This window comes from Nicotiana tabacum, chromosome 8 (assembly GCF_000715075.1).
Source record: "Nicotiana tabacum cultivar K326 chromosome 8, ASM71507v2, whole genome shotgun sequence".
Lineage (NCBI taxonomy): Eukaryota > Viridiplantae > Streptophyta > Magnoliopsida > Solanales > Solanaceae > Nicotiana > Nicotiana tabacum.
The window spans coordinates 66,892,855-66,964,943 of NC_134087.1; the positions used below are offsets into that span (position 1 = coordinate 66,892,855).

Consider the following 72,089-nt stretch of genomic DNA (forward strand, 5'->3'; position numbering starts at 1 on the left):
AATTATAAACCAATTTATATCTTGTTGAGTTTGAAAAAAAAACTTTCACATAATCTAATGATTCAAAACTAATATTCTTCAACGAAAAAAATATTATACCCTTGCATTATTGGCTTGACTACAGCTAAATGAAGGGGTTTCAGCTTATACCCTTCAATTCCTTGAATGTGCTAAATTGAAATTAATGATAGCAATTGTATAGCCAAAGTTTTGTTATTTGTTTGATGTCCATTTATGCAAATTGACTCTTCAAACAAATATTTTTCAAGAAGAAAAAAGAAACAACTTTTTTTTTTTTAATATTGACGGATTTTGTGATGTTTCTTTCTCCAGCATGTATGTTTACTTTATTATATATGTAAGTAAACTTTTATTTGGTTTTGTAAACTCTTTTTTGTTATTTAGATAAACATAGACGTGTACCCTATATATTACATTTATTTTAAAAGAATTTCGTTTTATTCAAATATAGCTACAGTGTTTCAAAGAACTATACTTATAGGATTTTAAATGTGAATGAGTTTTATAGTTATATGAAGTAGTTTTTTTTTGCTAGAGGCGAAGTAGTATTTAAATAATTAGAAAAAATAACAAAAGTTCCTCACATGATTGCATATGATCATTAACCGAATTAAGTATGATAACATGATAAAAAAATTATTTTTAATTTAAATTCGAATTTTAGAACTTTATCTATAAATTCAAAATTGTCTTTTAATTCATATATATAATTTATAGATAAGTTTTAAAATTCGAATTATTTAACTAAAATAGTCAAATATAGAATAAAGTTACCATATACTATTGATATTTATTAGCTTGCCACTTGGCTTAACCATAATGTCAATTATATATGGTAACTTTCTTGCTTATATATATATAGAGAGAGATATAGATATAGATATAGATTTTAGCAAAAGACATAAATACAAGTTCAAATCTTTATTTTCCAATGATACAAAATATTTCTCTACTTCTCTAAAAATCTTCATTTCTTTGGGAGGATATTTATTTTGTCTTTAATAAAGTCAATACAGGCCCCACATTCACATAAAAGTGACGTGCCATTCATGAATAATAATCATAACCCGAAAATTAAGGAATATATACATCTTGTGAAAAAAGGATATTTGGATAATGCATGTCTGAATTTCTTTTCGAGGGCAAAAAATCTATAGGCCTTTTTTCTTTTTTTTTTTTAATTTATGAAAAAAATAGATAACACATATCCATCGGGTAAAAGATAAACATATCATTGGATGACATCCCTGTTTTCTTTCTCCTCAATAAAATTAATCAACTGTGACAAAATATTTAAAAGTAAACTAGGAAAATGGAAAGAAAATGTGCTATTATCTTTTGCTATATCTCTAAATAAGAGAACGATTAAATTACAGTAGCATTTTACTGGTTGACATAGTAGCCTTTATTTAAGAAAAAGAAAAAAGTTCAAAAGATTTTCAATTGGCTCTCAATAAAGGTAGACTTTTATATAAATGAATTCTCGTATACATATTTCCTGCAAATAGCTGTGAGTGATCGAGTTAGTTGATTAGCTTAAATTATTTAACTTAGAGAGGAGTTAAATCACTAGGAAAGTTAGTATTAGTTGTGTAATAGGAGATTATTTCGTATGATTTCAATAAAACAGAATAAGTGAATCAGTGATATTTGGTGTGATGTTTATTACATCTATCTTTCGATCCACTTTAATTGATTTTTTGACATTTTTCTTATAGTTCACAATATTATTTTTTCAAATATAAAAAAGTAATTAACTTTTTTTCTTTCTAAAGTTGCCCGTGAGTAAAAAAAACTAAGAGTATTTGTTACATTTTCAATGAATAAATTAAGCTTAATATGGTCATTTTTATTGTTAATTAATGCTAGTTCCATGAATCGTGGGCGGATCTTAACAGATTTTCCATTAGAGGACTACTACGTAAAGATAAATTCCTTAATATGTGTAAAAATAGCTAAAAAATCAATTAAATTGGACCGGGGATATAAACAAGTGACAAATCAGAAAACAAGTAATTTAAAATTTTCAAGCTTTTATATCTCTCTCGCTTATTATTCTCTCAATAATTAGTCATAATGATAGGGTGACATACAAGCGAAATTTTTAACGAACATGTAACTACAAGTCCAAAATCTTTTATTTCCAATTGGTACCAAACACTATTTCTCTACGTTTCTAAACTCTTCGTTTTTTTTTTTGTTGTGTGTGGGATAATAAAGACCCCACATCCACATAAAAGTGAAGTGCCATCCAAGATTAATCATAACCAAAAAAATTACGGAATATACATCTATTTCAACCAAAAAAAAAGGATTTTTGGATGATTGTTAATTATTTTAATTTTCTATTTCCTTTCCTTTATTAACTAGTTTTCCACAACAAGTTTTCCTCTCCTAATTAACCTCTCCAACCACCACCTTCTATATATATACCTCCTTTGATCTTCTCTTCAATCCTCTCCTCTCCTATCTTTTCTTCTTTATTGTATAGATATATACTTTACATATATACATATATTCTCTCTATTCATCGTCGCTATGGCTAACGGCGTTAGTTCTGGTTTAATCGTGAGCTTCGGCGAGATGTTGATCGATTTTGTACCGACGGTCTCCGGCGTTTCCCTTGCCGAGGCTCCGGGTTTCTTGAATGCTCCTGGCGGTGCACCGGCGAACGTCGCCATCGCAGTGACTAGGCTCGGGGGAAAGTCGGTGTTCGTCGGGAAACTCGGCGACGATGAGTTCGGCCACATGCTCGCCGGGATACTCAAACAGAACGGCGTTCAAGCCGACGGGATCAACTTCGACAAGGGTGCGAGAACGGCGTTGGCATTCGTGACCCTACGCGCCGACGGAGAGCGTGAGTTCATGTTCTACAGGAATCCCAGTGCTGATATGTTGCTCACTCCCGACGAGTTGAATCTTGAAGTTATTAGACCTGTAAGTGCCATCGTCATCATTGCAAAATGTATGCTTTAATTACTTAGAACTCGTGATCGGCCGTTTAGCAAAGTTCCACGGCTTTACCCAGAAATAATAATACGCTAATCGCTTTAGGCGCGTATTTTAATAATCTTACCTTCTTAAACTCGGGTGTGCATTTCATGCGACCCAAATTCAAATCCTAAAACATTGAATAAAAATATGTTCCGAATCGCGGGTGCATTTCATGTGACGCAATCCAAAGACATGTTTTAAACGATGTTCACATTCCTTTAAAATATAATAAAAGCGGTAAAAAGATAAAATTTGCACATAAGTTCATATTTGTATAAAATCAGATAATCAAGCCGAATATAACAGTTGAGCGACCGTGCTAGAACCACGGAACTTGGGAATGCCTAACACCTTCTCCCAGGTTAACAGAATTCCTTATCCGTATTTCTGGTACGCAGACTGTAATATGGAGTCATTTTTTTCCTCGATTCGGGATTAAAATTGGTGACTTGGAACACCCTAAATCTCCCAAGTGGTGACTCTGAAATAAATAAACCAATCTCGTTTCGATTGTCCTTTAATTGGAAAAAACTCCTTGTACCCTCGCGGGGGCAGAAAAAAGAGGTGTGACAGGCATTGCCCCTGATTTAACCCGTACACAATCCCAAAATATATTCGATTGAGTCTATTAGAGTAAGGAATCGATTTGAAGCTTATGCGTTTCATATTCTTGCTCTTTTAACTTATTAGGTTCTAATTGATAATTCGTACATATATTAAATAAATTTCTTAAGACAAATACATAATTATATCAATGTTACTCGATTCGGCTGAACCTGTATCTTTAAGGCTAACTCCACCCCTGTGAGTGGTTAAGGTATTTGTCTAGATATTGCAATCAGAAGCGCGTCCCCATATTTAAATTTGATGGTTCATTTTTGTAAAAATTGCATGGGGCACCCTATTTGGTCTCCCCTTTTTAACCTGTAGCCGCTTTGTTTTTCTGTTTGCACCCGTACCCATTTTTTTGTTAAAAACCTTTTAAAAAGACTATTTTGCCCTTCTTTATTAAAAGATTTCTTTCTCTCCAGTTATATGCTAGTCCTTTACTGTCTCTGTCTCTCTCTCCCGTTATTCGTGTTTTTTGATTTATTCTTCTTTGAAATAAAATGGTTATCGTCGTTGTTTTTGATTTTTCAACTGTTTGTTCCCCAATAACATCATGTATTTATGATAAAATAGTTTCCTTGGGTTTACTTTGATAAGTGGATTAGTTTTACTCTTACGATTGTATTTTTAGGTTTTTTGAACGCGTGTTTGTATTTTTGATGAAAATTCTATAAAATTTTCAGTGATTTTTGGAGACGTTGAAATTTTTAGAGTTAAATAGATGATACTATTAAAATGTGAAGTTTATAATACTTCAATGATACCTTAGTTTTAGGAGCTGAAGTTTTGTTTCGTGTTTTATGTTATATTTTTTATGAACTTCAACATTATTTTGGAGTTGAATTTGTGTTTTGTAAAAACTACATCATGTTTTTGCTGAAGGTTTTATTTAGTAACTGGTGAAGCTGAAGTTCTAACTAATTTTTTTGCTAATGTTCTGATGTTATTTTTTGTATCTTTTACTTTTTTTGAACAGATGGCATCTATAAAATCCAAATCACCTACAAATCCTAAAGCACCTAAAGATCCTAAAGCAGCTAAAGCACGTAAAGCAGCTAATGCACCTAAAGATCCTAAAGCAGCTAAAGCACGTAAAGCAGCTAATGCACCTAAAGATCCTAAAGCACCTAAACAACGTATAATAACCACATGTCCTTCAGTCCCTGCTGCTCCACCTATAAAACCAGGGGATAAATATTATGAGTTTGGAGATTGGTTTAACCGTCATGGTTACTGGAAGGGGAACCACGATTTGAAGAGTTTAATTACAAGTTTTTTGACTCTTGCACAACAGGATAAGCTTAATAATGGTACATTTCGATATATTATGGCTATGGAGAATTTCAAATGCAGCATGAAGTTGGTTCATTATTTGTGTCTTTCTCGAATATTCACCAATGATCGAGACTCCATTAGTTTCAAGATTTTTGGCCATGATGTATCCTTCACCCTTGAAGACTTTCACATTATGTGCGGTTTGCGGATCACAACACATAATGTTGAAAAACCAATTAATCGAGAGAGCAATATTCTGAAGCGCTATTTTGGGAAGTCTAATGGTACAACCTTGAAGGATATTTGAGATTTTATGACCCAGAATGAAATTCAAAAGAATGATGTGAATTTCAAACACGTATGCGAGAGTGATGAAGATGCTGTGAAGCTTATGGAAATTCTTGTTGTGGAGTCTATTTTGTTTGGAAAAAAGACTGAATCATCTGTCCTGGAGGAGTATGCAGCTATTATTGAAGATGATAAGGCTTGTGCTGAATATCCTTGGGGTAATGTGTGTTATGAGAAGCTCATTACCTCACTGAAACATGCATTGGACAAGCAAAACAAATTTCATTTAACTGAGTATAAAGTTGGTGGATTTTCATATCCGTTATGTGCTTGGTTCTATGAGCGCTTCTCGGATATTCGGGAAAAGTACTTAAGAGAGGATGAGTACCTTGATACCCCTCAGGTTCCCAGGATGTTACGTTATGTATGTGTGGGAGAGCCTAAATATAACGAACTTTATGAGGATTACTTCAGTAATCATGCTGTAAGTTAATTTTTTTTATTTTTGTCTTTGTGTTAATATGTTGATGTATTAGTTTTTTTTTTCATAATATACTTTTTTGTATTAAACAGAGATAATGCACGTTTAGGGTATTGGATATAATTCCTACAGAAGAGGAATTCAATTAAATGCCATTAATTGGACAATTACCATGCAACCAGATTCGTTCAAAGGTACTTAATGCGGTTCCTTCAACTGGTAAATTACCACATAGTCGGAGTCGATCAAAAGAAGCGAATCGAACTCCTGTTATTGGCGAATCACCTCGTACCCAGAGTCATTCTAATTGTTCTACAACGGCGTTTGACAATGAATTAGTCAACACAATATGTTCTATAAGTTTTGAGTTGAAATTTTTTGGTTGTGTTTTTGTAAAACTACAGCATGTTTTTTAGCTGAAGTTTTGTTCTGTTTGTGATGAACTTCAGCATTATAATAGCTGAAGTTGTGTTCTGTATTTGCTTAACTTTAGCATTCTTTTATACCTAAAGTTTTTTTCTGTGTCTCTATACTAGAGGGTAATGATGGAGGTTCAAAGGCATGCAGAAAAAGAAAGAAGCAAGATCGCAAAAGAAGTTGCCGATCAGTTTAAACGGGATGAGCAATCTACTATTGTGGATGCGGTTTTTGTAAAAGTCAAGTAAGCTAATTTATAGAGAAGTCTTTTTTTCTACTAATGTTATTCATATTAATCATTGTTAGTAACGTTTTTCTAGGAATATTTTGATGAGAAGTTTGAAAAGTTGTTTTAGATTGTCGACAAATCAAATGGAATGGACGATGGCAATTTTGATTTGATGAACTAGCGACAATATGATAGGATGAATGACTCTTTCAAACATCTATCGGATATTAATACTACTCATAATGCATCGCATAAAGTCGCAGATAAAAATGCTACACGTGAGGAAGTGGCTCTTGAATGCGATCAACATGTTTAACAACAAGTTGAAGAGGAACGTCCTAGTATTGATAGATTGAGTGGAGATGGAAATGATAAATAGTTATCAACTGAGAATGTTGGAAGCAAGCAAGGTGCAGATGATCAAGTTGTTGATACTGAAGAACATGCTGCTCATGATGCATCACATAAAGTCGCAAATGAAAATGTTACACGTGAGGAAGTGTAACGACCCGACCGGTCGTCTTGAGCTTTTGCACTTTGTTCGCCAGTTCTCGGGCATGACTAGCCCTGTGTAATGTATTATGACTTATGTAAATCATTGGTTTTGGTTCTCAGGGCAGTCGAAATGAATTTGAAAGAACAGTTCTCAGTGTGAAGCTAAAAATTTGAAAGGTTTGACCAAGTTTTGACTTGTTAGTATGTGGTCTTGGATTGGAGTTTTTATGATTTTGTTCGCTCCGTTAGGTGATTTGGGACTTAGTAGCGTGATTGGAATATATTTTGGAGGTCCGTGGAAGGTTTAGGCTTGAATTGGCGAAATTGGGATTTTGGCGTTTTCCAGTTGATAGGTGAGATTTTGATATCGGAGTCAGAATGGAATTCTGTAAGTTGGAGTAGGTCCATGGTATCATTTGTGATGTGCATGCAAAATTTCAGTTCATTCGGACGAGGTGATAGACTTTTTGATCGAATTCGGAATTCAGAAGTTTTTGGGATTCTTAGGCTTGGATCCGATGATAATTTGATGTTGTTTTGAGCGTTCCAAATGTTGGAACTAGTTTGAATGAAGATATGGGATATGTTGGCATGTTTGGTTGAGGTCTTGAGGGCCTCAGGTGAGTTTCGATTGGTAAACGGATCAATTTTGGACTTTGGACTTGGCAGTTTTTGCTGGTTTTTGGTTGTAGGCGATTTGTTCTTCGTGTTCGTGGTCAGGGACTCACGTTCGCGAAAGGTGTTCTCTGAGGTGGTCAATTCTTTCTTCGCATTTGCTCTTAGGGTGTCGCGTTCGCGATGTTGTGATACTGTGTTCTTCGCGTTCGCGCTTTGGATGTCGCGTTCGCGTAGTTATGTCCCCAGTAGGTATTGCGTTCGCGTGGCTTGTGTTGCGAACATGTAGAGTATTTTGGGAGCCGATATTTTTCTTTATCGCGAACGCGATGGTCGTCCCGCATTTGCGAAAGAGGAGGCCTGGGCAGCTTTATAAAATACTCTATTTCGAGGATTTCAGCCATTTTTGCACTTTTGGAGCTGTGGAGCTCGGGAGAAGACGATTTTGGAGGGGATTTTCAGAGAATAGATTTGGGTAAGTGTTCTTCACCCAAATTTGGTTTAATACAGTGATTTTGTCTTAATTTTTATCATTAATATGGGAAATTAGGATGAAAATTTGAAGAAAAATTGGAGAGTTGAATTGGGGATTTGAGGGGCCATTTGAGGTCCGATTTTGATGTTCTTGGTATGTATAGGCTCGTGACAGTGTAAGGATTCTATTGATATAATTTTTATTGGATTTCGAGATGTGGGCCTGGGGCCAGGTTTGGCCAATTTCGGGATTTTTTATATAAATTGGATATTTTCGAGTGGGCTTTGTTCCCTTAGCACATTTTGATGGTATAAATCTAATTTTAGTTAGATTTAGATGCAATTGGAGGCCGATTCGAGGGGCAAAGGCATTGCGGGCTAGAGTTTGGACCGTATAGAGGTAAGTAATGATTGTAAATGTTGTCCTGAGGGTTTGAAACCCTAGATTTCACATTGTTGTGTTATTTCGAGGTGACGCACATGCTAGATGACGAACGTGGGGTCGTTCACCGTTGGGGATTGTGACTTAATCCGTCCCGTATGACTGTTTAGCTGCATATTTGATTGAAAACTATTGTTATTATCATGTTTTGGGCTAAATGCTATGTTTGGGCCTCGTGCCGACTATTTTGGACCCTTATGGGACTTTCACTACCTTTCTTCACTGTTTTGACTTAATAATTGTACTTAGTCATGCTGCATTTTTGTAATTTTGTAACTCGGCCTTATTTACTAAATTTTGACACTATAAATGATATTTGAGCTGAAAGCCCTATTTTTCTGATAGTCCGAGTGACTTCTGAGGTTGATGGCTGAGAGAGGCCAAAGGCCTGATAGTGATGACTGAGATAGACCGAGGGTCTGATTGTGAGGTTAATGACTGAGAGAGGCCGAGGGCCTGGTTGTGAGGATTATACATTTATGGATCGGGCTACATGCTGTAACATATATGGATCGGGCTGCATGCCGCAACAATATGTTGGATCGGGCTGCACGCCACAGCGATATAGCACTTGGGCTGTAGGAGCCCCTTCGGAGTCTACACACCCCCAGTGAGTGTAGTCAACTATATATATGGATCGGGTTGCACGCCTCATCAATTTACTGATCGGGCTGCACGCCGCAACGGTTGTTATATGGTACCTATTGAGTGTGAGTGCTGAGTGTGAGTGTTGAGTGATAAGAGTTGAGTCATGAGTGACTGAGAGGCTTGCCCGATGGACTATATATATATGTATATGAGTGATGCTTTTCCTGAGGGGCCTGTTTATGAACTTCCTGGTTTCACTCCTCCTTAAAGTGAGTTTCTATTGAATATGTTGATTTAATTCACTCATTTTTAGATAGAGCCTCTATTGAAAATGTTGAACAAATGCTTTAAATAAATTTCATTTGAACTAAAGTTTTAAGTTATGAAATGGTTATGAATTTCTGTTTTGCCGAGGCGCTGTATACGAACTATGTTTTGCCCGAGGGGCCGATTATGATTTTCATTACTTTCACTATATATATTTCATTAAACCTCTATTGAAAAGGTTAGAAAGATATGTCCCAAAGGATTTTTACTGAAGTTAGAAGTTTAGCGAAATGATTTGATTTGTATCCTTTTTTTTGGAAACATGCGGTATCCTCTGTGGTTCCATGATGTGGTTTACGTGATTTATTATTGCTCAGACTTTATTTACTTTTATTACTTACTAAGTTGGAGTACACACATTACTCCCTACACCTTGTGTGCAGATTCAGGTATTTTTGAACCCAGTAGCGGGTGTTGATCACTCAGAGGCAGAGTCATTGGAGTTTAGCAAGGTAGCTGTCACGACCCAAAATCCAATAGTCGTGATGGCACCTAACTCATCCCGCTAGGTAAGCCAATTCCTCCAACCCGATACAAATATAACTTACTGAAGAAAAATAAATAATCCTTTATACATCTCCCAAGGACTGGTAGTACAAATCATGAGCTTCTAAGAGTAGAATTTACGAACTTGATATGAAATAATTACATCTTCTGTTTGAAAAGTACATAAACAGAGTTTAATGAATCTAAGGCTACCATGAACAAGAGGCAGCTACAATAAAGACGCTGATACATTTTCCAAGTCAGCTCCCATCGAATACAGCAATGTTGACATCCGAAATCTGCACGCAATGTGCAGGAAGTGTAATATGAGTACGACCGACCCCATGTACTCAAAAAGTAACAAACCTAAACTTAGGTTGAAAGTAGTGACGAGCTTGTACCAAGGCCAGAGTCCACACCAATATCCAGTAATACTTCACAACAATATTTATAAGCAACACAAAGAATAATTTAATAATAAAATGCTCAGCTCGTTCACAGTTCAGGAAAAATAAACCTTTTCTTTTCAAGTATAACAGAAAAAGTCAATTCTTTTCACTGAAATTATCAAAATATAAGTAAGTCTGAAAACTGTGAATTTTTCCATAAAACCTTTCAACAAGTAAACATTTGATTTTCAGATAGCATGAGGAAAGTACATCTGTCAAAATCATGAATGTCACCAAAACCAGGCAGCAAAAAAGAAATGCAACTCTATGCATATATCTCAAGTACGCATGTCAAATGCAATGCCTCTCAGTAATGAACTCATCTACTCACACTCTCAGAGTACTCAATCTCGCTGCCTCGCATTATCTTTTACCATGCTCAATACTCAGCACTCTCAATCACTCAGCACTGTATTGTAGTCATTGCAACGTACAACCCGATCCATTTATTTATAGTCTACTGCGCTCACTGGGGGTGTATAGACTCCGGAGGGGCTCCTACAGCCCAAACGCTAAAATCTGCATGGACAACTCACGTGCTGCACGGACAACTCACGTGCTAAAGTATCAATATCAATATCTGCACGGACAACTCACGTGCTGTAGTATCAATATCAGTATCATCACGGACAACTCACGTGCTATAGTATTAATATCAGTATATGCACGGACAACTCACGTGCTATAATATATATATCAGTATCGGCACGGACAACTCACGTCCCAAAATTTCACTCTCACTCAGGCCCTCGGCCTCACTCAGTCATCAATCTCTCCAATCTCACTCACGGGCTCACAATGTCATGAAACTAGCCCGACAATAATGATATGATGTGTCAATAAATAACAACTGAGACTAAGATATGATATGAATGCATGAATGTGACTGAGTACGGTATATCAATGAATTCAATGAGATGACAGCAAGAAACGACCACTATGGGTCCCAACAATATCAACATAAAGCCTAGACATGATATCTAGCATGATGTACAACTCAATTTACTTATCACATGGTGAAAACACATATATCAACAAAGTAGGACCACTAAACAGTGTCCTAGAAATAACAGAGTCACCATTCACAGGGTACACGCCTGTCACCTAGCATGTGCGTCACCTCAACATCAATCACATAACACATAATTCGGGGTTTCATACCCTCAACACTAAGTTTAAAAGAGTTACTTATCTTGAACAAGCCGACTCCAATGCCGAGTAAGCTAACAATACTTCGGAAATTCCATTATACGTGTATCAACCATTGAACACCTTCCAATCTCCTGAATTCCAAGCCAAATGATTCAAGACTAGTCAAACAACGTACGAATTAATCAAAATATACTCCAAATTCTTACAATTAACAATTTATGAAAACTCCCAACTCCGTTCAAAAATTTGATAGTGGGGCCCACGTCTCGAAATTTTGAAAAAATTTACAAAATCCGACAACCCATTCGATTACGAGTCCAACCATACTAATTTTATTCAAATCCGACTCCGGATTGATGTTCAAATCTTGAAAATTTATTTTATAGAATTTTAGAAAATTCCTCCATTTCTCTTGAAATATCAATAATCTAACCCAAAAAATGAAGATTAATTCATGAAATATAATCACAAGGGAGTTAAGAACACTCACCCCAAGTTTTATGGTGAAGTTTGCCTCTGAAAATCGCCCAAACCGAGCTCCATAGCTCCAAATGTGTAAAAATGACCGAAACCCCCGTTTTATAGAGTTTTACCATCCGGGCGCCACAGGTGGCGCCGGGCGCTGTTTGTGGCACTGATTCCAGTAGCAAAATAACATCCCGGCGCCACGGATAGTGCCCCGCGCTACCCTGGGCGTTGGCGATGGGAAAATATTTTTCCTTGATACGAAAATAGGCATATCTCTCTCATGCGATGTCCGAATTCGATAATTCTTTTTTCTATGGATCTGAAATTTCGATACGGATCTAATGCTTCAATCAAAACTGAATTTGGAGCTCATTTTCTTAATGTGATACCACTTATTCTTGAAGAAACACGTTGAAACGTTCTAAATCACATTCCCGTTAACCATCCGAAATCCACCTGAGGCCCTTGGGACCTCAATCAAATATACCAACAAGTCCTAAAACATCATACAAATTTAGTTGATGTCTCAAATCACACCAAACCATAATAAAACACAGATCATACCCCAATTCAAGCTTCACGGAAACTAGCGAATTCCAAATTCTACATTCGATGCCGAAGCCTATCAAATCAATCCGGAATGACTTCAAATTTTGCACTCAAGTCATAAATGGCATAACGAAGCTATTCCAATTTCCAAAATTGAATTTCGACCCCGATATCAAAAAGTCAACTCTCGGTCAAACTTCCGTATTCCATTTTTCCAACTTTCGTCAAAATGCTTCAATTTATCCTACGGACTTCGAAATAAATATTCGAACATACTCCTAAGTCCAAAATCGTCATACAGAGCTATTGAAACCATCAAAACTCCATTCCGGTGTCGTTTGCTCAAAAGCCAAACTCTGGTCAACTCTTTAAACTTAAACTTTGAACCTTTACTTTCATTCCTCCAAACTAACTCCGATATCATTGAAAAATCAAATCTGACAATTCACACAAGTCATAATTCATCGTATGAAGCTATTCAAGACTTCAAATAGTGGAAAGGAATATAAGTCCCCAAAACGACCGGTTGGGTCATTACATTCTCCCCCACTTAAACATAAGTTCGTCCTCGAACGTGCTAAGAATTGTTCCTATGCTTTTAAATTTCCATTCATCTTATCACACACATACCCGAGGGTGATCCCATGTCACCCTATCCAATATAGTCCTGAAGACACCATATAGCAGAAAGTCACTAATTTAACATTAGTCCATATACCTTGGAATCCAATTTCCTCATCAAAAAAATAAGAAAATCTTTTGAAGACCCAAATATCACATCTACACTTTGTATAAGTCTTAACATGTTGTATTAAGCCTTAGCCATAACTCCAGATGCAATCACATGACATACCACATAACCCACATACTCGCAGTAGTTTCTAATCACCGTAGTTGCTTAAATACAAACCTGATACCGGTATTAAACCACATATTAAACAACACCTCATTACAAAACCTTCGTACACTATCAGCAATGAAAGAAACATGCAAAATAACCTAACCACCAAAAAGATCAACATATCATAGAGCTTTCCCTCTTTCAACAACCAGAACTATAATCACTTTCTAAGCCAACTTTCGATATCATCCTCCCAAATATATCGCAATCAAATCCGATAGTACACATTCTAGGTCTGATGACCTTATATTATTAAACATAACTATTCCATATACAGTCCACACCAATATAACTCAAGATTGCACCATCCGAGTACCCAAAAAGGGAAAATATCTCAATGAAGAGAACCATTTTGCAAGTTCAATAAGCACCACCACATTCACAATGCTATGAGCTCATCAGTCGTACTAGAACCAAGACACACGAACCAATAACAATAACCAGCTCTTCTAGAGCTCACATTAATGTCAACCACAAGAGTAACTTAGTTGCCAATAACATAATCCACCTGGCATGGTCACAGACTTCCAGTCCAAGCATATTATATAGGAGGAATCCAACAAATACACACATGTATGCTAAATGAAATAAGATTTTCATGATCCTAAACTGGTCTAAATAACACGTTATACTGTAGGCGTGAGCAAATTGCGACATCACAGCTCAAAATCAGCAAGCTAACGTAGAATTAGTAACTACCAAGTTTGTTCTGGGAATTAGCCTCTTTGTTACCTCAAGTATATCCAAGATAGTTCTCAACGAAGGTACAAATACGAGAAATGTTATAATTTTAAGCTTAACAACCAACTCTAGGCATATCATAGCCTAAGCATTTTCTTGAGCATGAATAATTGCCCCGGTTCTCGCACATAGGCTCAAAACTCTCATATATGTGCACTCACAGCGCGTAGTCATCATAATCAATTAGTGAAACTAGTGCCTCCACTAAGTTTAAATAAAATACTAACCTTAAGCATGCCAAAATCCCGAAATGGTATACTTTTGAGAACTCCAGTCTCTAAATTCATAGATTATATGAATCATCGTAACCGATCACGACCACAACACTCAAATGACTAACACATCCCTCAAGAACGGCCATCCCACGAGGAGTATTTTCATAATTCTTTCGTGCTACATAGCAAAATCTGATTATTCGTAGTCGATCAACCAGGTGAATACATAATACCGATTAACATTCATTAGTCAAAACATAATGCGCCTTTTGAAATACGCACCCTTCTCAGGGATTACTGAGTAGTTATAGTATTCATCTAAATATCTACAACTGACTATTCTGTCGAAAATCCGTGACCTTCCCTTCAAGAATGAACAACCACCTTGTACAGATAAATCTTAATGTCGTACAACACACCACATACATCGTCCCATCGTGTGATAAGCATAAAAATCTCATTATCAAATTCCGAGCTACCAACAATTTACATACCAGCCAGTTAGAAACCTTCCATTTACTCCCATTCACGTGAAAATTATAATACACAACATGTTCTTCCCACCTGTAGAAAATATCCCGCTCAAACCATGGTAGAAATCATTAAGAATATCGTGGAATTCATTTGCACATAACTAATCGGTCAAAACTGAATTTCCTCTGACTAGACCAAGTCACGTGGGTCGCAAAACCCATGAGTTGTTGCCATCAAAACCTCTCTAGAGTCTCGCCACATCATAAGTACACCAAGAACCGATCATATTCATTATCGTGTTGATCCAACTCACTTCCAAGCTATTCTATTTCTTTGATTCCTTTTCGAATTACCCTCAAGTCGTCACTCTTACTTGACATACACCATGAACGTTACCCAAAGCTCACTACTAGAGATCCCAGCATAAAACCATACGGCCTTAAGGCCCATAAGCCATTGTATTATCCTTAAGCATCCTTGTAAGTACCACAACCGAAACACCCGTTCTGAATGTATCTTAGGTGAATTTAAAATCATTCTTTTACCTCCCTTATACTGGAATACAGAATCCATAGTCATACAAAATTACCGCAATTTTCGATACCAACCAATATAAGTAATTGATTCCAGCGGTATACGAATCCAAAACCTTTTTGACTACTACATACATATTTTTGAATCCATCAGAACTCTCTCAAAAGTCATCTACTATACTCAAATCTAACTTGCACCGCCCAAACAAGCCAAATGACATATGCCCCATTAATACAATAATACTCAAAGAAGTAACCCTGCCTTAATGCCACCGGTCAAGTTCCTATTCCATGCGCACTACATTCGTCACAATTAGTAACTTAATCATCCCATGATTTTTCATATACTCATAAAGCGCAATATGACCCGTATTCCATAATTTTATTATTCTAGCCTTTCTCGATCTCAATCTCCACAAGTCATAACTAATCCACAATTATATCTCGAACCAAAATATAAATTTAACATATAACCATCAAAATCGAATTATCAATAGCAAGCTCCTCCACTTGGCTCAAAACCATAGATCAAAACAATAAATAATTCACAATACACATATCCAGTTACTGCCATAACACTGTTGTGCGATTTGAATAAATTCTTTCCAAGCTCATGAAACACAACTTATATGGTTCCTCAATTCGTCTACTAAGCTCGCCTTTACTCTCGTAACAGTCAGGTCAACTTTCTTGACTAATTCAAATTCAAATCTCAATACATCTACTCTACGGGTAGAAAATAAAATTCTCCACATAACATTGTAAAGATCACACCTCTATAGTTTATTCTGCAAGTGATAACTCGCCTAATTAGCCTCAAACTAGCATTTTTCTATACTCTTTTTGCAAGCACATTTACTACGCAATCATTTAATGTCCTTGAGTCTGAACTCATTTACAATTCATGAGAATTTAATATGTTCCACAAGTACACCACGTGAAAGATCCTTCAATACACCCATAACTCAAGATGATAAGTCAATCATGACATTTCAAGCAACTCCTTTCATCACAAGCAACCATTTGAACCAATCCCGCAGTCATTTCATACTCATCATATAGCCATTTAACTGCTCATCGAGCCATAATTTCAACTAATAAGAACACTACCGGACACCTAAGTCCAATGCACAAGTTTTCATAATTGAAACTACCGAGCCTGAGCTGCGGTCTACACCTGGCCTCAAGTCTCCCAGACTGGCCCATCATCAGTACATTATAATCACCTTTCGTGTATCATTCATGGAATCACAAACTGTCGAAAGTTGATACCGAGCGCTCTTATGCACACACACGTATACGTGTAAGGAATTCAAAGAGTTATATTTCAAAGCTGAATTAATTCCGCATGATAAGGAAAGAAAGATGGGAAATTTATCCTAAATGCCATGTAGCCTCTCGAAGATAGGTATGGACGTCATCATACCGATCCGCAAGACTCTACTAGACACTTGCTCATGACTTGTAGAACCTATGAACCTAGAGCTCTGAATACCAATTTGTCACGACCCAAAATCCACTAGTCGTGATGGCACCTAACTCATCCCGCTAGGTAAGCCAATTCCTCTAACCCGATACAAACATAACTTACTAAGGAAAAATAAATAATCCTTTATACATCTCCCAAGGACTGGTAGTACAAATTATGAGCTTCTAAGAGTAGAATTTACAAAACTGATATGAAATAATTACATCTTCTGTTTGAAAAGTACATAAATAGAGTTTAATGAATCTAAGGCTACCATGAACAAGAGGCAGCTACAATAAAGACGCCGGTACATTTTCCAAGTCAGCTCCCATCGAATACAGCAACGTTGACATCCGAAATCTGCACGCAATGTGCAGGAAGTATAATATGAGTACGACCGACCCCATGTACTCAAAAAGTAACAAACCTAAACTTAGGTTGAAAGTAGTGACGAGCTTGTACCAAGGTCAGAGTCCACACCAATATCCAGTAATACTTCACAACAATATTTATAAGCAGCACAAAGAATAATTTAATAATAAAATGCTCAGCTCGTTCACAGTTCAGGAAAAATAAACCTTTTCTTTTCAAGTATAACAGTAAAAGTCAATTCTTTTCACTGAAATTATCAAAATATAAGTAAGTCTGAAAACTATGAATTTTTCCATAAAACCTTTCAATAAGAAAACATTTGATTTTCAGATAGCATGAGGAAAGTACATCTGTCAAAATCATGAATGTCACCAAAACCAGGCAGCAAAAAGAAATGCAACTCTATGCATGTATCTCAAGTACGCATGCCAAATGCAATGCCTCTCAGTAATGAACTCATGTACTCACACTCTCAGAGTACTCAATCTCGCTGCCTCGCATTATCTTTTACCATGCTCAATACTCAGCACTCTCAATCACTCAGCACTATACTATACTCGTTGCGGCGTGCAACCCGATCCATTTATTTATAGTCGACTGCACTTACTGGGGGTGTGCAGACTCCGGAGTGGCTCTTACAGCCCAAGCGCTAAAATTTGCATGGACAACTCACGTGCCAAAGTATCAATATCAATATCTGCACGGACAACTCAACAACAACCCAGTGTAATCCCACAAGTGGGGTCTGGGGAGGGTAATATGTACGCAGACCTTACCTCTACCCGAGAGGCAGAGAGGCTGTTTCCAGGAGACCCTCGGCTCAAAGAGGCAACAAGAGACACTATATTAGTACTATCAATAGACTCATAATAAAACAACATAAAATACCATGAAATCCATAACATAACATAAATGCCATAAAAAACAAAGTAACAGCAATATAAGAGATATAGGAAATACGAGAAGGATATAAGGTATTAATACACAACAAATAAAGCCCATCATTAGTAGTTGATCAATAGCATCCTAAGACTAACTCCTAACTGGCTAGTCTCACTCTAGTGCGCTGTAAAAAAGACATCACAATTTCCCCTAACCTACAACCTTAATGCTCGATCTCCACAATTCCCTGTTTAGGGCCATGTCCTCAGTAACCCTAAGTCGCGCCATATCCTGCTTAATCACCTCTCCCCAATACTTCTTAGGTCTCCCTCTACCTCTCTTCGTACCCACCACCGCCAGTCGTTCACACCTTCTCACCGGTGCATCAGTGTTCCTACTCTGAATGTGCCCGAACCATCTGAGTTTTGCTTCCCGCATCTTGTCCTCCATGGGGCCACACCCACCTTCTCTCGAATATCTTCATTTCTAATCCTATCCTTCCTTGTATGCCCGCACATCCACCTCAACATCCTCATCTCTACAACTTTCATCCTCTGGATGTGTGAGATCTTCACCGGCCAACACTCGGTCCCATACAACATAGCAGGCCTAACCACTGCCCTATAAAATTTACCTTTCAGTAACAGTGGCACTTTCTTGTCACACAGGACTCCCGACGCTAACCCCTATTTCATCCACCCCACCCCTATACGGTGTGTGACATCCTCGTCGATCTCCCCGGACCCCTGAATAAACGACCCCAGGTACTTGAAACTACCCCTCTTAGGGATGACTTGAGAATCAAGCCTCACTTCCACTCCCACTTCCGTCGGCTCTGCCCCAAATTTGCACTCAAGGTATTCCGTCTTCGTCCTGCTCAACCTGAAACCTTTGGACTCAAGGGTATGTCTCCAAACCTCTAACCTCTCACTGACGCCACATCGTGTCTCGTCGATTAGGACTATGTCATCAGCAAATAGCGTGCACCATGGCACCTCCCCTTGAATATGATGCGTTATAACATCCATCACCAGGGCAAATAGGAAAGGGCTGAACGCAGACCCTTGGTGTAACCTCGTAATAACCTTAAAATAATCGGAATCGCCTCCTGCTGTCCTAACCCGACTCTTAGCTCCATCATACATGTCCTTAATCGCCCTAATGTAGGCAACCGGGACCCCTTTAGCCTCTAAGCATCTCCATAAGACCTCCCTAGGAACCCTGTCGTACGCTTTCTCTAGATCGATAAACACCATGTGGATATCCTTCTTCTTATCCCTATATTGTTCTACCATCCTCCTAATAAGGTGGATAGCTTCTATGGTAGATCGCCCCGGCATGAACCCGAACTGGTTGTCTGAAATAAACACCGTCCTTCGCACTCTCATTTCTACCACTCTCTCCCAAACTTTCATGGTATGACTTAGTAATTTAATACCCCTATAGTTGTTACAGATCTGGGTATCACCTTTGTTCTTATACAACGGGACCATTGTAATCCACCTCCACTCTTCGGGCATCCTATTAGTCTTGGATATAACATCCTGTTAGTCTTGCACGGACAACTCACATGCTATAATATCAATATCAGTATTGGCACGAACAACTCACGTGCTATAGTATCAATATCAGTATCTGCACAGACAACTCACGTGCTATAGTATCAATATCTCACAAACCATCCCTCAGCCTCACTCAGTCATCAATCTCTCCAGTCTCATTCACGGGCTCACAATGTCATAAAACTAGCCCGACAACAATGATATGATGTGTCAATAAATAACAACTGAGTCTGATATATGATATGAATGTATGAATGTGACTGAGTACGGTATATCAATGAATTCAATGAGATGACATCAAGAAACGACCACTATAGGTCCCAACAATATCGGCATAAAGCCTAAACATGATATCTAGCATGATGTACAACTCAATTTACTTATCACATGGTAAAAATACAGATATCAACAAAGTAGGACCACTACACAGTGCCCTGGAAACAATAGAGTCACCATTCACAGGGTGCACACCCACACGCCCGTCACCTAGCATGTGCATCACCTCAACATCAATCGCATAACACATAATTCAGGGTTTCATAACCTCAACACTAAGTTTAAAAGAGTTACTTATCTTGAACAAGCCGACTCCAATGCCGAGTAAGCTAACAATACTTCGGAAATTCCATTTTACGTGTATCAACCATTGAACACCTTCCAATCTCCTGAATTCCAAGCCAAATGATTCAAGACTAGTCAAACAACGTGCGAATTAATCAAAACATACTCCAAATTTTTACAATTTAACAATTTACCAACTCCGCTCAAAAATTTGATAGTAGGGCCCATGTCTCGAAATCCGACGAAACTTACAAAATCTGACAACCTATTCGATTACGAGTCCAACCATACTAATTTTACTCAAATCCAACTCTGGATCGATGTTCAAATCTGGAAAATTCATTTTATGGAATTTTAGAAAACTCCTCCATTTCTCTTGAAATATCAATAATCTAACCCCAAAAATGAAGATTATTTCATGGAATATAATCACAAGGGATTTAAGAACACTCAACCCAAGTTTTGTGGTGAAGTTTGCCTATGCAAATCGCCCAAACCGAGCTCCATAGCTCCAAATGTGTAAAAATGACCGAAACCCTCGTTTTATAGAGTTTTACCATCCGGGCGCCATAGGTGCGCTGGGCGCTGTCTGTGACGCTAATTCCAGTAGCAAAATAACATTCCGGCGCCACGGATAGCGCCCTGCGCTATCCTGGGCGCTGGCGATGGGAAAATATTTTTCCTTGATACGAAAATAGGCATAACTCTCTCATGCGATGTCCATATTCGACGATTCTTTTTTCTATGGATCCGAAATTTTGATACGGATATAATGATTAATCAAAACTGAATTTGGATCTCATTTGGGTAATGTTATACCACTTATTCTTGAAGAAACACGTTGAAACGTTCTAAATCACATTCCGTTAACCATCCGAAATCCACCCGAGGCCCTTGGGACCTCAATCAAATATACCAACAAGTCCTAAAACATTATACAAACTTAGTTGATGTCTCAAATCACACCAAACCACAATAAAACACAGACCACACCCCAATTCAATCTTCATGGAAACTAGCAAATTCCAAATTCTACATTCGATGCCGAAGCCTATCAAATCAATCCGGAATGACTTCAAATTTTGCACTCAAGTCATAAATGGCATAACGAAGCTATTCCAATTTCCGAAATTGAATTTTGACCCCGATATCAAAAAGTCAACTCTCGATCAAACTTCCGTATTCCATTTTTCCAACTTTCGTCAAAATGCTTCAATTTATTCTACAGACTTCGAAATAAATATCCGAACATACTCCTAAGTCCAAAATCATCATACGGAGCTATTGAAACCATCAAAACTCCATTCCGGTGTCGTTTGCACAAAAGTCAAACTTTGGTCAACTCTTTAAACTTAAACTTTGAACCTTTACTTTCATTCCTCCAAACTCTAACTTTGAACCTTTACTTTCATTCCTCCAAATTAACTCCGATATCATTGAAAAATTAAATCTGACAATTCACACAAGTCATAATTCATCATATGTTCGGTAGTGTCCCTATTAGTAGAAGTGATAGCGGGATTGCTATGTGATGAGTGTGTTATGACTGCGAGATTTATTCATATGGTTTTGAAGCAACGAGAAGGGTTTGTTGGAGGATAAAAGAACTATTAGGTGATTGATTTCCATCTTGATTTGAGGTATAGCCCCGAGTTATGGGTGTGTGAAAAATCTTTTCATGTTTTCTAGTTGGGAAGTGAAGTATATTTCACGTGGTGATATGAGTTTAGAATCAGGAAGATTAAGTGACTACGTGATGTTTATGATGATGGAAGGGTATAAAGAGATGTTAGTTTGAGGCAAAACATGTGGGTTATCTCCTGCAGAGTGTTCTGAAGTTTGTGTGATCCTCATGTGGTTTGTTGGAAGACCTCTTTTACCAGTGAAATATACGTGTTGCAATTTAAATTTGCGGTTGCTTAAGAGAGTGGGCTTGACTGTTACGAGGGTGAACGCGAGATTTGTAGAAGGTTTAAAGTACTAGATGGTCTGTGTTTCACAAGCTATGAAGTATTGAGTTTAATCTCACTTTGGTATTATGGCAGTAATAGAGTATATGCGTTATGAGTTATTGTGCGTTTTGATCTATGGCTTTGAGCCAAGTGGGGGAGTCTGCTATTGATTAGGTGATTGCACGGTTATGTGCTATGTTGGTTCCAGTTTGAGGCGTACTGGTGAATCAGTTATGGCTTACAGAGGTTGAGACTGAGGATGGCTCGGGTAAAAGAAATTTCAATAAAGATTATGTTATGCTTTATGGGTGTATGAGAGTCACAGAATGACTTGAGTTGTTATTGGTAAAGGATGTGCAGTGCATAAAATATGAAGTTACTTGGTTGCATTAAGGTGAGGTTACATTCTGTGGTGTCGGAGTGCTAATGAGGTACATGTTGTTTGGTTCATTTGATCAATCTAATTGCAGTTTGAGTAGAGAGAAGGACTCTTGAGAATGGTTCTAGTGGGTCCAAGATTTTTCATGTAATGATTGGAGATTTTCAGGTTGTATATTTGGCTAGAAACTGAGGTTTGCATTGGAGGGTGTCAAGACTTATGGCATTTCCATATCAATTATGGGATTCTATATATCAGTATCAGAAAGGTAAAGGTAATGGCTTTGGATTCGCAGGAAGTCTCTTTAGGGTAGGTATTTTGAATGTGGTGTTTCTAGAAATATTTAAGAGAGTATTCAGCGGCTTATGAGCCTTAGACGGTATGGTTTTATGCTTGGGTCTCGTGTGGCGAGTCTGGGTCCAGGATTGTGGTGTTATAGCGAGAAGAAGTATCAAGTTGAAAGAAAATCAGAAGAAACTTGGGTAGATGGGTTAGCTTGGTAGTAGGCTGGAATGGAATGGTAAGGATATGATTAGTTCTTTGGATGCTTATGAGGTAATGAGTTTATACTAGTGTTTCACGGCGATGCTCTTGGGTTTTAGTGTCCTACGTAGCTTGGTTAAGTTAGAAAGATTCTATCCTGACAGGTTTGGTTTGTGCAAAGGGGACTTAGAGAGTTCTTGATGATTTCTACCACGGTTTGGAGGTTTATATTTTCTACTGGCATGAGGAGCTAGTTAAGTACGTAGTTGCTTGTGGCTCGAAATGGATATGAAGTTATCATGTTTACCCTAGGATGGTATGGTATAGGCGGTATGTTGTGTAGGGTTGAGATTTGCACGTGTGACGTCACGGTTTAGTTCTGGAAAGAAGGTCATAAATTCTTAGGTAGCATGGACAGTTTTAGTTGACTAGATAAATGATATCACTAATTTGTGCGGCTTGATGAGTGCATACGTATTAGAAAAGGGCAATGTGATTGAGTTAATAATACATCATTGGTATCGCGGCTCTCTCTTATTGGATTGACTGCTGATAATCGAGTTTGCTTGGTGGCACAGAAGAATTATAGGAGTACCTCTCGTGGGATGATTGGGTGTTAGAGGTGTGTTGTGTATTCAGACGGTGGAGTTGGGATCAGATATGGTGATTCACATGTTGTATGGATTTGGAGATTGGGAGTTCTCATAGACAGGTTAGGTCATGGTTGTGGGCCGCATGTATAGGCACTGTATAGTGACTATCGGGGTTTGGAGGCCCGAGTGGATCTTTTGCTTCTTGGTATGTTAGATTTTGATGTAATATTGGGTATAGACTGGTTGTCTCCATGTCGTGTTATTCTGAACTATTGCGCTAAGGCGGCAATGTTCGCTATGTCGGGAATGCCACGGATTGAGTGGCAAGGTTCGACGAATTATGTTCCCAGTAGGGTGGTGTCATTTTTGAAGATCTAATGGATGCCTGGGAAGGGTTGTTCTTTCTTATTTAACCTTCGTGATGGATGTCAGTGCAAAGACTCCTACCATTGATTCCGTTCTAGTGATGAGGGACTTTTCTGGATGTGTTTCTTGCTACCGGGCATGTCGCCAGATAGGGTTGTTGATTTCAGTATTGATTTGGTGTTGGGCACCATATCGTATGGAACCGGAAGAGTTAGAGGATTTGAAAGAGCAGCTTCAGGAACTCCTTGGTAAGGGGTTCATTGGTAGACCTATATGGATGTGTGTCCTGCATCGAGATGGCTTTGTTGGATTCGAGTTGCTATTGGTGAGGGATGTGTTGATTTGGTTGTTATTGAGCTATTAGTGTTCTGAGGTGATCTATGAGTTACTTTTCTATGTTGCGAGGCATTATGATTTGTTGGTTATAGGCACATATGGTGCGGTTCCATTGGGGTTTCATAGTGGAAGTCGAGCGGGAAGAGTACTGGGTATTGCTCGGTGGATGACGTATCAGTTATGTCCTTTCGGGTTAGATTCATGTGTTTTCTTTCCACGATATGTGACGGGTTCCCAGCATTGTGTTGTGGTGGTACTGGTGAGCTTGCGGTACAACTCTTTCATTTGAGTCATTTTTTCATGATTTGAGTACATCCGAATTGTTGCTTATTGGTATGCGGATTGCACGAGTTGTGGCTTTAGTTCGTATTGATGTGTCATGTCACCAGAGTAGTTGTGTTGGCTTAGATAAGATCGTTGGGATCTATAATGAATACAAACAAATTCAATTTCAGCATGTTAGAAGGATAATATCGAGGTTCGGCTCAGAAATTTGCTATGGTCCTTGCCAAAGGAGAAGTGGCTTCACGAATGGTTGATCTGAGGAATGGGTATGACTTTCTATGTGTTTCATTATCATTGGCAGTGTATGGAAGTGTTGGAATGAGGCTTTAGTTGATAAGAGGTTTATTATCGGTATTCGGTTGTTGTGTACAGCTGTTGTGATTAGGAGTTATCGCTAAAGGTGTCTGAGTTATGCAGTATATCTTGTAATTGCATCTAGGGTTGAAGATATGGTTTGTTCTAGCTTGTTCGGACTTATTCAGAGTATAGATGTGAGATTCTGATCTTGTAGATGATTTCAGAAGTGTAAATGTGGTTCTAAGGTTTATGGGTTAGGTTGGATTGTGAAATTTCAGTTATATTGTGTTATCGAACCTATATGAGATAGGGTGATGTGGGATCACCCCCGGTTATGTGCATGGTAAGGTTACACAGTGATTTGATGGCTCTTGGAACAACTCTGGGCACGTTTGAGGACGAACGTATGTTTAAGTGGGGGATGATGTAACGACCTGACCGGTCATCTTGAGCTTTTACACTTTGCTCGCCTGTTTTCGGGCATGACTAGACCCGCGTGATGTATTATGAATTATGTAAATCATTGGTTTTGGTTTTCACGGCAATCAGAATGAATTTGGAAGAACAGTTCTCAATTTGAAGCTAAAAATCTGAAAGGTTTGACCAAGTTTTGACTTGTTAGTATATGATCTTGGATTAGAATTTTTATGATTTGGTTAGCTCCATTAGGTGATTTGGGACTTAGGAGCATGATCGGAATGTATTTTAGAGGTTCGTGGAAGGTTTAGGCTTGAATTAGCGAAATTGGGATTTTGGTATTTTCGGGTTGATAGGTGAGATTTTGATATCGGGGTCGGAATGGAATTCCGGAAGTTGGAGTAGGTCCATGGTATCATTTGTGATGTGCGTGCAAAATTTTAGGTCATTCGGACAAGGTTTGATAGACTTTTTGATCGAATTTGGAATTCGGAAGTTTTTGGGATTCTTAGGCTTGGATCTGATGATGATTTGATGTTTTGATGTTGTTTTGAGCGTTCCGAAGGTTGGAACAAGTTTGAATTATGATATGGGATATGTTGGCATGTTTGGTTGAGGTCCTGAGTGCGTCGGGTGAGTTTCGAGTGGTAAACGGATCAATTTTGGACTTTGGACTTGGCAGTTTTCGCTGGATTTTGGTTGCAGACGATTTGTTCTTCGCGTTCGCGGTCAGGGACTCGCGTTCGCGAAAGGTGTTCTCTGAGGCAGTGAATTCTCTCTTCGTGTTCGCGCTTTGGGTGTAGCGTTTGCGATGTTGCGTTCTTCGCATTCGCGCTTTGGATGTTGCGTTCGCGTAGTTATGTCCCCAGTAGGTATCGCGTTCGCGTGGATTGTGTCACGAATGCATAGAGCATTTTGGGAGACAATATTTTTCTTCATCGCAAACGCGATGGTCATCAAACCTGTGGAGCTCGGGAGAAGACGATTTTGGAGGGGATTTTCAGAGAATAGATTGGGGTAAGTGTTATTCACCCAAATTTGGTTTAATACCATGATTTTGTCTTAATTTTTATCATTTAATTTGGGAAATTGTGATGAAAATTTGAAGAAAAATTGGAGAGTTAAATTGGGGATTTGAGGGGCCATTTGAGGTCCGATTTTGATGCTCTTGGTATGTATAGTCTCGTGAGAGTGTAAGAATTCTATTGATGTAACTTTTATTGGATTTCGAGACATGGGCCCGAGGGTCAGGTTTGGCCAATTCGGGATTTTTGGAATAAATTGGATATTTTCGAGTGAGCTTTGTTCCCTTAGCACATTTTGATGGTATAAATCTGATTTTGGTTAGATTTGGATGCAACTGGAGGCCGATTCGAGGGGCAAAGGCATCGCGGGCTAGAGTTTGGACCGGATAGAGGTAAGTAATTATTGTAAATGTTGTCCTGAGGGTTTGAAACCCCGGATTTCACATCGTTGTGCTATTTCGAGGTGACGCACATGCTAGATGACGAGCGTGGGGTCGTGCACTGTTGGGGATTGTGACTTAGTCTGTCCCGTATGACTGTTTCGCTACGTATTTGATTGAAAACTGTTGTTATTATCATGTTTTGGGCTAAATGCTATGTTTGGGCCTTCTACCGACTATTTTGGACCCATATGGGACTTTCACTACCTTTCATCACTGTTTTGTCTTAATAATTGTACTCAGTCATGCTACATTTTTGTAATTTCCTAACTCGGCCTTATTTACTAAATTTTGACAATATAAATGATATTTGACCGGAACGCCCTGTTTTTCTGATAGTCCGAGTGACTTGTGAGGTTGATACTGAGAGAGGCCGAAAGCCTGATAGTGAGATTGATGACTAAGATAAACTGGGGGTCTGATTGTGAGGTTAATGATTGAGAGAGGCCGAGGGCCTAGTTGAGAGGATTATATATTTATGGATCAGGCTGCACGCCGCAACAATATATATATATATATATAGCTGCACGCCACAACGATATGTGGATCCGGCTGTATGCCGCAGCGATATGTTGGATCGGGCTGCACGCTGCAACGATATAGCGCTTGGGCTGTAGGAGCCCCTCCGGAGTCTGCACACCCCCAGTGAGCGCATTCGACTATATATATGGATCGGGCTGCACGCTACAACGGTTATTATATGGTACCTATTGAGCGTGCGTGCTGAGTGTGAGCGCTGATTGATAAGAGTTGAGTCATGAGTGACTGAGAAGCTTGCCCGAGGGGCTATATATACATGTATATGAGTTATACTTTGCCTGAGGGACCTGTTTATGAACTTCCTGGTTTCACTCCTCCTTAAAGTGAGTTTCTATTGAATATGTTGATTTAATTACTGCTTTCACTCATCTTTAGATAGAGCCTCTATTGAAAATGTTGAACAAATGCTTTAAATAACTTTAATTTAAACTGAAGTTTTAAGTTATGAAATGGTTATGAATTTGTGTTTTGCCGGGGGGCTGTATACGAACTATGTTTTGCCCGAGGGGACGATTATGATTTTCATCACTTTCACTATATATATATTTCATTAAACCTCTATTGAAAAGGTTAGAAAGATATGACCAAAGGATTTTTACTGAAGTTGGAAGTTTTGCGAAATGATTTGATTTGTATCCTGTTTTTTTTTGAAACATGTGGTATCCTCTGTGGTGCCATGTTGTGGTTTACGTGATTTCTTACTGCTCAAACTTTGTTTACTTTTATTACTTACTGAGTTGGAGTACTCACATTACTTCCTGTACCTTGTGTGTAGATTCATGTATTTCCGAACCCGGTAGCGGGTGTTGATCGCTCAGAGGCAGAGTCATCGGAGTTCAGCAAGGTAGCTGTCCGGCGTTCGCAGCACAACTTTTCTCCCTCTTGTTTTCATTAGACTGTAATTAGTACATTTTCAAACTTTTTGTTGTATTCAGATTTTAGTAGATGCTCATGACTAGTGATACCCCGATGTTGGGCTTGTGTATTTATTTTGCACTATTCATTTAAACTTACATCATGAGATTTTTGATTAATAAATGGTATAAAAATAACTTTTATTGAATAATGGTTGATTTGGGAGTTGTGTCGGCTGACCTAGTTTCACGATAGGTGCCATCACGACCGGGTCTAGATTTAGGGATGTGACAGGAAGCGGCTCTTGAAGGCGATCAACATGCTCAACAACAACTTGGAGAGGAACATTACAGTGTTGATAGACTGAGTAAAGATGGAAATGATGAAGACTTATCAACTGAGAAAGGTGTAGAAGATCAAGTTGTTGATACTGAAAAACATGCACCGAGTTGTGCTTTGGGCAGTGATATTGAAAAAGACAATTTGTTTGGCGATGGAGATCATACACCTGCTGGTACTTTAGAACTGACATTGAGTGATGTGTGTAGCACTATTGGGAAAGGCAATCGGTTTGCAGATGCACTAGCTATTTGCAAGGAACTTGTAGGTCTAGATACACAGGAAATTTTCACTACTGGTATAAATTTTCTATGTTATATATATAGGTCATTGATCCATCCCCCTCTTTATGAATATGCAGCGGAAGTTGAAAATAGTTGTGCTTCAATTGATAAAACTCAAAAACTCTCTGATTTGATGCTGAATTGAATGAAGATAGAGTTGAGAAAAACCTTCTAGAGAATACTCCAATGCTCCTCAACGTTGGTGCACAATTGAATGAAGCTGGAGCTGCTGATATCGACAAAGGCATCCAGCCTGGCGAAACCACAGCGGAAGACAAACGTCAAGGTATTCTATAGATCATGAATTTATTATATTTGATCCAAGTATATTTTTTATAGTTTGAAATTTTACATACTTTATTTTCTTTTTTATGTTTTTTAATGATTATTCAGAAAGACTCAATGCAGCTCAAAAAGAATTTGGTGAGCTTATTAGGCTATATGAAAAAGGAGAAATACATTTATTTACACATGTTGGCTCACAGAAGGTGTGAAGTGTGTTTGTATTATTTTATAAAATTTAGTCAGTATTATTTAGTTTTTTTTCTTGCATGACGATATAGGCGTATTTGAAGGTAAAAGAAGTGGATCTTTTGGAATGCAAACGGTGTCTCAACACTTAGACCAGGTAGTTATTTTCTACAATTCGATTACAAAGGTGTTTTTTGCCAAATGTGTTTTTGTATCAGTTGTATTTATGTTTATATTTTCCTTGCTTTAGCAGATCTCATCTGATGCATCACAACTTCTTCCAAATCCTAAGAGAAGGAAGATGTCTAGTTCTTCTAATGTTTTGTATGACACCAGTGATATCCCTAAATTCAATTTATGTTTATTTCGCTGGGTAGTACACAAGGGACTGGTTCAAAAGGTAATTCTGCTGTTATTGTTGTTGGTGAAGAAAGACAAGAACATCGTGAACAGCAGGGAGCTGGTCAAGTATCTACCACCATGACTATGGATTTTTCCCCTACTGCTGAACAACAGCAGTTAGTTGTGATGGAACAGTAGGAAGAGCAAGCAAATAGAAAACTAGATAAAAAAGGGAAAAGGATTCGTGTGTAGAGTATTTGGTTGAGATCTCCTTACGTCATTCCTAAACAAAAGCGAAAGGGGCAAGATTGGAAAGTAGGAAAGACTACACGAAGGTATCCCTTCTATTATGTTAATCAAGACAGTGGATTGATGCAAAGATTTACAGAGTAGTTGGAGACGGATGCCAATGAATATAATTCCAATCCATTCAAATTAGCTGGAATTAATATTCCAAAATCATTCTTTACCGAGCTTGTGGATCCTACCTCTGTTCTATCGAATGAAGTAAGTTATTATGTTTGTTTTTTGAATTGGTTTTCAACTGTATTTCCCAAAACTTCAGCTTATTTTTATAGTAAAGTTTTTGTACTGTAATTTGGCAAACTTCAGCTTTATTCATAGTAAAACTACTGAAGTTGTTTAGCTTATTTGCTAAAACTTCAGCAAAACTTTACTGAAGTTTTTGACATGCATTCTTTAGTTTTTTTTCTAAACTTTTAAATCAAACATGCTGAAGTTTTTTAGATTATTTCTTAACACTTCAAACTGAATATGCTTAAGTTTTTGACATGTTGTTTGTAGTTTTCTAATGCATTTTTTCTAAATTTCATACTTATGCATGCTGAAGTTTTTATTTCATATATTTTCATTTGTTATTGTTCATTTGCAGCATATGGAAGTTGACATATATTTCTTACGCAAAAAATATTACTACCACCTTCCAAGTTATCCAAAATCAAGATGTGCAGTAACAAATTTAATTTTTGATCAGTATATGACTAAGTTGGCTAGTGTTCATCCTTCAGATGAACAGAAGGAGAAAATTAGAAAAAGGAAGGAAAAGAGAAAGGAGGATAAAAAAAGAGCAAATCAAAGAGAAAGAGGACATAAAAAAAAAGGAATGTGAGGATTATGAAGAAGAAGTGCTTATTGAGGAACTTACCGAGTTTAGTTGGTTTATTGAAGAATCAACGTATGAAAAGGTGGCCAACTACGTAAGAGGCCTCGACCTTTCCTGTGGTATCACATGGGCATCTGTCGAAGAAGTATTCTTTCCATTTCGACTTAATCCAAGGTCGGACCAGAGATCAACACACTACTTTTTTGGAATTCTGAACATTAAAGAGAAAACTATATATGTATATGATTCCATGGGCAATATAACATATGAGCGTGCGCTTGAACATGTCCAAAATTATGCCCGGTTGATCCCACACTATCTCAAATGCTTGGAGTTTGGCACACACAATAAAAGTTATGGGCAAAATCCTATGGAAAAATTGAATTAAGTGGATAAAAACATCCCTACAGGATAACAAGTACGTGTTTGGCATATGTTTTACCATGCATCTTATGTTTATTATTTTTTTCTTCTTGAGTTAACTATTCTTCAATTCTTTTTCATGTTCTTTTGGTAGTGTTGATTGTGGTATATTTTCTATTAAGTTCATGGTATGCGGTTGAAGCAAGAAGATGTCTCCAATTTCGATCAAAGTTAGGCATTGACATTCATGAGAGAATTGGCTGCTAATCTTTGGGCTCGTGGAAAGTGAAAACAAGATAGCAGCTATGAAACTCCAGAAGAGCAACTAGGACATGACTATGGAGAATATAAAGAGACTCTGTGTGAATTTTTTGAATAGAGAATAACCTGGATTTTATGAAAACAAAATTGGATTTTGTGAATATACATTATATTGTGTGAATTATGTGATGTTTGGTTTTTAAATTTTTGTTCTATTTGCATTAATTAGTATTTTAGTTGCCTTGGGTTGTATCAAATATGTTTGTCTCTTTTATCATGAATTTTAAGTATATTTTTATTGAAATTCTGCATGCTAAACTTCAGCATGAAGTAAATAACTTCTGCTTTTTAGGCTGAAGTTTTGGTTAAAACTCATAGCAAAAGTGTTGATTGTAGGACAAAAACTTCAGCTTATCAAGTGTTGAAGTTTTTAGAAATGAACTAAATAACTTCAGCATCTTCTGCTGAAGTTTATTGAAAAATCTTTACGACAAAACTATTGAATCCAGGACAAAAACTTCAACTTATAAATTGCTGAAGTTTTTACAAATGAACTAAATAACTTCAGCACCTTCTGTTGAAGTTTTTGAAAAAGCTTTACGACAAAACTATTGAATCTAGGACCAAAACTTCAGCTTATCAAGTGCTGAAATTTTTAGAAATGAACTAAATAACTTCAGCACCTTCTGTTGAAGTTTCTTTAAAAAGTTTTACGACAAAACTATTGAATCCAGGACAAAAACTTCAGCTTATCAGTACTGAAGTTTTTAGAAATTAACTAAATAACTTCAACACCTTTTGCTGAAGTTTTTTGAAAAAGCTTTACGACAAAACTATTGAATCCAGGACAAACTTCAGCATATCAAGTGCTGAAGTTTTTAGAAATGAACGAAATAACTTCAGCACTTTTACTAAAGTTTTTGAAACAGCTTTATGATAAAACTATTGAATCCATGACAAAAACTTCAGCTTATCAAGTGCTGGAGTTTTTAGAAATGAACTAAATAACAAGGTGCTGAAGTTTTTTGAAAATGTTTTACGACAAAAACTTCAGCATGTTTTGGTATTTTTTTTAACTTAATATTTATCTTTTTTGCATTTACTAGCTACTTTTTATGTTTTATCACCTACTTCATCTTTTATTTAAATTTGTCTGACCATATAGTAAATGATCCAAAGAGTTACTTTTGCATTTACATTGATTATGTGAAAACTTTTGAGGCTGAAGTTATTGTTTACTATAGAAAAACTGTGGCCTTATTAGGGCTGAAGTTACATTTCTTTTTGCATTTACCACCTACTTGTTTTACCACCTACTTATCTTGTTACATTTAATTTCTTTGAACGTAAAACAGTAAAAAGACCCGAAAAGTTACTTTTATATTTATAGATACTAAATTGATTAGGTGCACTCTTTGGCTATATTAACAATCTCTTCATTTGAAAATTTCATAGTCATCCATAGACTTCTATCATATTTCTTTAAATTTATATTCAAAGAAAAACAAGAAAATGTTGACAAAGACATGCTTATTGGGTGTAGCAGGGAGTTCGTGGGAAGCAAAGATAATGAAGGAAAAATCCAAATACTTTATATGTGAAGGAGAGTGGCCACAGTTTGTGGTGCATCACAAACTCGAGCTCTGGGACATTTTTGCTCTTGGTGTAAGACACGACATAAAAGTTAGATTTATCAACTAGTAAAAAGAGCAAAATGTCCTGGAGCTCGAGTTTTTGATGCATCACAAAATGTGGCCACTCTCCGTCATATATGAAGTATTTTGGAGTTCTTCTTCATTATCTTTGCTTCCCACGAATTCGCAGATGCACACCAGTAAGCATGTCTTTGCCAACATGGTAATAATTTCTAAAACACAATGATATCAACAAGTTTTAATCAAGTACACGACTTAATAGTCGTACGGGACGGACCAAGTTACAATCCCCAATGGTGCACGACCCCACGCTCGTCATCAGCGTGTGCATCACCTCAATGTAGCAGAACGATGTAAAATTCGGGGTTTTATACCCTCAGGAAAAACATTTACAATCATTACTTGCCTAAATCTGGTCCAAACTCTAGCCCGCGATGCCCTTGTCTCTCGACTCGGTCTCCAAATGCTCCAAATCTAACCAAATACAGATTTATACCATCGAAATATGCTAAGGCAACAAAGCCCACTCAAAAATAACCAATTTACATCAAAAATTCCGAAATTGGCCAAACCCTACCCACGGGCCCACGCCTCGGAATCCGATAAAAATCATATCAATAGAATCCTTATCCTCCTAAGAGTCCATACATACCAAAAACATCAAAATTGGACCTCAAATCCCCAATTTACATTCACCAATTTCAAGCCCTAATTCCCCAATTTTAGGCTTTAAATTCCACCAATTTCATGTTTAAACAAGTAAGAATCAACATAGGATCGAGTATTGAGTTTAAAAATCTTACCTCCAAGTGTTCCCTTCGATTCCCTCTTCAATCCTTCTCAAAAGCTCCAAATATCGCTCAACAATGGAGAGAATAGACCAAAAATCGCGAAACTCACTTTTAAACATTCTGCCCCAGGTAAAAATTTCCTTCTTCGCGAACGCGACCGCCCCTCTCGCATTCGCGTAGACCAAATTACACTGCCTCTCCACTTTTCCTTCGCGAACGCGGATGCTGCCACACGGACAAGATGCTTCGCTAGTCCAACCTTTCGCGAACGCGATACTAATCTCGCGAACGCGTATCACAAGGGCTTGGGGTGCCCAACGACCTCATTCCTCTTCACGAATGCGACCCAAATCACGCGTCCGCGATGCTCATGCTGCCTTCACCTTCGCGTTCGCGTCCTCTCCTTCGCGAACACGTAGAACAAAATCATCATCACAGAAAACACCCTTCACAAACGCGATGCACCCTTCGCTAACGTGATGAACAAAAATCTCTGCAACAAAAACCAGCAAAACTACCAAGTCCAAAGTCCAAAAATTGATCCGTTAACCACCCAAAACTCACCCGAGGCCCTCGCGATCTCAACCAAGCATGCCAACATATCCCATATCATTATTCAAACTTGTTCCAACCTTCAGAACGCTCAAAACAATATCAAAGCATCAAATCATCAACAAATTCAATCCTAAGAATTCCAAAAACTTCCAAATTCCGCTTTCGATCAAACAGTCTATCAAACCTTGTCCGAAATGACCTGAATTTTTGCACACACATCACAAATGACACAACGGACCTACTCCAACTTTCAGAATTCCATTCCGATCCCTATATCAAAATCTCACATGTCCACCGAAAAACGCCAAAATTTCAATTTCGCCAATTTAAGCCTAAATATGCTCCGGACCTCCAAAACTCATTTCGATCACGCTCCCAAGTCCCAAATCACCTAACGGAGCTAACCAAATCATAAAAATCCAAATCTGAGATCCAATACTAAAAAGTCAAAACTTGGTCAACCCTTTCAAATTTTTAAGCTCTGTTCTTCCAAATTCATTCCGATTACCCTGAAAATCAAAACCGACGATTTACATAAGTCTTAATACATCACACGATCCTAGACATGCCCGAGGACTGGCGAGTGAAGTGCAAAAACTCAAAACGACCGACCGGGTCGTTATAGAGCTGATAGACAAGTATAACAGGGAGCTGGAAGAAATCGACAACAAGCTTGATAGGCTTGAGATGCTGGCCAAATTTGATAGTCTTGGTAATGAAGACGCTCGTCCATCTGACAGTGACGACGACGATATGGACGATTACTTTTTTTTTTGTGGATAATCCTTTTAGTTAAATGGTTATTATGTTATTTCCCTTTTATGTAATTTCAATTTATCTTTTATATTATTAAATGAAAAATCATGTTTCTGTTTTAATGTTTTTGTGCATTTTTTTAATATTAATTTTCTTTAAACTCGAAAAATAATAGAGGAAATGAACTAAATAACTTCACTAAGAATTAAAAAAAACTCATCCGAAAATTACATATTGCAGGACAAAATATTAAGCATGTTTTAGCAAATGAACTAAAACACTTCAGCATACTAAAAATGTTTTACATATTCCGAAAAACTTAAGCATTTTTTGGTATGAAGTTTTACCAAAAAATCATAATAAAATTACATAGTGCAGGAGGAAAACCGCAGCTTGTTTTCCTGAAATTTTTAAAGATGAACTAGTTTTTGTGCAATATGTAATTTTAATTTATGTTTTATTTTTAGCCAATGCAGGAGGAAAACTTCAGCTCGTTTTCTTGAAGTTTTTAAAGATGAACTAAACAACTTCAACATCTTATGCTGAAGTTTTTGAAAAAGATTTACGACAAAACTATTGAATCCAGAATAAAAACTTCAGCTTATTTAGTCCTGAAGTTTTTAAAGATGAACTAAACAACTTCAGCATCTTATGTTGAAGTTTTTATGTAATATGTAATTTTAATTTATGTTTTATTTTTACCCAGTGTAGGAGGAAAACTTTAGCTCGTTTTCCAGAAGTTTTTAATGATGAACTAAACAACTTCAGCATCTTATGCTGAAGTTTTTGAAAAAGCTTTACGACAAAATTACTGAATCCAGAATAATAACTTCAGCTTATTTAGTTCTGAAGTTTTTACATATGAACTAAATAACGTCAGCTTGATTACACTACAAGACAAATACTTCAGCATTTTTGGTGTCAAGTTTTACCAAATTATGTAAAAACTCAGCTTGTTTAGCAAATAAACCAAAAACCTAAGCATATTATGCAGTGGAAAACTTCAGCATAATTGAATTTTTAGCTTTGACGTTAAATTAGCTTTAAAGTGATGAATCTTTTGCTTCACTTTAGAATTCAACGCAAAACAGATTTAGAATGCAAATTCATTCGTCAGTGAAATCTATCGGTGAAAAGTTCATGCAAATTCATCCGTCAAACAACTTCATACAAATAATTATAGAAAAATATATCATGAAATCAATCAGTTTCAAAAACTATTTTGAATTCTTAAGATGAATTGGAATACTTACAATGTATTTTGTAATTTTGAATTTGGAATTTGAATCTGGTTAAAATTTCTGGTTTGTGAGAGGCGATGTAATTTTGAATTTGGAATTTGAATCTGGTTCAAATTTCTGGTATGCGAGAGGCGATCTGAGGAGAGACGGAGTGATGGAGGAGAATCATAAATTGATTTATGCGTGATGTATCTTTTATTTGTTTTGTCAGGGGTATAATGATCATATTATTACAGATTTTTTGTTAGCTGGCTACCAAATCAATAATTTTTAAAAATAGGGTACAGGTTAAAAAGTGGCATAAATATAGGGTATGACTGCAAATCGCCATTAAGGTTCTTAGCATTGAGTTAGTGTATTATTTAATTATGGGTTAATACGTAATTTTGCTAAAATTTAATGATATTTCGCAATATTGGATTCAATTATTATAAACTGCATCTCTAATTGCAATTAACACGTCTGTCTATGCACATTTGATTTTGCGGAATTGTACTAGTTTTAAACATGTCAATAACTTCCACTTGTGTAGTTATAAATTTATTTATTCTTTCAAGTATCAAAACAGAAACAAAGAAGTGCAAAATTTCGCTTTCGGTATAGTTTACCCTTCAAGCTACCGTGCCTACAATTGTCAATTGCTAATGCCTTAAATGCCTCACTAGCATTGCCTACTTAATTATTGATGGGCCAAAAATCGTTGCAGCAAAAAAACAGGCAGAAGCTTTTAGGTACAAGGCATATATATCTTAACTTCCTCCATTCATAAACCCTTTAAATCGTGCGTAAAATCGTATTGTTTCTCTGACTTTGTATCAAAAAATTAAACTATATAGTCAACTTTAAATTAAGACATTTGTATACCGTAGAAACCAGGCTCGTCTACGACATGATAGATCGGGCTCGGAACATGAGGGACTGAAGATCGACCCCCGGTCCCACCGGGCTAGAACTTGAGATCAAAGTGTCTGTCCTCGAGAACATTGAGCCCGTGATCCCGGAATCAACCCTGACCCCAAACGAGCTCGAGAAAACATTGTCAGTAAAACCAACACACGACCAAAATAACAGAAGACCGAAATATCTGTGACCGGTCGGATATTACGGCAGGAATCTCGGCACGTATCAATAAGGATCCAGCAAATCAGCAGATCATAAGATATTTGCCTTTTATAGAATTATACCTAAAGTTGGACTCCCCTACTATATAAAGGGGTCTGATCACTTGTAAAAGAAATGCAATAACACTCACTCCAAAGCAATATATTATTTTTCTCTTTAAGCTCTTATATTAGCTGTATCTTGATATCGATCGAAGTGCATCCAGTCCAAGGGTAGCTAACCTCCCAAGACTGTAATTGTTCAATTCGTGTGGTTAAAAACTTCATCATCGATCATTTCAATTGAAGTTTACTTTATCGCTTTGTGTCAAATTAATCCACGTATCCTTAAAATCACTCACAAATTTAATTGTTATCCGATTTTGAGGGTAGGCACCCACTGTGAGGGCTAAGGATAATTGTGGTTATTTGACATAAATTTTTATAACACATGCTATTTTACACTTGTTCTTTGAAGTGTCTCTGATTTTAGGTTACTAAAAATGTTGAGCTCTCAATCAACACCCCTACATGTTGACAATGAGTCTGACCACCATGGCGAAAATGAGAGCGTAGCACCCAAAAATGAGGTACCCTCAGTCAACCTCGGCGAATTCCCGGCCGCAGACTCGATCGACGTTAGCTCACATGTGGCCATCAACGCAAATTTGCCCACTGATCTTGAGGACAGTATCCGCAGAGATGCTCGATCGATTGCAAAAAGTATACACATCGGCGACGATGGTGGAATCAACTTGCGGGTAATTTTCGAAATGTTACAGACTCAGCAGGCGGCGATAGCCCAACTCCAAAACCAAAGCCGCATGTCGAGTAGGATTGAACCCGAACCATCCGGGGAAGTTGTCCATAGAGATGAACCGGTCTCAGAGAGATCAAATAAGAAGGAGTCGGGAACCAACTCGGTAATCATGAAGATGCTCGAAGAAGTAACGAAATGGATAGAGTGGGGGAGAAGAAAATCGAGGCAAACTATAAGAATGTGCAAACCTACAATTCCAAGGTTGCCAAAATCCTAGGAGCGCCGCCGATATTGAAGGTCCTGGACTCCAAGAAGTTTGTGCAAAAGCTTTTTCCTCTAAGCGCATCTCCCAAGCTGATCCCTAAGAAGTTCCGCATGCCCGAGATTCCTAAGTACAACGGAACGACCGACCCAAACGAGCATGTTACCTCCTACACATGCACAATCAAAGGGAACGACTTGGAGGATGATGAGATCGAATGTGTTTTACTGAAGAAATTTGGAGACACACTGTCAAATGGAGCTATGATATGGTATCACAACTTACCTCCTAATTATATTGACTCATTTGCTATTCTTGTAGATGCTTTCGTGAAAGGGGGCTATCAAGGTCGAGACCAGGAAGTCGGACCTTTTTAAAGTAAAATAGAAGAAGAATGAAATTCCCAGAGAGTTCGTGTCCCGATTTCAAATGAAACAGATAGATCTGCCACCGATCGCTGATGATTTGGATGTTCAAGCTTTCACCCAAGGACTCAATGTTAGAAGCTCGGTGGCTTCACAACAGTTGAAGCAGAATCTAATAGAGTATCTGACTGTTACTTGGGCCGATATGCATAACCGATACCAATCAAAAATCAGATTCAAAGATGATCAACTTTGGACTCCTTCCGGGATCGTCTATCCTGTCAGACCTATCGACAAAGTCAAAAGAGATATCGACCGTAAATCGAGGTCAAACAGGGATCGATACCAATCATACAATGGAGATCGAAGAAGCAGTGGGTCCAGACAGAATTATATACAAAATGAATGGAGAAATGATTGAGGTCAGATCATCCGGGGACTCATGAGAAAGAACGGTTTCGACAGTCCATCGGGCCTAAAAAAGCACCAAGGTTATCAGAATATAACTTTAATGTCAATGGTGTTGCCATCGTATCAGCTACCGGAGATATCAAAGACACCAAATGGCCTCGACCTCTACAATCCGATCCAGCTTAAAGGGATCCTAACCAGATGTGAAAATATCATGGCACTCACGGCCACAGAACAGAGGATTGCCGACAATTAAGGGAGGAGGTAGCCCAATTATTGAACAACGAGCACCTTCGAGAATTCCTAAGCGACCGAGCCAAGAATCATTTCAGAAGTAGGGATTCTAATAAACAGACCGAACAAGAAGAACCTCAACTGGTCATTAACATAATCATCGGTGGGGTCGATGTTCCTCAAGGGCCGATGTTAAAACGCACCAAAGTATCTATCACAAGGGAAAAATGGACTCGAGATTAAATACTAGAAGGAACTTTGTCTTTCAATGATGAGGACGCAGAAGGGATCATGCAGCCCCACAACGATGCACTGGTAATATCTGTACTCATAAATAAATCTCGAGTTAAACGTGTATTAATTGATCTAGGTAGCTCGGCCAACATCATACGGTCGAGAGTCGTAGAACAGCTCGGTCTACAAGATCAAATCCTGCCTGCAGTCCAAGTTCTGAATGGATTCAACATGGCATGTGAAACCACTAAGGGGGAGATAACATTACTAGTGAATGCCGCTGGGACCATTTAGGAGGCCAAGTTTTATGTGATCGAAGGAGGCATGAGGTACAATGCCCTGTTCGGGATGCCGTGGATCCACAACACGAGGGCAATACCCTCGACTCTTCACCAAGTGTTAAAATTCCTAATGCCATGAGGGATTAAAACAATCTACGGAGAACAACCATCCACAAAGGAAATATTTGCAGTCGAAGAGGTGATTCCGATAGCAACACTCGCAACATCAAAGGAACCAAGCTCGGGTACAAAGCAAGAGGCTAAATAGCAGTTACCAACACTAGCCATGACCCAACCCGATAAACAGGGGACTGATGAAGATAATGATTATGGGGTTCTCAAATCTTTTATAGTCCCCGAAGATTCCAACGTTACTAAATCAACGGTCGATGAGATGGAATAGGTCATATTGATCGAGAATCTACCCAATCGAAAGGTATAACTGGGCATGAGATTAACTCCCGAGCTCAGGGAAAAACTCATTTAATTTCTTATAGCTAACATAGATTGTTTTGCTTGGTCCCATTTTGATATGACAGGGATCCCACTGAAGATAACCACTCACAAGCTAAGCCTGGACCCAAAATTCCACACGGTCAAGCAAAAAAGGAGACCACAGTCCGAGGTCAAACATGCTTTCATCAAGGATGAGGTATCTAAACTCCTTAAAATAGGGTCCATTCGGGAGGTTAAATGCCCGAATTGGTTATCAAACTTAGTGGTAGTCCATAAAAAGGGAACAAATTAAGAATGTGTGTAGACGATAAGGATTTGAATAAGGCGTGTCCCAAGGACTCTTTCCCTTTGCCCAACACCGATCGCATGATCGATGCCACGACCGGCCACGAGATCCTCAGTTTTCTCGATGCCTATTCCGGGTACAATCAAATACGGATGAACCCAGATAATCAGGAAAAAACCTCCTTCATCACTAAATACGATACATACTGCTATAACGTGATACCATTCAAATTAAAAAATTCTGGTGCCACTTATTAACGCCTAGTAAACCGGATGTTCAAGGAACAAATAGGAAAATCAATGGAAGTTTGCATTGACGATATGTTGGTTAAGTCCCTGAGAGCAGAGGACCATTTAAAATATTTGCAAGAAACCATCAGCATATTGAAGAAGTACAATATGAAGCTGAACCTGGAGAAATGTGCATTTGGAGTCGGATCAGGTAAATTCCTCGGGTCATGGTATCTAACCGGTGAATCGAGATCAACCCCGATAGATCAAAGCCATCGAAAATGACATGGCGGTGGACAACGTGAAGGTCGTGCAAAGGTTAATTGGGCGCATAGCCGCCCTGGGGCACTTCATCTCGAGGTCCTCCGATAAGAGCCACCGATTCTTCTCGCTACTGAAGAAGAAGAACAACTTCTTGTGGACCCCGTAATGCCAACGGGCCTTGGAGGAACTCAAGCAATATCTATCGAGCCCACGACTCCTTCACACGCCAAAGGCAGATGAACAACTATACCTATACTTGGCAGTATCGAAGATAGTGGTAAGTGGAGTCCTGGTTTGGTAAGACCAAGGTACGCAATTTCCAATTTACTATGTTAGCAGGACTATGGGTGAGGCCGAAACTAGGTACCCTTGCCTAGAAAAATTGGCGCTCGCTTTGCTAAGCGCCTCTAAGAAACTGAAACCATATTTTCAGTGCCATCCTATATGTGTTGTGACTACTTACCCATTGCGAAACATAATGCATAAGCATGAACTTTTGGGATGATTGTCCAAATGGGCCGTGGAAATTAGCGGGTACGATATTGAATATCGACCCCGGACAACTATTAAATCTCAAATTTTGGCAGATTTTATGACCGACTTTACGTCGGCCCTAATACCTGAGTCAAAAGAGAGTTGTTGGTAAACTCGGGGATGTCTTCGGGAATTTGGACCCTCTTTATGGACGGCGCCTCAGTAAAAGGGTTCAGACTTGGAATTGTATTGAAGCCACCAATATGCAATGTAGTTAGACAATCTGTTAGAACTGTGAAATTGACTAACAATGAGGCCGAATATGAGGCCATGTTTGCAGGTCTCAAACTAGCCAAAAACTTGGGGGCGGAGGTGATCGAAGCAAAGTGCGACTCCCTCATCGTGGTGAATCAAGTTAATGGGACATTTGAGGTCAGAGAAGAACGAATGCAAACGGTAACATTACATCGGTTCAAGGCCTTTACAACACGTACCTCGGCTTCAAAACAGTGTGATTGATGCCCTTGCTAACTTAAGTTTGTCGGTCAAGGACAACGAGCTCAACTCGGGGGTAGTTGTTCAATTAATGAGATCGGTAGTGAAGGAAGTTCATGTCGAGATAAACTCTACAAGCCTGACTTGGAATTGGAGAAACAAATATGTAGAACATCTGAAGACTAGAAAACTTCCATCGGATCAGAAAGAATCGAGGACCATGCGTACAAAGGCAGCCTTGTTTAGCTTGTCGAAAAACAAAACCTTATTTAGAAGAACGTTCGATGGCCCACTAGCGATATGTATAGGACCGGGAGATACTAAATACGTCTTGAGGGAAGTTCACAAGGGCACCTGTGGAAATCAATCAGGCATCGGATCATTAGTTCGAAAGGTAATCAGAGCCGATTACTACTGGATCGACATGGAAAAGGATGAAAAGGAGTTCGTGCAAAAATATGATGGGTGCCAATGACACGCTCCAATGATTCATCAATGGGGGGAATGCTACATTCAGTTTTTTCACCATGGTCATTCATAAAGTGGGGAATGGACATCGTCGGCCCCCTTCCATGGGCACCCGATAAGGCTCAATTTATATTGCTTATGACTGACTATTTTTCTAAGTGGGTAAAAGCCCAGGCATACGAGAAGTTCAGGGAAAAGGAAGTCATCAATTTCATTTGGGACAACCTCATATACCGGTTGGGAATGCTGGTCGAGATTGTGTGCGACAATGGGAAACAATTCATCGATAGCAAAGTAAGCTAGTTTCTTGAAAAACACAAGATCAAAAGGATCCTATAAATACCCTATCACCCTAGTGGGAATGGACAAGCAGAATCGACTAACAAGACCATGATCCAAAACCTCAAATAGAGGTTAACCGACGCTAAAGAAAAATGGAAGGAAATCCTGCCCGAAGTCTTATAGGCATACCAGACGACCTCAAAGTCCAACACCAGGGCCACCCCGTTTTTGCTGGTCTACAGTGCCGAAGCCCTAATACCGGTTGAAGTCGGAGAACCAAGTCTCAGGTTCTGATACGTGACCAAGGAATCAAACGATGAAGCCATGAATACGAGCCTTGAGCTATTAAACGAGATACGTGAAGCCACCCTTGTTCGGTTGGCCGCCCAAAAACAATGGATCAAGAGATATTACAACCGAAGGGCCAACCTTCAACACTTTAATGTTGGGGATTTAGTATTAAAGAAGTTCACACTAAGCACTCGAAACCCGAATGAAGGGAAGCTGGGCCCGAACTGGGAAGGACCACATCAACTTATCGACATCACTGGAAAGGGATCCTACAAACTCAGAACAATGAACGGCAAGCAACTACCGAACAACTGGAATATAACTCACTCTTTTTTCCTTGAACCAGTTTTGTCCCAAATGGGTTTTCTGGCAAGGTTTTTAACGAGGAAACAGTGGATCGTGTTAGCTTAGAATAGAAGGTCAGTCATAAATCGGAGTCAAAGATCGCATCAACTGTATCCAAGGCTTCTCTCTATGATCAACCTCGAATAATGGGGGGCATTACCATCGGATATCGACTTTAGCAAGGAAATAAACTTCGTGATTGAATAGTCTCGACCGATAGGATTTATTGTAAGGGCCAAGGGCCACCTTAATCTAAGTTCGAACAATCACTCTCACTTGGGGACAGCCGTCCGAAAATAAACTCGGACATTTGGGGCTATCAGAGCTCAGGGGCATAAGATCTATTAGGCAATGCTCGAATTTTAAAGGCTGCGGCCATCCCCACTCGATGACTGTTATCTTAGGCAAGTTCGGATAACTCGGGGTGACAAGCCCACTAGGAAACACCTGAACTAAAAAGGATACGACCGTATTAAAATAGCTCGGAGACGTCTGAGACCCGTGACAAATACAACAAGGCCTTAAAATTTCTTAACCGGTTCTAAAGGCTACCCTCGGCAAACTATAATCTAAAAAATATTAAGTATGTTGGGAAAATATTTTCGGTCGGACCGAACCCCCACGATGCCTTAAACAAAATAAAGTTAAAGGCAAGGCTTGTTCGAACCTCCGAACATAATCTAGCTATTTCGTACTAAGGCACTTTAATTCTTTGCAAATATAAATAATAAAGCAAATGAAAAAAACTCAAAAATTGCTGGAGGGAAAAAAACTTTATATACATATTGATAAGTTAGGATTTTAACATGTTTTATGCCCCTACTTGCCTATGCTTTGATCATATATTGTTACAAAATAGTCCTAAAAGGCTCACAAGTTGTGCTTGATTGCAGGTTTGATAGACAAAGTGACAAAATGTCAAAGATCAGCTCAAAAAGGAGTGAAACCTGCTCAAGTATCAAAGACCAAGAAATATTAAGAAAAGAGGGCCTAGTGTGGACCGCGCAAAGTAGAATGTGGCCGCACTAAGTGGTTCAGAGAGTTGGTGAATCAGGACTAGAAGAAGCGCGGCCGCGGTACACATCTCGCTGTCCGCGGTGAAGGCTCCGCGACCGCACTACTCTTTTGTGCGGTCCGCGGTCATGAGGTTCAGAGAGATTGAGTTTGCAAAGATAGTGCCATGCGGTCTGCGGTCGTGGTTGCGCAGACCGCGCCAGCTCCCTCCGCGGCCGCGGTCCATTCTACACGGTCCGCGGAGTCCAAGTTCAGAGAAGCAGGAGTGAGCCCAGTGCGGTCGCGATCCATTTAATGCGGCCCGCACTGACCCCGCAGGGGTATTTTTGTCCAGTTTTTCCAGCCTAGTATAAATAGAACATTTTACCATTTTTTAGATAATCAGAGACATCAGTGGAAAGATGCGCTCGTGAGAACATATTTTGTAGCCATTTTTGGCACTTTTGCTTTACATTTACGATAGATTCTTGTAATTTAATTTTAGCAATTAATTAATATGTTTAGTTCTTCATCTATTTCTTCAATTTCTTTATCTAGCATGAGTAGCTAAACCCATTAGCAAGGGTTGTGGCTCAACCCTAGTGTGGGTAATTGATGGGTGTTGCCATCTAGTGTTAGATTGACTATGAGTGTTTACTATTTGGGTTGATTTTATGTTTTAATCTAGGAATTGTGGTTGCAAACACTGATTCAAGCTTTGTGGGTTTAACTCTTCTTGAGAAAGTGAGTCTATAACCCCAAAATTGATCCAACAAGGAATTGGGATGGACTCATGAGAAATGATAGTCCCAATTAACAGGTTAAACCTCGAGAGAGTATTTACCCTACTTGAACCCTAGTTGCTTGGTCTAATTTGCCTACCCATTTAGTCTCAAGAGAGTCAATTGGGCAAAGTCACTTTCTCTACAGAGAGGTGTGAGAGTGGGTAAAATTGTGCAACGGTTATAGCATAAGCCCCAATTATGTCAATCGAACCTTAGTAACATCTACCCGTCAATTAGCCACCTAGGTAGTGTCACGACCCTAGTTCCCTTCTTCCCATTAGATACAACTTAGCAATATTCTCGTAGCATCATTTAGTGTTAATCAATAGTTATACAAAAATAGTTATAATTTGAAAACCCAAAAATGTTTGAAGTGACATTAGGAGTACAAACACATCTCTAGGATAGACAGACAATCCAACTCCACTACTAGCTCCCTGAGGAATTCGATCCCGACCTTCATATCGGGTAAAAGCTACTGCGACCCGCTCTTTCTACCTTAGTGTAGCGCTGAGTTGGCAGTGATCACTTTTTGGCGCCGTTGTCGGGGAGCTTACGGTGTTGACTATCTATTTATTTAGTTTTGTGTTTTGCTTCTCTTTCCTTCTTGTTTACTAATTTTGTTTGTGTCGATCAATCAGGTACAAATGGCTTTAATGCAAATGACCCTCTGGGCAACGTGATAGTGGGGGAGGAGGTAGAGGATCTAAAACAAGATGAGGTCTTACCTCAAGTTCCACGGAGGGGACAAAATGCCAATATAAATGCAAATGAGAACAACATTATTCCAGACCCTCCTCCGCAACTGCCGGGAGTGGCTCCCAGAGTTTTACCAAATCAAGGATACGCCAGTGCTATTGTGCCTCCCCGAATCCGTGCAGGGAACTTTCAAATCACAAATGTTATGTTGACCTTGCTCAGCAAAGAGGGTATTCCACGGGCGCCTCCGATCAAAATGCCTACAAGCACTTGAATGGGTTCGTGGATACATGCTAGGGTAGCAAGAAGACAAAAGTGCCCGAGGATGCGTTGAGATTGAGGAAGCATTGGATTGGTTAGAAAGGCTCCCCAATCATTCTATTACAACATGGGATGAATTGGCGGACAAATTTATTGCCAAGTTCTTTTCTCCAAGTCATATGGCGGCTCTTCGGGATGAAATTCTAGCCTTCAAGAAAGAGCCAACGGAACCTTTGCACGAGATATGGGAAAGATATAGAACAATGGTGAAAGAGTGCCCTAATAACGACATGACCGAGGCTATGATTCAACAAACATTTTATCGGGGCATCAACACCACAAATCAATGCATTGTGAACCAATTGGCTGGAGGGAACTTTATGAAACTTTCTTACCAAGAGGCATGTGATGTACTTGATGAAATGGCCGACACCTCTTCGGCATGGCAAAGCCGAGCAAATATGCCCCAAGGTAACCCTACGGTCATCCATTTGCACAAGGAATTGCACGATCATGGCCAAGCTTTTGCCGAGCTTACAACAACTATGAATCAATTGGCAAAGATGCAATTGCAACAAGTCCAAAACCCGCGCCAAGTCAATGCAATGGAAGGTGTTTCTATGTTAAAAAGAAGGCAAAGAGGGCAACATCCTCAAGGTAATTTTGAACAATATGACAACAACAATGATGGTGGTGGTTATTCAAATGAGTGTTATGATGATCAAAACGAAGAGGTCCAATATGTCAATAACTACCAAGGGAATAGAGGCAACTCTTCGAATCAACAATGGTGTCCTAAAGGAAATTGGGGCAATCAATAACAAGGCAGAGGTAATTGGAATAACAACAATCAACAACAAGGTGGTGGCAATTGGAATAATAACAACCAAAACAACAATTGGGTAGTCAAAGCAACCAAGGGAATTGGAATGGTAATAACAATAATTGGGGCAACAATAACAATCAAGGAGGGTGGAACAATAGCGGGAACCAAGGCAACCGGGGACAAGGCTTTCAAAGACCCCCCATGTACCAACAACCGAACAATCCACCCCCCTTTCCTTCTCAAGGTCCGAGTTCCTCCGGGAGTGATATGGGGAGAATTGAAAGCATATTCGAGCAAATGATGAGAAAGAAGCAAGATTCCGATGCCCAATTAGCTTCTCATAATACATCTATTCGAAACTTGGAGGTGCAATTAAGCCAAATCTCTCAAGCGTTGAATACTCGTCCCAAGGGTGCACTACCGAGTGATACGGTAGTGAACCCGAAGGGTGGAATAATAATCATGTGATGGCGGTTACAACAAGAAGTGGGAGAGGCGGTGATGTGAATGCCTCAAAGCAAAAGCAAATTATGGAAGAAGATGTTGAATTGAGGGATGATGATGTACCTTTGATTGTTGATGATGTGGTTAATCAAAATGTGAACAATGATGTGCAGATTGATATTGATGATGAAGCCGAGGTAGAGACTCAAGATGCCGTGAACCTGTCTAGGGAACACGTGATTAACATGCCCGAGCCGGTTGTATAAAAGGCCAAGGCACCTTTTCCTAGGCCACCTCCACCTTATCCTCAACGGTTAGCAAAACAAAAGAGCGACAATCAATTCAAAAAGTTCATTGACATGATGAAGAGCCTCACAATCAATGTGCCTTTGGTGGAGGCGCTTGAGCAAATACCAGGGTACGCTACGTTCATGAACGATTTGGTAACAAAGAAGAGGTCGATGGAGTGTGAAACAATTAAAATGACTCATCAAGTGAGTGCCATAGTGCATTCAATGGCACCCAAGCTTGAGGATCCCGGAGCTTTTACTATCCCTTGTACTATCGGAAGTGCGAATTTTGCCAAGGCCTTTTGTGACTTGGGGGCTAGCATAAATTTGATGCCGTACTCGGTCTTCAAGACTTTGGAAATTGGACAACCTCGACCCACCTCAATGAGACTTCAAATGGTGGATCGATCGATGAAGCGACCTTTGGGCATAATCGATGATGTACTTGTCCGGGTGGATAAGTTTATACTGCAGGCCGACTTTGTCATATTGGATTGTGAGGTGGACTTTGAAGTGTCGATTATTCTTGGTAGGCCTTTCCTAGCTACGGGGAAGGCATTGGTTGATGTTGAAATGGGTGAGTTGACTTTCCGAGTGGGGGATGAGAAGGTGGTATTCCATGTTTGCAAATCAATGAGACAACCTAATAGCACGGAGGTGTGTTCATTTGTAGACATTGTCACAGCTGTGATAGTGGATGACACAAGTTCCATGATCCATGTTGAAGATCCCCTTGAGGCCGTGCTTCTTAATATGGATGTCAATGATGATGCTAGTAGAGTGGAGTGCGTGAATGCATTGCATGGTATGGGTTCATATTCATATGAGCCTAGGAGGCTATCCTTGGATCTTGAAAACCACAAAACTCCACCAACAAAGCCATCAATTAAGGAGCCACCGGTGTTGGAGTTGAAGCCACTTCCTCCACACATCAGGTATGAATTCTTGGGTTCAAATTCTACTTTACCTGTTATTCTTTCTTCTTGCCTTACTACCATGCAGGTTGAGGCCACCTTGGCAGTTCTTCAAAAGTGGAAACGGGCAATCGGATGGACTCTAGCTGATATTCGGGGAATAAGCCCCGCGTTTTGCATGCACAAAATCATCTTGGAGGAGGATGCAAAGCCTTCCTTGGAGCATCAAAGAAGACTAAATGAGGTGATGCAAGAGGTGGTTAAGAAAGAGGTTATCAAGTGGTTAGATGATGGGGTGGTTTATCCTATTTCTGACAGTTCGTGGACTTCTCCGGTGCAATGTGTGCCGAAAAAGGTGGTATGACCGTAGTGACCAATGACAACAATGAGCTCATTCCCACTAGAACGGTCACCGGGTGGAGAGTTTGCATGGATTACCGAAAGCTGAACAAGGTGACTAGAAAAGATCATTTCCCATTGCCATTCCTTGACCAAATGCTTGATTGTCTTGCAGGCCGGACTTTCTATTGTTTTCTGGATGGTTACTCGGGGTACAATCAAATTCTAATTGCCCCAGAGGACCAAGAGAAGATCATCTTTACATGTCCTTAATGCACATTCACTTTCTCTAGAATGCCATTTGGATTGTGTAATGCTCCTGCGACCTTCCAACATTGCATGATGGCTATTTTCACCGACATGGTGGAGGATATCTTGGAGGCCTTCATGGATGATTTCAGCGTGGTTGGGGATTCTTTTGAGGAGTGCTTGGTAAACTTGGATAGAGTGTTGGCCTGATGTAAAGACACCAACTTGTTTTCAATTGGGAAAAGTGCCATTTTATGGTAGAAGAAGGTATAGTGTTGGGTCACAAGATCTCGAAGCGAGGAATTGAAGTTGATAAGGCCAAGATTGATGTTATTTCGAGGATCCTTCCCCCTACTTCTGTCAAAGGGGTGAGGAGTTTCCTTGGGCACGTGGGTTTCTACCGGAGGTTCATAAAGGATTTTTCTAAAGTGGTACATCCATTGTGCAAGTTGCTAGAGAAAGATGAAAAGTTCTTGTTCGATGAGAGTTGTATGCACGCATTCGAGCTTCTTAAGCTCAAGTTGACTTCTACCCCCATCATTACTGCACCAAAGTGGAGCTTGTCTTTTGAGCTCATGTGTGATACTAGTGACGTTGCGGTTGGAGCTGTTTTGGGCCAAAGAATCAACAAGATGTTTCATCTAGTGTACTATGCAAGCAAGACCGTGAATGAGGCTCAAAGAAACTATATAGTCACCGAGAAAGAATTGATGGCTATTGTGTTTGCTATGAAAAAGTTTCGACCTTACTTATAGGGGCCAAAGTTATAGTGCACACCGATCACGCCGCCCTTAGGTATTTGATGACCAAGAAAGACTCCAAGGAGAGATTGATGAGATGAGTGTTACTTTTTCAAGAGTTTGATCTAGAAATTGTTGACCGGAAGGGTAGTGAGAATCAAGTGGCGGACCACTTGTCCCATTTGGAGGAGGAGGGGAGGCCTTGTGACGGCCTTGAGATCAATGATTCATTTCCCGAGGAACAAATCCTTGCGGTGTCAATGAAGGATATGCCATGGTTTGCCGATGTTGCTAATTACTTTGTGACCGGAATAATCCCGTGTGAGCTCTCTTCTAACCAAAGGAAGAAGCTCAAGCGGGATAGTTTGGATTTCTATTGGGATAAGCCATACTTGTTCAAGATTTGCACGGATGGTGTGATTCGACGATGTATCCCGGAAGAGGAACAATTGGGTATTTTGGAGGCTTTCCATTCCTCTCCCTATGGTGGCCATCATGGCGGGGCGAGAACGGCTTCTAAAGTGCTTAGTTGCGGATTTTACTAGCCTACCTTGTTTAAAGATGCAGGCGATTTGGTGAAGAGATGTGATGAGTGCCAAAGAGCCGGCGGAATTTCTAAAAGGGATGAGATGCCCCTTAATACAATTCTCGAAGTGGATATTTTTGATGTTTGGGGCATCGATTTCATGGGTCCTTTTGTAAGCTCTTGTGGGAACACTTACATTCTCGTAGCGGTGGACTATGTATCAAAATGGGTTGAAGCCGTGGCTTTGCCCAACAATGAAGCCCGGAGTGTTGTGTCATTTTTGAAAAAGAGTATCTTTACAAGGTTCGGCACTCCTCGTGCTATCATCAGTGATGGGGGGTCCCACTTTTGCAACAAGGATTTCGACACGTTGCTTTCTAAGTACGGTGTCAATCATAAGGTTTCGACCTCCTATCATCCTCAAGCTAGTGGCCAAGTGGAAGTCTCCAATAGAGAAATTAAGAGTATCTTGTCTAAAACTGTCAATGCTAATAGGACCGATTGGTCAAAAAAGTTGGATGACGCTCTTTGGGCTTATCGGACGGCTTACAAAAATCCGATTGGTATGTCACCAACCGGTTAGTATCTGGGAAAGCTTGTCATCTTTCGGTGGAATTAGAGCACAAGTCCATGTGGGCTTTGAGGAAGTTGAACTTAGATTGGGATGTCGCGGGAAATCTGCGGGTTGAACAACTTAATGAGCTTGATGAGTTTAGATTCCATGCCTACTCCAGCTTGTCCTTGTACAAGGACAAAATGAAGTACCTTCACGACAAATATGCTCGGGGCAAGGAGTTCAAGGTTGGAGATATGGTTCTCTTGTTCAATTCCCGGTTACGTCTGTTTCCGGGTAAGCTCAAGTCAAAGTGGAGTGGGCCATTTGAAGTTGTGTTCGTGACCCCATTTGGTACTATTGATCTAAAACAAGAATGGTGAATTATTCAGAGTCAATGGACATCGGGTCAAGCATTATCTTGGGAAATTTGATGATAGCCACGTGGTGGCACTTCTCCATCAAAAGTAATGTGCTGGCAACATGCATCGTGCCGCGACGTTAAATCAGGCACTGTGTGGGAGGCAACCCATGTCTTTTTCTTTTTGTTGTTTCTGTGTTTTTCGTGGTAGTGTATATTTGATTTTTGAGCTAACTGATTGTGAGATGTTGCAGGGATTGGGTTGATGCAATGCAAAATAGTTGAATAATGTTGAACAGCCTCTGAAGGTTGCCAGTGCGGCCGCAGTGCACTTTGTGCGGTCCGCACTGGTGATGGTGAAATGTGGTGAAGTTTGCCACCGCGGCCGCATTCCATTTAGTGCGGACCACGGTGGACCTTTGCAGATGCGGTCTATTTTGTGCGGACCGCGGAGGTTTCCTACTCAAGATTCATTTTAAACAAACCCAGCGCGGTCCGTAGTCAGTTTTGTGCGGCCGCGCTGGTAGGTAAGGCTTGGTCCCACTGTTTTTCTATAAATAGAGCCCAAGGGTCACAACTTACACTTTTCGAAATTTTAACACTCAGACCCCTAAAACCTACTGTTCACTCTCTCTTCTGATAGTAATTCTTGCTTAGCCTGATTAATTGCATCTCATCATCATAATCTGGTAACATTTCATCATCTTTCTTTGTTTTATATTATAATTTCGTTTTGTTTTTTCATGACCAGTAGCTAGAGTCTCTTCTTTTTCCCGTTTTTATTTCATTTGTTAGCTTAGGAAAGTGTAATGGTTGGATATTGTGTGTTTAGAGACCTTTGTGAACTGGGTAATGAGTAGGGACAAGTTAGGTGGAAAACTTGAACAAAAATAGCAAAAACTTAAACCCTACCTTAGTGCCTGTTCAAAGTACTCTCCGCGGTCCGCGGTCGCCTTTGTGCGGTCCACGGTGCCCTGACGCGGTCCACATTACCATTTTGCGCAGACCGCGATGTTCAAGTGACTGAAAGTGAACCTGTACCCAGTGCGGCCGCATTGCACTTTGTGCGGTCCGCACTGGCACACTACGGCCGCAATCCCACTTTGTGCGGACCGCGGTGGGATGATTCAGAGAGGTAATTTTTTTGGCCTTTTCTCCAATACAGACCGCGGTCCGCGGTTCCCCCAGTGTGGCCACACTCCTGTTTGTGCAGGCCGCGATGCCATGTTCTGCAACTATTTCTGCAACATTTAACCTACTGTCTGCAATTCAATTTCAAGACTTGTTTCACTGCCTGTGCTGATACTAACCATATTAGATGTGTATGCTTGCAGATAATGGTCAAACAACAAGGTAAAAGTGCCAAACAACCCGGCCGAGGTAATTCCTCCTGGGGAGGGAAGCAACGGATGGTAAAACTCACTCCCCAGGCTAGACAAAACATAAAGGACATGAGGAAAGCAATCAAAGCAGCTGATAGAGCCCTTGACACCTCGGGGAGTGAGTACGAGCCCTCCCAGGAGATCTCTTCAGATTCAGTCCCTCTATACATCTCATATCCGGAGAATGCCATACATAGAGAACTCCCCCATCTTCCCCCGATGCTCGAGCCTCAATCAACATTTCTTCTGGGTCGTCTGAGGGCTCAACGGCAGGTAGTGGGGATGAATGCTCTACCTCTCCCACATCATCAATATCTGGAAAGGGTGCTAGAGGTGATGAGGGAGATGGGGAGTTACCGGGGGGTGGTGTGCCGCAGGTTAGGAGTGTTGACCGGACTAAGAATCCCACTATTTGGGAGGATAGATTCGTCAGCCAGGTGGCATTCCACAAGTTTAGGGAATGGTGGCCTGCACAGAAATTGATTCTTGAGAAGAGTTTCATTAACAGAGACCTCCTACCCCTACACCCCAATGTACATAGACAGTTTCAGGATCGGGTGGGTTGGGAGTTCTTTAAAGATAATTGTGTGAAGGCGAATGAGTATATGGTCAAAGAGTTCTATAGAAATGTGGCCCACATCTTGAAAGGCACTAAGGTGACCAAAGTGAGAAACAAAAATGTAGTATTTACCGGGAAGGCACTAAATGAATACCTGGGGTTCAATGATGAAGATGAGTCCCTTTACAATGAAAAGTTGGCAATGGGCGAGGAGGTTCGTTCGTGGTTAGCTTCATACCTGGCAATCCCGGGTACGGTTCCAAAGTGGTTGCAATCAGGGGCCAAAATACTTCGGAGAACTTTCAACTTTGAGGCTAGAGGGTGGTTGACTTTTGTGTGCAGTCGGCTCGACCACACTACCCATGATCAGACTATTCCACTTGCCCAGGCTGTTCTTGTTGCTTCTATTATGGCAGGATATCCTATCAACGTGGGCATGTGATGTCCCACATCATTTCTGCAGTGGGGGTTGAGCATGACCGAAACTACCCTTTTCCCAGCACCCTCACTATATATTTCCGGGACCTGGAGGTGGAGAAGAAACCTTTTGACGTAAATGTTAAACCTGTGGCTCCGTTTTCATGGTACAATTTGAAGGGGTCAGACAACCCCAAGGACAAAAATTACAAGCTGTCTGCTTCTTCCTCAACCGGCTAGTCTGAAGAGTTGGTTGCGCTAGAGCCCTCCACTGAGCCTACTTCCACAGTTGTTGACATGCCTCCCGGACCTTCCATTTCTGTTGGCCCCTCGACTTCAGCTAGCCTAGGGATTCTATCTTCCCGGGCCCATCCTATCACAGCCCACCAGCTGAGCCAGACACTTCATAGCTTAAACAACTGGATGGCGACTGCTTCATCCAAGTTGTCCACCTTGACTTCTACCATTGAGGCTCAGTCGGCACCATAGCCAGTGTAGGTGCCCCAGTCTATTGAGGATTCACTTAAGGAGATTCTTTCCAACTAGCAAAAGATCCTCGATTCTCAAGCTGCCTTGGCTAAGGCAGTGGATTCACATGGAAAGGCCCTGAAGGAGCTTACCAGGGAGAACAAAAAGTTGCGCAAAACACGGGCTTCCAAGGAGTCTGTGAAGGCATTGAGGGGGGACGTTGACAAACTAAAGGTAGACCAATTGCCTTTAGACTTGCTATTTGAGGATCCAGCCCCAACAACAGCACCAGTAGCAGAGCCACAGTAGGAGCAGACACAGAGGCCTCCAAAGAAGAAGAGGAAACTCCCTAGTGCAGATGAGGCGATCATCCAGCTGGCGGACCCACCGGATGTTTCCCCCAGTCAGCCACAGGATGTTCCAGATATTCAGCCCATACATGTCCAGGCCCCAGTCCCAGCAGCTGAGCAGCAGGAGACTGGAAACCAGTCTAAGGTTCCCGTACATACAAAGGACCAGGGGACCACTCATGTTCCCATGCAGACAGACGAGGCTTAGGGAGCTCCTATATCTTTTCCTTTTGATTTCTTGATGCTTATTTGTTTAGTTGGCATTGAAGATAATGCCATCTTTTATTTGTGGGGGTGCACCCTACTTTTTATCCAGATGATTGTATATATTAGTTGACTTAGTTTATGTTTCTATTGATTTTTTTAATTTGGTCTGTATATAACTTTACATTTAGTTACTTTTATCGCACTTTTTATCTTCTCTTTGGTCTGTATATAAAGTTACATTTTTGTATATATATTCATCCCCCGTTGTATATTCTAATCCCCTATTGTAAATATTCATTCTATTTTCTATTTTCGTACAAATTTTTCATTCTTAGCTTAGTAGATAGGCTCGCAGCCTTTTTGTTTTAGTTTTGGCGATTTCAATAAACCCTTGGTTTTCTTAATGCCACGGTTCATTCCAAGGGTGGAGTATTGTGCGAACCGGGTGGCTCTTCCCGATGATGGATGGCGTGACAACCTTCTTAAGGGTTTGAGTCCGTTTTTTATTTTTTCCTCGTTTTTAGTAGTTTATAGTTAAGGGTACCTCAAGCAAAGCTTCACTTGGGCCTAACACATTTGCCTTTGATCCCATGGTCAAAGACAAGTGGTTGTGTTTAGGATGGTGAAAGTAATGACCTTGAGACTCTTGTTTTGACCAAACAAACATCATGTGGTCTTTCGGGACTATTGTGTGCTCAATCGCGTCTAAGGTTGTTGTGGGCCCCGACTCTATGTCTTTAGCAATCCTTGAGTATGTGTGGTGAGAAATTGAATTGTGAGTCCAAGTCCCGAGCCAATGGTCTAGAACTTGCCCTGAATGTTTGTTGAGGCGAAATTTTGAGTGAAATTCGATTTGAGAAGTGATTATAGGCTCTCCTTGATCCAAACAATAGTCAAACAATTTCATAGCCTACCAATGATATAATCCTTAGCTAACCCTTTTGAGCCTTAAACCTTTTTCTTTCAAGAACCAATTCTATAAGCCTATACCCGTTCTAAATTATACCCTTTCTTGGCACCCAAATCGTCCCTTAAGTAATGGCAAAAGTCTAAGTTTGGGGGGGAGAGACAAGAAAGGAAACAAAGTGGTAAAAGGAACAAAAGCAAAAGGAAAAGAAGGCGATGAAAAAGAAAGAAAAGAAAAAAGACAAAAAGAAATCCCAATATGCAAAGAATAAAACGGGATTCAAGAAAAACAAAAGTGAAAAAGGTGTGAAAAAAGTAGAAAATGGAGAAATGCTTTGAATTGCATAAGAAAGAGTGACAATGTGTCTCTCTAACCCCTTGAAAAGAAGTGAAATACTCAAAGAGTCAAAGAGAATTGTGCCAGAATGAATCAAAAGAAGTGCTTAAGGGAAGATGGAACCCATATAAACCAACAACTTTTCCTACCCTGAACCAAAAGCCTTCACATTGACTCCACAAAAGCCCTATATGATCTTGAGTTGGATGACGCTCGCATTAGTGGATACTTACATGAGGGTCAAGCATATGGTACTTAGAGCCGGACTTGTGACCTTTCCTTGAGAGAGACGAGTGACTTCCCATTAACCCTAGTTTGCGTGCTTATACTCTAAAAAAGTGAGGTTTGCTTAGGGATAGTTGAGGATGTGTGAGTTTGGGGTCCACCGCGACCAAAGTAATTGAGAGAGTTCATTGATGTAATGAGTCAATTCTTGATGCTCTTGTGTCACACCTGATCCATAGTTTTTCAAAGTTTAAATTTTGTTAATGATCCATTCGTATTAAGGGCAATTGTTAGTCCCAATTGATGCTTGTTGAGGTTACTTTAGGACAGCTGGAATTACTTGGATTTTCCTTTAATAGGTGGGTCTTATTTTGTTTGCTTGAGGACAAACAAAGGTTTAAGTTTGGGGGAGTTGATAAGTTAGGATTTTAACATGTTTTATGCCCCTACTTGCCTATGCTTTGATCATATATTGTTACAAAATAGTCCTAAAAGGCTCACAAGTTGTGCTTGATCGCAGGTTTGATCGATAAAGTGACGAAATGTCAAAGATCGGCTCAAAAAGGAGTGAAACCTGCTCAAGTATCAAAGACCAAGAAATATTAAGAAAAGAAGGCCTAGTGCGGACCACGCAAAGTGGAATGCGGCCGCACTAGGTGGTTCAGAGAGTTGGTGAATCAGGACTAGAAGAAGCGCGACCGCGGTACACATCTCGCGGTCCGCGGTGATGGCTCCGTAGCTGCACTACTCTTTTGTGCGGTCCGCAATCATGAGGTTCAGAGAGATTGAGTTTGCAAAGCTAGTGCCATGCGGTCCGTGGTTGTGGTTGCACGAACCGCGCCAGCTCCCTCCGCGGCCGCAGTCCATCCTACGCGGTCCACGGTGTCCAAGTTCAGAGAAGCAGGAGTGAGCCCAGTGCGGCCGCGGTCCATTTAATGCGGCCCGCACTGACCCCGCAGGGGTATTTTTGTCCAGTTTTTTCAGCCTAGTATAAATAGAATATTTTACCATTTTTTAGAGAATCAGAGACATCAGTGGAAAGCTGCGCTCGTGAGAACATATTTTGTAGCCATTTTTGGCACTTTTGCTTTACATTTACGATAGATTCTTGTAATTTATTTTAGCAATTAATTAATATGCTTAGTTCTCCATCTATTTCTTCAATTTCTTTATCTAGCATGAGTAGCTAAACCCATTAGCTAGGATTGTGGCTCAACCTTAGTGTGGGTAATTGATGGGTGTTGCCATCTAGTGTTAGATTGACTATGGGTGTTTGCTATTTGGGTTGATTTTATGTTTTAATCTAGGACTGGTGGTTGCAAACACTGATTCAAGATTTGTGGGTTTAACTCTTCTTGAGAAAGTGAATCTATAACCCCAAAATTGACCCAACAAGGAATTGGGATGGACTCATGAGAAATGATAGTCCCAATTAACGGGTTAAACCTCGAGAGAATAATTACCCTACTTGAACCCTAGTTGCTTGGTCTAATTTGCCTACCCATTTGGTCTCGAGAGAGTCAATTGGGCAAAGTCACTTTCTCTACCGAGAGGTGTGAGAGTGAGTAAAATTGTGCAACGGTAATAGCATAAGCCCTAATTATGTCAATCAAATCTTAGTAACATCTACCCATCAATTAGCCACCTAGGTAGTGTCACGACCCTAGTGCCCTTCTTCCCATTAGATAGAACTTAGCAATATTCTCGTAGCATAATTTAGTGTTAATCAATAGTTTTACAAAATTAGTTATAATTTGAAAACCCAAAAATGTTTGAAGTGACATTAAGAGTACAAACATATCTCTATGACAGATAGACAATCTAACTCCACTACTAGCTCCTTGAGGAATTCGATCCCGACCTTCATATTGGGTAAAAGCTATTGCGACCCGCTCTTCCTACCTTAGTGTAGCATTGAGGTGGCAGTGATCACATATCACAAGATTTTTTCGAGGGCCAAAACGGCCTCAACACAAATTTTTACAACGGCCAGACGACATCAATAAAAAAGAAAAACACACAAATACAAAGATACAAAAAAACAAAGAAAAAATGTACAAGGCATTTCAACGGCCTGGTCTTCACCAGAGCCCGCCTCATCACTAGGACTTTCGGGGTCTCCTCCACCCTCGGACTCTCTCAAATATTCAGAATCTTCATTATTCTCAGGATAGGCCAACTTCTTGGCCTCGACTTTGAGCACCTTGGCACTCTCAATTTCGGCCGACAGGTCGAAACCCCGAGCATAAATTTCCTCGAGGGCCTCCCTTCGAGATTGTCGTTTCGTGTGCTCGATGATAGCCTTTATTCGATCTTGGGCCACCTCGGAATCGGCCTTACATTGGAACACCATCTCGTTAGCATTGGCTTTAACCACATCGGCCACCGTCTTGGCCATCTCAATCTCCTTGGCCAAAGTCCCTTGATCGAAGACGGCTGAACTTAGCTGAGACTGGAGCTCCTTAATCTGTTTGGCCTGCAGCAAGACCTTTTTCTTTACAGCCCGAAGCTGGACCTCAGCCGAAACCAATTGTGCCTGGGTAATTTCCTTTTCAAAGGCAAAACGGTCCATTTTTCTTTTTGATCCTTCGGCCTCAACCTTTAGCACATCTATCTCTGCCCGAAGCTAATCGATCCGATCAATATTTTGCTGGACCTGCGGGTTCGGAGCGTTATCACCAAGTCTAGATTATCGTTAATAACCTCAAAGACTTTTACCTTTTCCACCAGGTTGGCATGCTCCTTCAAAGCTGCCTCTAGCTTAGCTTAGAGGTTCTTAACCTCCTTCTCACGTTGCTTGCTGAGAAGTTTGTAAGCATCCCTCTTCTCAGTAAGCCCTCTAATCTCAGCCTCATACTGGTTTAGCTCTTCCTGATATTGGAGGAAAGTCTCGTGATGAAGCACTGATGCCTACAAACACAAAGAAAAAAGTTATGATTATCTACAAATTAATCTAAGGAAAGATTAGAAGTCATCAAGAGGCATATGAAGTTACCTAGTTTAATGCCTATTGTGCTTCGTTGAACAAGCAAGGTGAGCCCACTTCGTTCATCTTGGCTTGGTCCTCATCGGTCACCAAGTACTGGAGGTAACTAGCTACCCGTATGGGAGCAGAGATAACCAGAGCATCTTCCGGAATGGACATGATGATTGACCACTTTCAGTCAGGATTTGCACTCGGAGCTGGAAACTGGTTGACTAGTTTTGGACTTCAGGAAGGTCCGTTTGTTCCCGAAGACGGACTCTTCCTTGGCACCGGTAAGTCACCCAACCCGATGAGGTCCTCCGTGGCGGTAGAGTCTACGCCATCAAAAAATTTGTGCAAGGGGTCTGCCGCCCCTTGGGTCCCCTTATTGGGGCATCCTTTCAGCATCTGAGCCTCGTTAAACATGGACTCAGTGAACAAAGGTGACTCGGAGAGGTCTATCACACTAAGTACATCCTTTGGGGCATTGCCCGCTGCCCGAGAAGCATCGGCCATGGCCTCCTTGTCGACCTCCCTAACTTGAGGCAAAACAGCCTCGCCTCCTTCTGGTTCGGAAGCCTCAGCTACGGCCTCTTTATCGGCCTCCCTGAGTTGAGGAAATTAAGTTTTTCCTCTCACTGGTTTGGAGGGCCCTTTCCCCTCAAGCTACAATGGCTCTTAGGCCACTAGATGAAACTCTTCTTCTTCTTCGGACTCGTCCCTCAACTAGTAGAGTGAGTTTGATGAGGGCACTTGCAACGACCCGGTCGATCGTTTCATGAGTTGCAACCCCGTCTCCCCCATTTCTGCTTCCTTATGTGTTGTTCAGCTGTATTTCATCATATCGTGTTGGTTGTGTTGTGTTCAGAGGGGTCTTAGAGCGGAATGAGACACTTAGTCTCTTAAGTTGGTTATTTAGTTGGAAAAATCAACTAGAAGTTGACTTGTGGGTAAATTATCTCGGAATTTGGATTTTATGGTTCGGATAGCTTTGTTAGGTGATTTGGGACATAGGAGCGTGTTCAGAATGTTATTTGGAGGTCCGTGGTAGATTTAGTCTTGAATTAGCGAAGTTGGAAATTTGGCGTTTTTCCGTTGGTAGTGGAAATCTTGATATCGGGGTCGAAATGGAATTCCGGGAATTGTAGTAGGCCGGTTGTGTCATTTTTGACGTGTGTGCAAAATTTCAGGTCATTCGGATGAGTTCTGATAGGTTTTGGCATCGTTTGTGGAATTCGGAAGTTTGGAAAATCCTTGGGTTTGAAGCCGAGGGTGATATGATGTTTCGATGTTGTTTTGAGTGTTCTAAAGGGTGGAATAAGTTTGAATGGTGGTATGTGACTTGTTGGCATGTTTGGTTGAGGTCCCGAGGGCCTCGGGATGAATTTGAGTGGTTGATGGGAAGTTTGGCTTTGAGTGTTGCTGTAGATTTTGATGCTTTTGTCATTTCTGCACCTGCGGATTGGGGACCGCATGTGCGAGGTCACAGATGCGGTATGGGGACCACATATGTGAAATCTGGCCATCTGGTGAAGACCGCAGGTGCAGTGAATTGGGCGCATCTGCGGGATCGCAGATGCGATGCCTGGGCGTAGATGCGGCCCTGAGGACTTAAGTGAAAACCGTAGATGCGGTTATTTTGACCACAGAAGCGGTCCACAGAAGCATGATAGCAAGCCGCAGGTGCGAGATGCCTGGGCAGAAAGTATAAAAGGCCAACTTTGTGATTTTTAGCTTATTTCTCACTATTTTTGGACGGCTTTGAAGCTTTTGAGGGCAAATTTGAGAAGGGATTCAAGGGTTAACAGCATGGTGAGTAACTTGAGTCATAAAACTTATATATGTGAGGATTTACCTCTGTTTAATATTGGAATTTGTGGAAAAATTAGGGATAAAATTGTGGAATTAGGGCTTGAAATTGGAGAGTTTAAATTAGGGATTTGAGGGGTCATTTGAGGTCCGATTTTGATGGTTTTGTTATGAATAGACTCGGGAATGAAAGGAGTTTCTAGTTTTTATAATTTTTGTTGGATTCTGAGACGTGGGCCCGGGGGCCGGGTTTGACCAATTTCGAGATTTTTGAGTTAATTTGATAATTTTCGTATGGGCTTTGTTCCTTTAGCGTGTATTAATGATGTGATACCGATTTTGGTTAGATTCAGAGCATTTGGAGGCCGAGTCGAGAGGCAAGGGCATCGCGGGCTAGAGTTTTGTACGGTTTGAGGTAAGTAATGACTGTAAATCTTGTCCTGAAGGTATGAAACCCCAGATTTCACATTATTTCACTACTTTGAGGTGACGCACACGCTAGATGATGAGCATGCGGGCGTGCACCGTTGGGGATTGTGACTTGGTCCGTCCCGTACGATTATTAAGTCGCATATTTGATTGAAAACTATTTGATACTATTGTGCTTTGGAAAGTATTACTATGTTTTGGGCTGAAGGCCATATTTGGCCCTCGTGCCAAGCTGTTTGGACCCTTAAGGGCTTTTTACTACTGTTTCCTCACTGTTTTGGTTTAATATATGTACTCAAGCATGCTATGTTTTACTGATTTTATAACTCAGCCTTATTTACTCCGTTTTGATACTATAAATGATATTTTGGGCCGAGCACCCTATTTTTACTATTATCCCGAGTGGCTTGAGAGGTTTCTGACTGAGTAAGGCCGAGGGCCTGTGTTGTGAGGATATTATGGGATCGAGCTGCCCGCCGCAGCATGACTGTTTGTGATATATGAGAGGCCGAGGGCCTGATTTATTATTCCACGAGATGGCTTGTTATAGCGCTTGGGCTGAAGGAGCCCCTACAGAGTCTGTACACCCCCAGTGAGCACAGGTACCCTGAGTGAGTGATTGTGAGGTAGCCCGAGGGGCTGTTCTTGATTCATGTTGTTCCCGAAGGGAGGTTTATGATACATGTCTTGCCCAAGTGGCTATTTATAATTTTCGTCATTTCTAGTCTAAACTTCATTGAATATTTGTTGAAACTTTTAAAAAGATATTTTTCAAAGGATTTTTACTGAATTCGAAATTTAACGAGATGATTTGATTCATATACTATTTTGGAAACATACTGTACTTACTGTGGCGTTATGATGTGGATTATGTATTTCTTACTGCTCAGTCTTTATTTACTTTTATTACTTACTGAGTTAGCGTACTTACATTACTCCTTGCACCTTGTGTGCAGATCCAGGAGTTGCGAATCGTGATAGTGAGCGCCGATCTTTCACCCAACGGGTCTTTCGGAGTCGGCAAGGTAGCTGCATGGCATTCACAGCCTTGCTCCTCTCCCTCTTATCTTCCTTAGACTGTTTTTAGCATATTTCCAGACTGTGATAGTCTTTGCTGTATTCAGACCTTAGTAGATGCTCGTGACTTGTGACATCCCAATATCGGGCTTGTGTTTCTTTCCGCATTTGTTATTTAGACACATGTTATAGGATTTTTATTTAAATTAATAACTTAAAACGTCCTTATTTTCGAATATTGGTTTGATTTGGGTTTGTGTCGGCTGGCCTAGTTTCACGATAGGCGCCATCATGACCGGGTCGGTTTTGGGGTCGTGACAGTGCTCGAGCACTGGTGCTTTCTTTGGATTTGCGCACCTACCTCCTCCTCGGTTTTTTCTTCTCCAAGTTCGGAGAACTCTGAGACCTTTTTCTCTTCTTCTCCTTACCCTGTCTCAGAGCAGGGGACTCGATGGAGCAATCCTTGTGACCGGATGGAGGCCTCATTACTCACTTAGGAAAAAAAATCTCACCATGAGAATGGGCCTCCCACCAGCCCTTCAAAAGTTCACGCCATGCACGCTCAAAATATGGCTTTTGTGACACAATGCCCTCGACACACTCCTTGAGTTGAGGGACTGCATTCAGGATTTAAGCTATAGCTGCACCACCACCAAACACCGATAACAAAGAAGGAAAAGAGAATAAAATAAAATTTTGAAAAAACAAAATTTTACTTACGTTTTGTGTTCCACTTCTCGGGGAATGACATGTACTCTGCTAGGATCAAGTCCAAGGTCCTCACTCGGACAAAACGGCCTAGCCAGCCTCGATCCCGATCTTCATCGATGCTCGACGCACAAGCTTGATCAGCCCCCTCCCCCAAGAGCCAGGGACTATATAGACGCATGAGGTGGTCAACAGTGAACGAGCATCCATCGATCTTACTCACGAAGAACCGGAGAAAGATGACGATCCTCTAGAATGAAGGATGAATCTGACCGAGACACACCTCGTATCTTTTGAAGAAGTCGATGATGACTAGGTCCATTGGTCCCAGCATAAAGGGATAAGTGTAAACACTTAAATATCCCTCGACGTAGGTGGTGATGTCTTCATCGGGCCCAGGAACCACCACGTCCCTGCCAACCCAGTTGCAATCTTTTTTTTACCGTGGGGAGAATTGTTTTAGTGATCGAGCAGATGTACCTCGAGACCTCGCACCGGCCTGGTACAGATGAAGGTTTTTCAACCTTAAAATTGGCGGTTACTCAGCACCCACTAGGGATGAACGTGCTCAGAGGGGGTTCCGCCACTGGTTCCTTAACAGCAGTACGTGGAACGATCTCCTCGATGACTGACCGTGATGTAGAAGTAGTTTCTTTTTGGGGAATGATTTTTGAAGTCTTCACAATTTCTTTTAAAATTGAGGAAAAAAGAAGAAGAGGAAGGTAGTGCAGTACTCTTGATGATTTGGGGTGAAGACGAGCAAAAATCTTCACAAAGGATACAAAGAAATCAGAGTATAAATGCTAGAAAATAGAGAAATTTCTAAAAAGCAAGGGTAGAAAGTTTGGAAGTAAAGTTTGAATGAATGAAGAAGGGGTACTTATAGTTTTCAAATGATGGTTCGCATATAGGAGTGGTCGACCGGCAACTGACGAGCATTTAATGCCATTAAGACTTGACTGACGCGACGTTTCGTTTATTTTGTCATTTCTATCGCATGATATCAAGGTGAGAATCGGGAGCTCATGTCATTTCTTGTCATCTACTCTCCAAAAAACGAAAGGAGTTTCTGTATACGGTAGAAACCGGACTCGTCTACGACATGATAGATCAGGCTCAGAACATGAGGGATTGAAGATCGACCCCCAGTCCCACCGGGCTAGAACTAAAGATCAGAGTGTCCATCCTCAAGAACATTGAGTCCGTGATTTTGAAATCGACCATGACCCCGAACAAGCTCGAGGAAACATTATTAGTATAACCAATAGAACACCGAAATAGCAGAAGGCCAAAATATCTGTGATTGATCGGATATTATGACGTGAATCTCGGTATGTATCAATAAAGAGCCTGCAAATCAGCAGATCAGGAGATTTTTAACTTTTATAAAAGGCGAAATATATAAATAGCCCCTTTAAGTTGTCCACAATGGTCAAACAACCACTTCAACAAACTCGTTTATCATTTTGACACTTCAAGTGATTATTAAGTGCATCAAATAAACACATGTTGCTAATGTGGCATATACGTGTTTCCTAACAAAATTTTAAGCGTGTGAAATCGTGTTTTCTACCTAATTTTGTTTTCTTAAAAAAAACCAAAAACCTCATAGAAGCTAACTGAACTAAGCCCACCATGAAACCATCATAGAGTCAAGGAAAATCAGCCATTAAAGCTCGAACTAAACCACCGTAAACCATCAGAAACTGCGACCTTTCACCATAAAACTCTATTACTTGTAACCTTCAGAGCTTCGCCTAGTTACGTTGACTCAAAATCAGTCCCAGACATAGCTGAAAGAAGCAGCAAAAATGCAGCAACAAGAGCAAACCACCAAATATTTTTCTCAGTAGTCTTGTCACCCTCATCTCCACCATAAGCACACAATTTTGTCCCTCTTTCGTCTTCATAGGCAAATAATTTTAAGGACAATTTAACACCAAAACAACAAATTAGAGAAAAAAAGTGATATAAGCTCATTCATAATCAAGAAAACAATGAAGAGAGAAGAGTGAAGATTCCAGTAGAATCGATTTTTAACTTTGCTTGAAGAACAAATTTTCCGACGATACAGGTCATATAACAGGAGCTTTTCCGGTGAGGTCCGTTAATAATCACTTACTGAGTTCTCTATTTGGCTATTCTCAGATTGTTTTATATTAATATGACTTTTTATTTGTTGGGTGGATTTGTGAAAAGGAAATGGGGATTGAATCAGAGAAAAGAAGAAGATGAAAGGGAAGAAGGGGGGGGGGTGGCGTTGGTTTTGGTAAAAATAAAGAAAAAGTGTTTCTTTTTATGTATTTTCATTTTTGTTAATTATATATGTTAATTCTTTATTACAAATTACACGTGTCATTTTTTAATTGGCTCATTTGACACATCACTGACAAGTGTAACTCACGCATATTGTCTGCACTCGGGGGTTTATTTGATACACTTAATAATCACTTGAAGTGTCTAAATGATAAACGGGTCTGTTGAAGTGACTGTTTGACCGTTGTGGACAACTTAGAGGGACTATTTATGTATTTCGCCTTTATAAAATTATACCTAAAGTAGGACTCCCCTACTATATAAAGGGGGTCTGATTACTTGTAAAAGACATGATATAACACACATTCCAAAGCAATATTTTTTTTCTTTAAGCTCTTATTTTAGCTGTATCTTGATATCGATCGAAGTGCATCTAGTCCAAGGGTGGTGTGATGACCCGGCCGGTCGTCTTAAAAATTAACGCCCCGATCCCCTATTAACTCCTTTCCCCAAGTTTATTTTAGCTATTTTGATTTGTTGGGATGTTTGGTTTTGAGTTTCGGAGAGTTTTGGGACACTTAGTCCCTAAATAAGAGCTTAAGTGTTGGAAAGTTGATCGTAGTCGGAGAAATATGAAGATGGCCTCAGAATGGAAATCCGATGGTTCCGTTAGCTCCGTTGGGCAATTTTGGGTTTAGGAGCGTGATCGGATTGTGTATTGGAGGTTCGTAGCTAATTTAGGCTTGAAATGCCGAAAGTTGAATTTTTGGAGTTTCCGGTCCGATAGTAAGATTTTGATCCGAGGGTCGGAATGAAATTCCAGAAGTTGGAGTAGCTCTGTAGTGTTGAATGTGATGTGTGTGCAAAATTTCAGGTCATTCGGACGAGGTTTAATAGACTTTTTGATCGAAAGCGTATTTTTGGAGTCCTTAGGCTTGAATCCGAGGTTAAATTGGTGTTTTGGTGTTGTTTTGAGCGTTCCAAAGACTGGAACAAGTTTGAATGATGTTTTGGGATTGGTTGGCATTTTTGGTTGAGGTCCCAGTGGCCTTGGGTGAGTTTCGAGTGCTTAACGAAAGTTGAATTTGGACTTAGGAAGATTTTTGCGTTGCTGGTACCTGTCATAACCGCACCTGCGGTTTGGGTCCCGCAGGTACGGAGCAGCAGAAGCGGCATTTCAACCATAGAAGAGCAATTGGGGAAGTCTAGCAGGAGCCGCAAATGTGGTGGAGCCATCGCAGAAGCGGAGCTGGGAAAGAGCTACAAGTTCCGCATATGCGGAAGTAATACCGCAGAAGCGGTGCCGCATCTGCGAAAAGGGAATCGCAGATGCGGAGTCAGGCCTCTAAGTGAAAGTCGCAGGTGCAACCTTTTGTCCACAAAATCGGGACCGCAGATGCGAAAACAGCTGGGCAGAATATAAAAATTTCAAAACGAGGGTTTAGCAATTTTGAGAAAACTTAAGCTTGGGAGCTCGAATTTGAGCGAGATTTTGAGGTATTTTTAGAGCTATCGATTGGGTAATGATTCCTAACTCCTTTTTGCTTGTAACCTATGAATCTAAACATGAATTCATCCTTTAATTTCGGGAATTTGTATGAAAATTGGGGAAAAGTTCTTAGGTTAAGAATTTGAGTTTCGATTGGGGATTTGACAATGGATTGAGATAATTTTGATATGGTTAGACTCGTGAGGGTGTGAGGATTCTAGAAATGTGAATTTTACCCAATTTCAAGACGTGGTCCTGAGGGGCATTTTGTCATTTTACATAATTTCGCGTATTAGCTTAGAATTTAACTGTAGAATCAGTTACTTGAAGTGTTATTTACATTATGAAATTGAATTGAATAGATTTGGGCCATTTGGAGTCGAGTACTCGTGGCAAGAGCATGGTTTCAGATTGATTTTTGAGTCGGTTCGAGGTAAGTGGCTTGTCTAACCTTGTATGGGGGACCTTCCCATTAGGATATGATATATTTGATAATTGAAATGCCTTGTACGTGAGGTGACGAGCGCGTACTCGAGCTAATTGTTGAAAATTTTGTTTTTCTTTAAGTATTTCAATTGAGTTCTTTTTCCTGTTTTATTCTACTTGTGTATTTAGCCTGTCGCTAGTTTAGAAAAGCATGTTTAGTTGACTTAATTGCTTATTTGCTTAAACTGCCTTAATTGCATTATGTAAAGCATGTTAGGCTAGAATTAATTGTTTACTTGGTACGAAATTTAGCTTAATTGGGTATTCTTGTGTTGCTGCTGTGTGTTTTTACTTTGGGACTATGGGACGGCATCCCGGGAGATCCCCTGTACGTATTTATGATCTGAACTGAAGTGCGGATGCCAAGAGATCCCTGGCACGTGTATTGAGGATACCAAGAGATCCTCGGGATACCAAGAGATCCCTAGCATATATTGAGGATACCAAGATATCCTCGGGATACCGAGATATCCCAAGCATATATTGAGGATACCAAGAGATCTCTAGAATATATTGAGGATACCAAGATATCCCTAGCATATATTGATGATACCAAGAGATCCTCGGGATACCAAGAGATCCCCAGTTATCATCCTTGTTATGAGTGGTACTTCCTTGTGGTTTGCCTTCATCTCTGTTTCCGTTATTCTACTCTTATTATCCTATATAGATTCTTACTATAGACTCTCAATTGCACTGCTTATCTTATCTTGTCATCTTTATATTTTATTTAACCTCAGTAGGGCCCTGACCTTCCTCAGCACTACCCAACCAAGGTTAGGCTTGTCACTTACTGAGTACCGCTGTGGTGTACTCATGCCCCTTCTGCGCATGTTTTTCATATGCAGATCCAGGTACCGCTACTCAGGCCTATCATCCTTGAGGAGGCGACTGCTATAGAGACTTCGAGGTACATCTGTCGCGTCCGCAGACCGAGAATTACCTTTCTATTCCTGCTTTTAGTATTTAGCCCTTCTGTACTTTCCTGTTCTTATTAGAGATTCTGGAGTTAGAGCTATGTAGTATTGATATTAGCTTGTGATTCGTTTGTTTCTGGGTCTAGGATTTATGTATTGGTATTGAGAGTTAAACATGGTGTAAGCCAAGTGGCACATTTAAACACTCTTACTACTTTATTTCTGTTTTAAATTGTTTACTTCCGCAAATTTTGGTTTTTCTTTTGCAAATTAGGGTTACCTAGACGTAGAGACTAGGTGCCATCACGATGGTTCACGGAGGGTGAACCAGGGTCATGACAAGTTGGTATCAGAGCTCTAGGTTCATAGGAGTCATGGATTACAAGCCGGTTTATTAGAGTCTCGCTGTTCGGTACAGAGACGTCTGTACTTATCTATGAGAGGCTATGTAACTGTTAGGAAAATTTCCACTTCATTTGATTCCTTGTCGTGCCATATTTTGACATCATAATTCTAAAGTACTGTCTTCTATTCTCTCACAGATGGTGAGGACACGTGCTACCCGAGATGACCAGGCACCTGCGCCCCCTGCTGCAGCCGTCAGAGGCCAGGGCCGGGGTAGAGGCCGAGGACGCGCATGTGGTGCTGATAGAGCACCTGTGCGAGCTGCCGCTGAGGTACCACCCACAGTTCCAGCCGGAGTCCAGACACCTGATACATCTACTGCTATTACTACTTCATCCCTTTAGGAGACTTTGGCACAGTTTATGAGCATGTACACCACCTGGGCTCAGGCACGGTTGCTTCCCCTTATTGCATCCACATCTCAAGCCGGGGGAGAAGCATAGACTCCCGCCGCCTGCACTCCTGAGCAGTGAGTGCATGTTGAGTAGTTCCCTGAGATTATTCCTGGACCGCCTGCAGTGCCAGTTCAGCCCGATGACATGGCAGTGGTTTCCGAGGAGGAGCAGCTGAGGCTTGAGAGGTTCAAGAAGTACAAGCCTCCTGTATTCAGCGGTCTAGCATTAGAGGATACTTTGGGATTTCTATATAAGAGCTACCGCATTCTCCGTACCATGGGTATATCAAGATCGAGCGGGGTTTTCTTCACTACCTTTCAGTTTCGAGGAGCCGCCTATGAGTGATGGCGCACCTATGAGTTAGACAGTCCGGATGAGGCTACTTCACTGACTTGGACTCAGTTTTAAGATCTGTTCCTGAGAGAGTATGTTCCTTAGAGCCTTAGGGATGCATGGCGCACAGAGTTTGAGTATTTGGGCCAGGGTGCTAGTACTGTCTCAGAGTATGCTATCCGTTACACCAGTTTGGCTAGGCATACACCAGCCTTGGTTTCTATTGTTCGTGAGAGAGTTCGCCAGTTTATTGAGGGCCTTATTCCCAGCATCAGGTCTAGTATTGCTTTTGAGTTGGAGATGGATATTTCTTATAAGCAGGTGGTGAGCATTGCTAGGAGGATTGAGGGTATGAATGCTAGGGAGAGGCCAAGAGGTATCGAGAGTCGGGCCATTATTTTGATGCCCGTACCCTAGCTGTAGGTCGTCATGGTAGGGGTTATATGAGTTGTCCTATTCATTCAGCTCTTCCAGCAGCCAGTAGGGCTCCAGCTCCTCCTAGGCCTTAGGAGCCTTATTATGCCCCTCTGGTTTCTAGCGCACCTTCTGCGCGGGGTGCTTTCCGAGGTCAGTCCAGCAGACCTGGTCCGAGCCAGTCACAACCGCCACGTCCTCCTAGAGCTTGTTTTGAGTGTGATGACACACTCCACGTGGTGAGGGATTGCCATAGACTTGGGAGGCGTGTACCTCCACAGACTTCTCAGCCACAGTGTGCCCCGCAGAGTTCACAAGCTATGATTATAGCTCCAGTTGCTACCCCACCTGATCAGCTAGCTAGAGGTGGAGGTCAGGAAGGTAGAGGTCGCCCTAGAGGGGGAGGCCGAGCCAGATACTATGCCCTTCCTGCCTGTACCGAGGCTGTTGCCTCCGATTCTGTCATCACAAGTATTATATTGGTTTGCCACAAAGATGCATCGGTTCTATTCGATCCAGAATCTACTTACTCTTATGTGTCTTCTTATTTTGCTCCGCATTTGGGTGTATCTGGGGATTCTTTTAGTTCCCCTGTATATGTTTCTACTTCTGTGGGAGATTCTCTTATTATGGACCGTGTTTATCGGTCTTGTTTGGTTCCTCTTAGTGGTTTTGAGACCAGGGCTGATCTATTGTTACCTAACATGGTAGATTTTGACATTATCATGGGCATGGAATGGTTGTCGCCCCATTATGCTATTCTTGATTGTCAAGCCAAAACCGTAACGCTGGCTATGCCAGGTGTACTACGTGCTGAGTGGAGGGTTACTTTAGATCACACTCCCAGTAGAATTATTTCTTTTCTTAAAGCTCAGCGTATGGTTAAAAAGGGGTGTGACGCGTACGTAACTTATGTGAGAGATATCAGTATAGATACCCCTTCAGTGATTCAGCTCCAGTAGTACGAGATTTTCCCGATGGGTTTCTAGTTGATCTTCCAGGTATGCTGCCTGATAGAGATATTGATTTTGGCATCGATCTGTTGCCGGGCACGCAGCCCTTTTCTATTCCTCCGTATAGTATGGCTCCTCTTGAGTTGAAGGATCAGTTATAGGAATTGCTTGATAATGGTTTTATTCGGCCCAATGTATCACCTTAGGGTGCTCCTGTCTTGTTTGTGAAGAAAAAGGATGGTTCTATGCGTATGTGTATTGATTATCGCCAGTTGAACAAAGTGACAGTTAAGAACCGTTATCCTTTGCCTCGTATTGATGAACTATTTGACCAACTTCAGGGCGCACGGGTGTTTTCTAAGATTGATTTGCACTCAGGTTACCATCAGTTGAAGATTCGGGAGCCAGATATCTCGAAGACTGCTTTCAAGACTCGGTATGGTCATTACGAGTTTCTTGTTATGTCATTTGGGCTAACCAATGCCCCAACAGCCTTTATGCATTTGATGCATAGTGTATTCCGGCCGTATCTTGACTCGTTCGTCATTGTCTTTATTGATGATATTCTGGAATATTCCCGGATTCGGGAATATGATGAGCAGCACTTGAGGACTGTGCTTCAAACTCTGAGAGAGAAGAAGTTATATGCTAAGTTCTCGAAATATGAGTTTTGGTTGGATTCAGTTGAATTCTTAGGCCACATGGTATCGAGTGAGGGCATTCAGATGGATCCGGAAAAAATAGAGGCCGTTTAGAGTTGGCCCAAACCATCCTCAGCTATAGAGATCTAAGTTTCCTTGGTTTGGCGGGTTACTACAGTCGTTGTGTGGAGGGATTTTCATCGATTGCAGCCCCCCATGACCAGGTTGACCCAGAAGGGTGCTCCGTTACAGTGGATGGAGGAGTGTGAGGTGAGCTTTTAGAAGCTCAAGACAGCTTTGACCACAACCCCAATTTTGATATTACCAACAGGTTTGGGGTCCTATACGGTCTATTGTGATGCCTCGAGGGTTGGCCTCAAAGCGATGTTGATGTAGGACGGTAGGATGATTGCCTATGCGTCTAGACAATTGAAGATACATGAGAAGAACTACCTTGTTCACGACCTTGAGTTAGCTGCCATTGTTCACATCCTGAAGATTTGGCGCCATTACTTATACGGTGTGCCTTGCAAGATTTATACTGAACATCCGAGCTTGCAGCACTTGTTCAAGCAAAAGAATCTAA

At 40.4% G+C, this 72,089-nt stretch overlaps 1 protein-coding gene across 4 annotated transcripts; it reads left to right on the forward strand.

The window, feature by feature from the left end:
- Positions 1–2,404: 2,404 nt before the first annotated feature.
- Positions 2,405–28,073, forward strand: LOC107817751 (fructokinase-like). 4 transcript variants are annotated; one of them, XR_012694038.1, is made up of 4 exons: positions 2,413–2,958; positions 6,205–6,329; positions 9,639–9,764; positions 27,957–28,073. XR_012694038.1 is itself a non-coding variant. In XM_075219327.1 (3 exons), the coding sequence occupies exons 1-3, from the start codon at positions 2,560–2,562 to the stop codon at positions 6,485–6,487; spliced, it is 606 nt and encodes a 201-aa protein (XP_075075428.1). In that variant the 5' UTR covers positions 2,411–2,559; the 3' UTR covers positions 6,488–6,996. The 4 variants fall into 4 exon arrangements, 2 of the variants coding, with proteins under 2 accessions (XP_075075427.1, XP_075075428.1); XR_012694037.1 differs by lacking the exons at positions 6,205–6,329; positions 9,639–9,764; positions 27,957–28,073 and adding exons at positions 4,601–5,671; positions 5,761–6,011 and having other exon boundaries at positions 2,405–2,958; XM_075219327.1 differs by lacking the exons at positions 9,639–9,764; positions 27,957–28,073 and adding an exon at positions 6,406–6,996 and having other exon boundaries at positions 2,411–2,958.
- Positions 28,074–72,089: the final 44,016 nt, after the last annotated feature.

Bases quoted from the DNA above. Each gene is read 5' to 3' on its own strand.
- LOC107817751 (XM_075219326.1), top strand. From the start codon at position 2,560: ATGGCTAACGGCGTTAGTTCTGGTTTAATCGTGAGCTTCGGCGAGATG. The intron at 2,959-4,600 runs GTAAGTGCCATC...TTTTTTGAACAG, and splicing joins ATCTTGAAGTTATTAGACCT to ATGGCATCTATAAAATCCAA.